General features: G+C 39.0%; 1 protein-coding gene across 1 annotated transcript; it reads left to right on the forward strand.

Annotated features, from left to right (window-relative positions):
• The first annotated feature begins 30123 nt into the window (after window positions 1-30123).
• SLC5A7 (solute carrier family 5 member 7) lies at window positions 30124-53727 on the forward strand. Its single transcript, XM_065656350.1, has 8 exons — window positions 30124-30301; window positions 37420-37533; window positions 40559-40714; window positions 45040-45188; window positions 49108-49251; window positions 51132-51285; window positions 52135-52352; window positions 53101-53727. The coding sequence occupies exons 1-8, from the start codon at window positions 30124-30126 to the stop codon at window positions 53725-53727; spliced, it is 1740 nt and encodes a 579-aa protein (XP_065512422.1).
• The last annotated feature ends 18362 nt before the right edge of the window (window positions 53728-72089 follow it).

A 72089-nucleotide genomic window follows, 5' to 3' on the forward strand; every position in this document is an offset into this window, starting at 1 on the left:
CAGAAGTAGACGTGACTAAGCCTTTCCTGGTGATTGCGAGATTCTGGGTGTTCAAGAAAGAAAGATGGCTCCATAGTTTGTCCTCCTAACAAAACATAAGCAAGATGAATGAATTAATAAATTCTGATGACAGCTTCTAGGCAGCTGTTGTCAGTCCTGTATTAAATCTGACTAGTAAGTGGGGTATGGTTATTCCACTTTAAAAAGTATCTCGGAGGATGTTTGGATTCAGGTCTCTTAGTCAACTGCATCTCGATTAATTTTGTATTATAAAAAGTAGCAGTACGGAGACCAGCAGCCACTGCAATTATTTACATCCTCCTGACACGATCTTCTGGTGCAACAGCATGTCAAAAATAGTCATTCACATTAGGTGAGTCATACGCTTTCCCTTTAAAATGCAGAGAGTATGTGTACACAGCCATGCAGCACCCTAAAACAGACTAATGCAGTCCTACTAGTTTAAAGCCAAGGTTAATTTAAAATTAATTTAAAGCTTCATTTCTGACCAGCAAGTACAGCAAATGAGACATTTTCCATTCTCCACCAATAAAACACAAGTAAACAGTAGTGTAATTGCCTTTCTCCCAGCACTATCTAAAGATACTCATTATAATCTTCAAGTCCATATTCTTTTCTTAACACAAAGCCAAAAGCAGAATCTATCTTCTTGCATTTGATGGATGTTCACGCTGGAGCAGGCAAGTAAGAAGCCAACTTGCAAAACTCCCCAGCTGCTGGGCAGTCCAGATCCCTATTTTGGTCTGATCCTTCCTTCATGTGCCGAGTTGCCGATTGTTTAATGAGTGTGCCCATCAGTCATATTTCAACAGCCCTACACAGAGAGTATTTGGTTGTATGTTTACAGCCTACAGAAGTGCAGCATTTTTCTAAATCAGGAGGGAAGACTTAACCAGTTCTACAAGGTGGTATCTCTCTCCACAATCAAATGTGTGATTAATATATAGCAGGTGAGAAAGTCAGTCCCAAGAGGGTGGTGAGGGAAGACTAATGCTATCTTGGGTAATCCGTAACAAGAATCTGTTTAAGTCAGGAGATTTGATGAGCCTTTTCAACTGTACATTTATTCAGCTATGGATTGATTTTAAAATATGCTAGCTGGCTCTTTCGAGGACAAGTGGTGCTTCTAATCAGTTCCAACACAAAACTATATACTGTTTACATACTATGACTGCAGGCACCCTTGACTTCTTTAGATTTACATTCCACAGATCTCTGCTGCTTTTTTCTTCTGTTACTGTTATGGCATTATAGAAGCAGAGGACTTGTCTGCCATCATTAGTGACCTTTTCCTTTATCTTTTTTTTTTCTTTACTGTTGCTCTCTGTATCCGTGACATGCATTAAATTTGTTAGAAACATGCTCACTAATTGATGTTACTGGTTTGCTCTGCTGCAGGGTGTACTGTGAGAATTTACACTTTAGAGAGAAAAAGGAAAACAATGACTTTCTAGCAGTCTGTACACCACATCTTCTACCCTACATCCAATTCAATATCCCAGAGGAGGCAAGAAATGGGGCAAAAAAACCAGAGAAAATAATGTTACTAACTGCAAAACTATATGTTACATAGATTATGTGCACATAATATGTATATAGATAGAGTTTCATATATGTATATACTCAACTCCCCTTTCTTCTGTTAGAATCCTGGTATGGTGGCAGATTCCTACAACTGGTTTTCCCAGTGTAGTAGTAGGGTTTGGAACAGCTCAGATTCCCAGTATGAGGCTGCAGCAACCCCAGGATGTCTAAAGACAAAGGACACAATTTGAGATAAAATCATGAAGAGGCAAGACGATGCTCTTCAGTTTCCAAACTGTGTCAACAGACAAGGTCATGAGTCAGACCAGCTGGGATCTGCAAGAAATTCAACCAGCTTTAGTGGTATTTTTGATAATACTTGAAAGGAGACAGAAAAGCAGTAATTTTTTATCTGTGTTTCAAATTTCAGCTTCTAAAAGCAACAAGTTTCTGTTTTCTGTGACAACTGAAAAACAAACACTGTGTGTCAGTTTTCCCTGCTGGGGCATCAGGTTAGCTCTGACTCACAACAAACAAAATCCTCCTTTTAGGTAATTAACATCATGTCCTGCAACTCTCAGCATCTATTAGTCACAAGGGAGAGGACTCCTGGAGAGTTATATTACTTATTTCAGCAACCAGCAGTGGAATAGACAGGACAGTTTGGTTTTTGCATGTAAATGGATCTGTGCTGATTGCTTTTAGGCCTGTGGATAATTAGGAAATCTGGAAACCTCTGATACTAATCTACTAACCCCAAGAGAAAATCATTGCAAGAGAAGGCATTGCAGTAATCTATACACAGCTGTTAGTGTTGTTGGGTATGGATAGCAGAGAAGTTAGACCTGTGCTGTTAGTCTCTCTGTCTCTCACACAGGTAAAAGCACAGAACCGCAGATGGAAACCTTCCCCATCCCTTTTTCAGAAGCAAGCGGCTTAACCGTTTGTCCGGCAGGTGGAACCCTCCTACTTCTTTTTCTCCGAGAGAGCCGCTGGAGAACTGAAGCAAGGCGGACACTGCCCCGCTGCCGGCACAGCTCTGCCAGGGTACAGCCGGGGCTCCCCCGCTGCCCGGCGCCCCCTCAGCTGTGTCACTGTCCCCAGGAGGTGTGTAGGGCCTGTCGAATTAAAAAAAAAAAAAAGAAAAAATAATATATATATAAAGTTGTTTCCTGTGGGCTGCATTTCATTGCAAGGCTGCAAATGAAACCCTGAAACATTATAAAAATAAAACAAGCTGTTAAGCTCTTTTGCCAAATTTGTGTTTGTTTTCCCTCCTGTTTGCAAGTAAGCAAGTCACTTATTAAGTTATATGTTATTAGCCAGAAAAGATTCACATTGTCCACATCAGTGTTTTCCTAGCTTAGTTACAAGCCCCTCATGCATCTTCTTTCCCAACAAGCAAGACAGAGCCTCCTTAGGTCCCATGACAGAGGATGCTTCAGCTTGTCCAGTCAGGAGATGCTGCAGTTGCGCAGCAGTTGGGAAGTGGACCTCTGAGCACACGGTCCCCACTGAACATCACATCCCCATCCGCCGGTGCAGGGTTTCCTGCTCTGCAAGACAAAATGATGATCACAGCCAGAGGGTGAGGCTGAGGGGGTATTTCTGAAATGTGGGATTGCACATCGGAAGAGGGGTGACAGCTCTGCGTTCTTAGAATATAAAGTGAACGCCTGGCTGAGGAGGAGCACATAGCAGGAACCGCAGTGGGACAGCCCTCCCTTAACACCTACCTTGCCTCTCCCACAGCCCCTTCTTTCACCAATGGAGGGTGAACTTGGTCCCTTGCTGCCATCCCTGCTGGATTCCTACCAACATCTGTCATGATTCAAGGAGTATCTGGCCAAAGAGCTCTAGGCCACTGATTAGAGCTTTATCCTTCAAAGCTTGAGCATTCAGCACCTTCCACACAGAGCTTCTTATCTAAGCACAGCTTTGTACAACTGTTTTTTTCAATATGGTTCCTTTTTTATTATTTTGCTTTCTCACTCTCTTTTTCCATGTTCCACACAGGGATTGACTCATTCTTCTCCCTTCAAACATGTTACAGTATCAGAATATTTATTCTGCTTGTCACTATAAAATTATTTGATTGGTTAATGTAAAGTAACGAACAAGTTTTTCTCTTGATGTTTTTAGCTATCAATTAATTGCCAATTGGTACCTCTGCTGAGCCCTTTCTTCAAAACAAGGTGAAACGTTTTTCTTTTTTTTTTAATTTTTTATATAAATCAGTCTGTCTTACCTCTAGAGTCATTTTAACCATGTGTAACCAACAAGGCCTAAAACTATTGGTTTTGTGGGAAGAAAACTGCAGTTTCCCAGCACATGGTAGATGTCTTCACAGCCTCCCTTCCCCACCATCCAGCCACATGTTCTACCAGCCTTTTCTTTTTAAGATACATGGCGTTGCAAATACTTACCTGTACACCCTCTTCCCTTTTAGCTTTACTGCACCAGAGGTTTTTCCTTCCCATTGCATCCATGTGTGTCAGCTTAATTTTTCTCCAGATGGATTAACTTCATGTGTCCAAGATCAGCATCACTCCTTCAGAAAGAGTACTTGCAACTGCTCCCCAGTCTCCTTGCTGTGAAGCTCTATCACTCCTAAGGGCTTCACTGTTTACCACCCCTACTCCTCTTTTTCTGTTTACCTTTCTTCTCTAGCACAGATCTGTCATTTCCTGGCTTGCCTCAAAATAATAAGTAATGTAAAGAATGAGAGACATAAGTTTTAAGCTCTTTTGGAATTTTTACTTCATTATTCATTGTTCTTCATGAGGTAAGACTTAAGTTATTAAGGTTCAGATTGCCTCCACAACTATGCTTAACCACGTACCAAATAGAAGTATGCTTTATACCATTTTATATCAAAATTCTTGTTTTCTTTTTAAATGTTTGGTTTACTATGATTTTTTTACCACATCACTGCAAATTATTTTACGTTTTATTACACTAGTTTATACCTTGTTATAAGGTATTTATATTTTCTCATAAAATAAACAGGACAGGCAGCACACCTAGCTTCATACTGTTCTGACAAACTTCCCTTTTTCATTTCCCAAAACTTTTTTTTTTAACTTTAAAATCTTAAATAATCATGCTACATGTTCATCATCTGGTGAGGAGGGGGCCACAGCTAAGATTTTTCACTTCCAATCTCTGATCTTTTCTGACTGACTAATGGCTGGACCTAAGTTCCCACTGTATTCCAAGAGAGAGTCTTAAGAAACTAATGTTACAAATATTACTCAAGTGTAAAGGTATTTTTTGTGGAAAAATGTATATTCATGTTTGTATATTCAATGAAATATGATGTGTATTCCATAAAAGGAAAATCATATTCAAGGCATACAAGAGCTGTATTGTCATTCATCTTAAATTATTAAACTCTGGGGAGCTAAGAAAACCCTCCACTATCCTCTACTCCAAATGACCACAAGTCTCTGAGCATGACTAGAATCAAGTCTCCTGTCCATTTGGCTTCCAGCTGTTTGTTGAAGCAGCCAGCTCTGGCCCTCCATCTATTTTTTTCTTTTGGCATTTCTGTGAGGTGTGAACTTGTAAAAGGTCTCTAACTGGCAGCATCAGAAATGTGACATCTGTATTTATTCATATAGCAAGAGTAGCAGCACCAGTGCTGCTCTGATGCTGGATCTGCTACAGAAAGAACAGGTCCAGTCCCTCTCTTCCATGCCAACATATAAATCCTCTCAGCTTCAGAGGGAGATGGACCATGTAAACAAGCAAAAAGAAGAGCCCACTACCATGAAAGCTAAACATATCCTTAGAATATGTCATTAAAGTAATGGTGTGTTTGCTGAAGCTGAAGTCACTTCCAAGGGAAACGGAGAACTACATATGACAGATGGCAAGTACATAATTTTGGTTATGAGCACAAGAATAAAGTAAAATATTGATTTGTAACATATTGGCTCTGCTGTAGTAGCTGCTTACGTTTATCACAAGATAATTGAGAGGCAGTTTATTCCTAAGTGAAAGTGAGATAAAGCTGCCCCACATTTACCAATGAGGCAAGATATGCCAATAAGTAATACCAGTGGAATAGCTAATAGTAAATCCACTCCCGTCTGAATGTGGTGTCCACACCTGTAAAGATCTTCTGAGATGTGTACAAAATCCTTGATGATTAGGATCTGTACAAGTCTAACCTCTACTGAAAGCAAGTGCCCATCTTCAACAGCCAGTTCTGCAGTGACACTGAGTGCATCAATTCATTCATAGCAGCCACTCCATGTTCACAATATGTTAATAATTTCTGCCTATGTTAGGCTTGAATTGTGAACTGGAAGCAAAATAATTTTCCTGGATTACCCTTTACTCTTTACTAGCTTATTTTGCTGTAAATAACGGTTTTCTGCCATTGGATTTGCAGGCAGGGGACAAAGTAAAAATTGTTCTTCTGTCCTTTTTGCCTTTCCACCTGTGGATACAGAATATATTTGGTGAGATCCAAAACCATTATTCATGGAAGCAGTGAAAATCTGTGTTTGTGGTGAGTAAAGCTAGAGATCTCACTTGAGGCGCTTGGGCACAGCAATCATGAGGTCTGGGCACTGATGTAATGACTGCAGAAACATTAGCAGCATTGATGGCTTCTGATCAGACCTGCCAGGTTTGCACACACAGTAGTGACCTCACCACCAACAATTTTGCTCTATATGCTAGAGAGAAACATCTCTCGGAAGCAGCGTTCATTCCTACTGCAGCCATTACATCCAACACCCACTCCCACCGTGGAGACATGAGCAGGTCCAGACCCTCCAGCTGCTGGATCAAGCCACAACAACATGTGGGACTATTGGGAATAGCCAGGCTGTGGCTCCACAAGACATCAGCATTTTCCTACTTGGAGGCACATTTAACACAATGAGGACTAGTGAAGGAAATACAGGTTTGAGGCAGATGGCAGCCTCCCTGGGTTGTACTGATGACCTAGTGGGGTAACCTGATGAAGTCACCAGACTGGTTGTACCCCTGCTATTTCTGTCCAGCCAAGAATATCCTCCCCAATACAGATTAATAGAAGGATGCTGTAATCCAGTATAGATTAATTTCCCGTCACTAACTAGATTGTGTGCACCATCCATAAAGCTAACCATGTTCGAAGCTTCATAACATTTTAGAAAAAGGAGCCATCTATTTGTTGCATGCTTTCCATTTAAAAATGAAGAGCTGCCTACGAGAAAAGCCCTATAATCTTTACATATAACAATCTTTATTTTTTTCAATAGTCTTCTCTGTTTTTCCCATAAGAAAGGTACAATGCAGCACAGCTATATGACTGTGTTATCCCAGCAGCAGATGGGATAAAGGGCTTAAAACCTGGTCCTATTTCTCATAGTGCCTCTTCTAAATAAAAGGCTTGAGGAAGGAGTGAAAACCGCACCCTTCTTTGCTCTCCTTGAATGAGCCAAGGAATAGAAGCTGTGACAGGGTATCTTCTTATTTCTGGTAAGAGAACTAAAGGGTGAACTTCCCATCTGTGCCCCTTGCACCCACTCAGGGAAGGGAAGCCCTGTTTCCAATAAATGCTGAGGAGAGGTGATGAGCGTTTCGTTTCCCCATGGGCTCTGTTGAAGGTCATCGCTGTGTGACACTGCAGGAGCAGGAGCATCTCCCCTTCCCTGTGCTGCTGGGTGAGTAATTGCCTTCGCTAATTCCAGGCTTTTCACACTCTGGCAGATATCATACGCTTGGCTGTGAGCTTTACTAGTCTCAAGTGGTTCTTCTCACACAAATGATCTGGAATTGCAGTACCTTTAAACTGCTACTTTCTTCTTCTACTCCTAGAGGAATGTGATATGCAGCCAGATGCAGTGCTGCCTTGTGTTCCTTGGCAAGGGACCTGCCTTGACCACAGGCTCCGCACTGTAGATGCAGAGCTGACCTCTGCAGACATCATCCTACAACATCACTTCCAAATTATACAGCATACAAGAGCCCCTCCAGCCTGTCAGATTCATAGAAATCTTCTTTGGTGTCCAAACTGTAAGCCAGCAGCAGGATGAAAGGATCTGTGATGGCATCTCCCATTGCATCTGCTTGCTTCCAATGCCTCTAGTACTTCATTGCTGCACCACACAGAGCCTTACCTGCAGGTATTTGTGGCAAATCCAATGGAATTATCTCAGAGATTGTATGGAAATATAGTATTTCACAAGCCCCAAAGAATATGCCTGAAACACAGGAATATTCTTAAATAAAACGGACAGATACAAAAGTAATCACATCTGTACAATCCATTTACCCCTCCTCTGTATTTATTAAATGTCAGTACCTCAAAGCAAACATCAAATGATTCTTATTACTCAGTACTGTTACTGCAGTAAATGGGCATTTCTAAAAACATCTAACACCCAATGCTCTATCTTAAAAAAAACCCACAACATCAGGATTCTTGGGCCTAAATTTGGCTCTTTGCCATGAATATAAGACAAAATAAACTGGACAACTAGATATTTGTTCAGAAACAAACTTTTGTAAGAAACATAAACAAGTAAAGCATTTTGCAAGCCTAGATGCTGTTGACTGATTAGATAGACAAGATTTCTACCTGGAAAAAAAAATATTACAAAACATCTTTGCCTTTCTATGCCAAATAAGAGCTGAAAAAAAATCACCATATGGCTACAGAAAACCTTAATTTTCCAGAAATGGGAGGAAATGTTAAAGCAGCTAAATTATCCCTGTAGAGTTTAGAAGATACCTATATTTACCCTGCTGGGAGCTAATCCCAGCTCTCTCAGCAACTTCCCACCTCCGTTAATATAAAGCAGATATACAATCAGATCCAGCGTCACACACTACCCGCTGATGCTTCTTCCCACCTCCAAGGTCTGAACCTCCATTAAGAAATCATTCTATGATATCAAGGCACTCATTCTCACCTATGCTGGGCATCACATATCCCTGACAGAAAAGCAGCGAGGATTTTCAGGGGTATTCTGCTGATGAGATCACGCCTATTAACAGGCAGGCAGCTCTCTAATGGGTGTTAGTAAATAAAGTAACTCCACAGCCCACTCCGTGAATGGGGTGGTAGGACAGGAGCAGGTTGCCCAGAGCGGTGGTAGATGCCCCATCTGTGGAAACATTCCAGGCCAGGCCGGACAGGGCTCTAAGCAACCTGATCTAGTTGAAGATGTTCCTGCTCATTGCGGGGGGGGGTGGACTAGACGGCCTTTGAAGGTCCCTTTCAACCCAAACTATTCTATGATTCTGTGAAGAGAATGGGGAGCTCTTCTGCTTGAGGCAAAGGCGAGTGAAAAGAGACAAAGACATCTCTGCTTGCGGATGTGGGAGCTGTGCCAAGGGCAGGGGGAAGCTGTCCTGTCCTGCCTGGGGCAGGAAATTAAAATAGGGAAGGACTGACAGTGCTGGGGCCATGGTGGAACAACAGGCAGGCAGGGAAGCTGCTCTCCCACTGAGCTCTCCTCTGCGCCTCCATCCCTCTGCTGCCGAGCACAGCTTTCGCAGACAATTCCTATTACCACCTGGTGATTTATGGCCATCTCTCTCTCTCAGATGAACCAAAACACATGTCTCTTCTGATGGACTGTGCTCGGCAAAGCATGGGGTTTTACAATACAGCTGCTATGTATTATCCTACACAAAGCAAATGTGGGAGTATTTATATGTTTTTTTAATGCAACAAATATATTTTCCCAGATGCTCTTGACTGAACATGTTGCTAATGGGAGTGTGCTCAGCTTTCTGGAATAAAATGCCTTCAGAAAAGAGAGAAAATATTAAAAAGCTCAAGAATCAAAAGTGATTTTTTAAAAGTAAAACAAGCTTTCAGCTTCATCTGTGATTCTTTCTTCTCACAACTGCTCTAAAATCTACATTACAATATTTCTTATTAGCTCCGTCTTAAACATGGCATTACCCAGAGGAAATGGGTTGTATTAGCTGTGGTAGAGTCAGCGCAGTAATGGAAAACAAGCAAGGCCATACCATGTGACAAGGCATTTTGTATGCTAACAATTGAATATAAGCCCTGCTGATGGTCTGGAAGTTATATCAAATATTAAACAACACAAATTCTAACACTTGGGTATCTAATGAAAACTTTGCTGTATTTATTGTAAAGGTTATATGAGCATCCTCTTTAAATGTCCATAAGGCCATTACAATTTGTACAGCTTGTTTACTGAGAATTGTTAATAGATGCCAGGAAATCAGACCATTTGTTCTGAAATGCAACTCCTTATAATGCTTTCTTAAATCAGAATTAAACACATTATTATGATCAGTTCCTGGATATACAACTTGATGCTTGTTCCTATTGATTCTCAGTCTCCCTGAAATGAAGGAAGCATATTTCATTGTGAAGAATAAGATATCTGAAAGAATTTTAGAATCACCAAGAATATCTTAACTGCTTTGGAGTAAATGCTTTCTTGACAGTCCATTTTAGAAATGGGCCGCTTTCACTTTTCTATGTGATCTAACAATTACAACTTGTCAATATTTTTGTGATCCTCAGTCACTTGAGCCTTCCTGTCACAATCACTGAGTTAGTTTTCTTGACTGAGAAATGCTCATGATATTATGAACCATCTTCAACACAGTTGGCAGTTGCCATTATTAACACATCTTTACTGACCATCTCTAAGAAGTTTTCCTTTGCTTGTATTTTGTCATGTGTGTTATCAACATGCAGGCTGCTTCTCCCATGCTTCACAACTCCACATTTATCACAGAACTGATCTAAAGGATGCTCACTCCTGCTCTTGCACTGAGCCAGGTAAATCCCCCTTCCACAATTTTTTTTTTCTTGATGAAATGAGGCTACTCCTACACAACTTCTTTTGAGGTCTGTAATACTCTCAAAGCTTAGAAATTACATCTAGAATAACAAAACCTAGCTACTAAATACAAATCAGTAGCTTTCTTTGAAATGTGTATATGCACTAATAAGAAACTTTCTCAAGCATTTAGTAGAAAGTACAGTACATATATAAGTATAGTATTTTATGGTGGCTAACAAATAATTTTAATTAGAAAAAAAGCTTAAAATTTCTCAAGTTTCAAGCTAATTTTCTTATGATTAACTTCTCTATTAGGCCATATTGCAATAAATTCTAGGCTCCACTGAAAACACCTAAATTCAGTAGACAAATTACCTGGTTTTGTTAAAAACAAGACCAGTTTTTCTTTTAGTGAATTTTTCTTTCAGCTAAGTTCTTCATAGTAACTGCACTTTTCTGAAGTTGGATACATGTTTTGGTAGACATAGCAATGGTATACAAGGTTGCTGATAAGAATGCACGTTGCTTATGTGCAAGGAGGAGCGAACTGAACAGGTGACTCAAACTGACCAACTGAGTATTCCATCCCATCCATGTGATACTTCATATAAAAGTGGGAGATCACAAGGGTCTAGCTCCTCTTCGACTATGGATGGCATCTGGGGAGGACCCTGCGAGTCATCCCTGCAATCTGAGGCCTAGTGACAGACCCTGTATCCTTGAATCCAGTTCCAGTTTGCTGCAGAGTCCAACCCAGGACTTCCGGGTGCCTGCCCTACAGCTGCTGGAGCAGTGCCGAGCTACCGGGAAAATTCAAGATTGGTTTTGTACACTTTTGTATTATTTTCTCTATTTTATTAGTAACATTAGTAAAACATTTTTAACTTCTTTCCAACTTGCAAGTCTGTCTCGCTTCTCCTCCTATCGCCTCTCCTTAGTGGGAAGGGGAGGAGCTCAGGGGGAGAGGGGGTTAACAAAGCATCTGCCACGGTTTATTGTCACCCTGCAATGAAACCTTGACAAGAAAACATATAAATCTTTCATTTTTAGCTGTATATAGTCAGATACATAAAATGAGGGGGGAAAAAAAAAAAAAGAAAGAGAAAAAAAGGGGCAGGGCAGGAAAAATAATTAAAATTATAAACCAACTGCAAGTCATTCAGGTATTCAATACAGCTGCAAAAGGACAAGCACCATTCTGACAAGTATTAAAACAAGATTACAGACTCTGAGATATTGAAGTAATCCACCTGACACTCAGCTCTGATGATAGTAACCTTACTGGAATACTGCATTTTCTGTGTAGGTGTGATGCTTAGAGACATGATTTAGTGATGGACTTGGCAGCGTTAGGTTAACAGTTGGATTTTAAGATCTTAAAAGTCCTTTCCAACCTAAACTATTCATGATTCTATGATTTTGCTTTAGGCACAAAATTTTGCGGAGGATTAAGAATTCATCGAAGACAAAAAAGCAGAGAATGACCAAAGGCCGTAAGACTTTACCTATGAGGAAAACAAGCGCAACTTAAAATAATTATAAAAGAATAATGCAATGATCACTTTACAGTAAATAAAAAGTTGTCTTAGGAAGGAAGAACCTCCTCTTCACTGGTGGGCAAGAATGTGCTTAAATAATAAAATAAGAAAAATTAAGATTATGGTTACGCACTAGGGTACAGATAGTAGAGATAAACCCTGGAATAGATTGCTTGGAGAGGTTGTCAAATCACAGGTATATCTTTGGGCAGACATTGCCCAAATATTTTTTTCGGAAGAGAGCTAGGTATAATTAATACTACCTTCCAGTAGGGCATGGAATGGAAGGCCACATTTTTTTCTATATGTTCTTGATTCAAAACATAAGCATAATATTTGTTAGTTTCAATGGGCGTTTGGTTTGTACTAAAATGGTTTCCTGAATTGAGCAAAACCTTGGAAGTGTAAATAAACTTCGAAATCTATGGATGCCAGGCATTCAATATCAAAAGGCATTTTTGAAGTGTGACTAATGAATATGGTTTTCAAGTGGCACTAAAGGAATTAGGTGATCAGCTGCTACTAAATTTGACAAGATCTGTGTATTGAAACTTCTCTAAAAAAAACAGACCTAAGAGGTACTTGAACTCATTTGAAAATTTTTTGTTAACATAAAATGCCCACCAATTCAGAAGCTAAAGGTTAAACCAAAATGGAAAACAGATTAAATGTCATCTTGAGGCACCTTCTTGTAAATATACCTTTACAGGTAGGAATACACTTTAATCTTTGTATGGTTGCACCTACTGCTGGCTGCTTGCTCCTCATATCTTCATGTGATGCAGGAAAGTTCACATTTCCCAGGCTGTGTTCATATCTTGAACAGAGATAGGGCTTAGTCTCCAAGCTTTATTTTGGTATCTTCACCATCACTAAACTGTGTACAAAAAACACAAACTTCAGGTAATATATGTTGACAGAGTACCATGAATGCCATAGAAGCATGGTAATTCAGAGCAGTGGAAGATCTAGTCTAAAACTGTAATTGAATGAGTAAAAAGGATTCTGCTCAGATTTGCAAATCTTGCATAGAGGAATAGGATTACTATTTTTGTTTATTGTTTTAGTGCTTTATAGACACAGACAAAAGTCCTTCTATAAGCAAATATATTTGATAAGAATAATCTCTTGATTAATGTCTCCTCTACAAATTTGTTTGCATCTCAAATTTTGAGAACGGTGTGTGCATAATCATTTATGTTACTGCAAGAGCCTCTGTTTGCTCAAATGATTGCCTTGGTATTGTTTTTCTGTCTGCTCATCTATACAAGTGAAATTATCTTGCTCTTTCTCTTTTCTGCCTGTTTTATCAGATCATTTAACAATGAGCTACACTTTCCATGCAGCCCTTTCAAAAGAGACAAAAAAGGGGAAAAGTATGGAGGAGGGGCAGAAACTGGAAAGTCAGTGTCAGATCCATATGAAGTAATTTCCTTGCTGACAGTGATTTTGCTTGGTCCTTCCAAAAATCATCTTTTTTTTTTCATAGTTACATGCATTTCATTGTTTCTATGGGGTGATACTTCAGTGATTCATTACCACAATTTGGCTTTATTTCAGCCTGGAAATGCTGAGATTATCTGTCTCTTTGTGGTGGGGAGGGGGGGAGAAATCTGTGTTTTTATTGCAGTTACCATTAAAATGCAATGAAAATTACAAAAAGATATTAAAACATTCAACTCCCACCTCTCTGACCTTTTTCAAAAAATATTTATTACAGTAATATTGCCACCTTATTCCTGAATAACCAAAATTGTATGTAGTAGACTGCAAGGAGGGTCTGCTTGAACTTTGCTACTGGGTCTGTGCTGGATTGTAGCCCAGACCACATGCCTGCTGAATGGGCATTCATAGTTTGATATCACCTCCATATACCTCAAGGTTGGGCTACTGGGACCAGTAGTGGCTGATTACCACTCCTACTGACTAAGAGAACAAGTAAAAGATTGGCGTGTAACTCACACCAGCTACCCAGGCATGTTATTTCTGCTCTTCGTCTAGCCCAATAGCATTTAGGAGCAAAGCCAGACCCCAAGTGGAAGGGTGTCTGTTGTCTGAGGAAGGGTTCCTTCCTTTCACTGGGCCCCTCAGTGGCACCCGTGTCTCTGTCATGACCCAAGGCAGCTTGAATGCTCACAGTCTGAGACTTAAGTGAGTTCCACAGGCTTAAGTAAATAATAAGTATTCATTTCCCTGAGTGGTAATGTGTCTGTAAATTAGCTATGACACTAAATTGTAAAAGATAACTGAACAGTACATTGTGCTGTGGGTAGTATTCAGGAAAACCACAAATAAAAAGCCTTTTTTTTTAATACATCTGCATTTAGGAAAACTGTAAATAAACAATTGACTTTTTTTCTTAATACACCTGTCACCTACACAACACACTGGTATAGAGCAGCATAATACCATTTTGCTTCATCTAATTCGCTTCTAGTGTTGCCAGCCCTGGCACACAAAATAAGAATATTTCTGTGGTCTGTGACTCTTCCCTCTGTGTGTGTGGACTAGGAATAAATAAAGTGAGGAACAAAGCATGGGGGGTGGGGAATGGCCCCTCAGCATAGGCTGGCTATTGAAGAGTGGGATGCAGTCTAGACATAAAATAAGATTGTCACAGTTTCCCCTGAAGCAATGTAGAAGCAGGGAACCCAAATGTGGCCCTTGCTTTTCCTTGATCTGCTGTTATTACAGCACAGCTATACCCAATGAGAGGAAATAACATTGTTAGGAAGAGAAAGAGGAGAGGAGAGGAGAGGAGAGGAGAGGAGAGGAGAGGAGAGGAGAGGAGAGGAGAGGAGAGGAGAGGAGAGGAGAGGAGAGGAGAGGAGAGGCTGCTCCATGATCCCTGACATCTCTGGTGGGCCTAAATTCTGTGGTAAGAAATGTGGAGGTCCTCTAGGTAAAAGACTAGAAATGCTACAGCAACTTCCTTATTATAAAGAGGTAATACTTTTCCAGTATTAAAAGTGAGATTTATGTATAGATCAAGTGGAACAGTGGGCTTCTTTCATTTGGAAAAAAAAAAAAATCAGTGCTTTTTGTACTTTGGGTCATCAGATTCCCAGTTTTAAGCATATCATAGACATTAGTAAAATGTTTAGCACTCTGACGCTATAAATGAGTGTTCCTGACTATGGTAACCATGGCAAAATCTACTCATTGCAACACATGATTCAGTCCTTTCCACACAAAGTAATTTGTTTGCATTGAGTTTACATAGCAAGGTTTTGGTAGCACGGAGAGGCAATCAAAATCTGATAGCATCAGAAAAGTTGATGATTGCATCAGAGAAACTGCCCTCTTGCCAGAGGAGAAGCTGAAAGTTGTGGCAATTGGATGGCCTCCTTTCTGGCATATAAGGAGTTTAGTCAACAGCTTTGAAATCTGGGATAAGCACCTCATTCTAATCTGCTGAGATAATTTCTCATTCGCTAATTTAGATGGAGAGGGGCAGGGAGGAGGGTGAAAAGGAATGCATACCATAAAACTTCTGTCAGTGAATGGGGGTGCCTACAGAAAGAGTTAAATCATCTAAAATTTCCCAGAGAGTGAGGCAGAGAGACCTCAGTAGACGCTCTGGTCCATCTCTAGAGCAAACTGTCTGTCTTCCTTGGCTGTATACATAGCCTAGGGAAAACTCAACTTTTGTCTGAAGTAGCTCTATCAGATGCCTAAAATTGGGTAGCATATTTTCAGCCTTCATCTCCCATTTTTATCATTCATCCACTTCAATGGATGAGTTTAGAGCATCCTTCCTATTTCCTGAAGCAGAACTGTTGCTTCAGGCTGTCTGTAGACTCAAAAGGACAATACTGCATTAATTTTTTCTGCTTTTGATTTTCATTGGACTAATAGGAAGAAGAGGTTTCATTCAAAGCAGATGCTGAATCCAAAAAAAGTAGTTTTAAATACTCTTCCTTTAATCACCTCTATCCTATAATGTAAATTTTATTTCTATCCTTTCACTCTATTTTTCTGTATCAGTAGTAGATACCTAAAAAAAAAAAATAGTTGAATCAAGACATATTTTCCAGCTTTCAGTGTCTTTTGATTAATTTCACTTATTTTGATTGAAATTTTAATGGGAAGGATGTCTAAAAATCAAATAAACTAATGAAGTATAACCGGCATCCAAGACAGTGAGGTGAATGTGAAGCTAAATTAGTTATGGTCTCATATATAACACTTTTGTCAGTGGTTTGTATTTAAGGTATAAAATACATACAGTGGAAGTTTAATGTGCAGCTGCTTGTGGGCTTTTGCCATTAGGTTTTATTTCAATATGAGCTGAAGTATTTGAACAAGTCAGATACTCTCTGATGGCACATCCTCCAGGCAATTGTGAGGTTGTGTGTGGCTTCCCAGAAGTCTCCCCACTCCCAGGTACTTAATTCTTCAAAAGACATCGGCACTTCTGAATTCTTGCCCAGTTGCTTGCATACTGCTTGGTGTCAGTGTCGAGGGCATCCCTCTGGATAAAAACAATATCTGCAGTGGATGTGTCTACTTCTGAAGCAGTTACCCCAGTAACCCTTTTGAAGCACTGGAAGGAATCAGGGTGCAGTTTGTCTTGTCCTTACCAAATGTCTTCAAATATTCAGGTGACCTGCACCCTTCACTTCAGGTGAACATAACACTTCACTGACCACAGAGTCTGGAGTGACTTCACTTGAAGATGCCTGTGATGTTGATGTCTGAAGTTAGGAAAGAAGGCTTCTTTTATTTTTAAGATTGTCACAGATGAGCCACAGATATTATCTTCTTCCATGACAGTACCTGGGTTTGATACAGGCTTTCAACTCACCTAATAGAAAATTTAATTATTTCCCAAGTCATTCTTGGATTGGAATCATGGGATATTAATGCCATTGACAGGATTTGGGGTTGTTTTTAAATAAATGCAGTGTAACATACCACATACGTTTTGACATTCCAGTTGTGTGGTAGCCTAGCCGACCTCCCAGTGAGAATGTCCAGTGTTATTCTTCTCCACAGGAAGGGAGGAGGATAACAAAATATTCTGTTAATTGACTCATGTTGTTGTCTGATGTTGCTCAGGAAAATTTGCCATTCAGCTGCCTAGCAGCTATCTTGTCCATAGTATGGTAATACTTGTTACCTAACAAGTAGAGGAGTGCTGTGCTTTAATCCAAGCTAGCAATTTAACTATGATAGCTGCTCACTCACTACCGCCCCCTCCCACCCCCAAATAGGGGAGAGAATTGAAAGGGAAGGGAGAAACTTGTAGATTCAGACAAACACATTTTAATAAAATAACAAAATAACACTAATATACTACTACTAATAATAATATATATAGCATGGATATAGAATGTAGAATATAAGACACTCAGTGCAATTCCTCACAAATTCTGTCTGCATCAAGCAGCCTGTCCCAGGCAGCAGCACCTGGTCCTGAACAGCCGATCCCAGAGAGAGAAGAGAGAAAAAGGCAGAAAGGCCCAGAGGCCTCTGCAAAACAGCAGGATGGCAAAAGGCCAAAATAAAGCAAGTCCTGAACAGAACTCACCCGAACAGGGGTCCATCCCAACTCCATGACTTGCCAGAAGATCCCGACTGTCCTTAAATATGAAGCATGATGCTAAAGGGATGGAATATTCTTATTGATCAGTCTGGATGTCAGTCAAGCTCTGCCCCATCTATGCTCCAATTCCGAGCTGCCTCACACCTGTGGGCAGAGCTCAGAGGCCTTGGCTCTCAGATCAGAGCAATTAAAAACATTGAGTGTTATCTTCTTGTTCTCAAACTAAACCCAAACAATGACCGTGCTATCTACAAAAAATAAAGGTTTCTAACTGCATGAAGAAAATTAACTCATTTTCAGTCAAACAGGGGGACATAACTAATATTACTTGCTCAGACCATCTATTTTCAAAGATGGCTCCCTATCACATTTTAAGAGTGTCTGCAATATGCCAGATATTCTATAAAAAGCAAAGGAAAATACTGTCCACGCTTCAAAGAGCTAACAGTGTCAGAGTAGTTTATTCAGTTGGTAAAGCACAATTTACTCCATTTTTCACCGCAGCCTGTATTCTGAGGTCTTAAAGCACAGCAGACCTTCACACAGCGTCATCTTTCTCTCCTTGCCCCCAACACAGGGGTGGTTGGGGTGACTGAAGCTGACCTGCCATGCCGGAGATGGGTTCAGCCGCGGCCCGAGGCACCGCCCCTCACCGCGGCCTCTGTCCATGGTGCTGATCACCTAGTGCGCCTGCCGGTTCGTGCTGCGGTACGGAGCAACAACAGGCAGGGCGTAGGGGGAAGTAAAAAATATCGCTTTTCTGGAAAGTCGGTGAAATTGTGGGGTTTAACAATGTCTAAATTAAAATACTCACATATAATATAGTTATAAATATAAAAATTAATAATTAACGTGGTAGCATTAATATTAACATAATTTCTTGTGCCACCTTATATGACTTGGAATTACAGCACAAAACGCATTTACGAATTACGAAAATAAGTTTTTAAGAAAATTAATAAACGAAGATGAATATGTGATTTCAGTGTTCTTCCATATGCTAATATTTCTGATTGCTCTAAACAGAGAGGGAAAGATTGCACATGGTGTGAATTTTGGGGATGTCATATCTCAGAACCACAGAATCACAGAATGTTAGGGATTTGAAGGGACCTCTGAAGATCATCTAGTCTGATCCCCATGCCAGAGCAGGAACACCTAGATGAGGTCACACAGGAATGTGTCTAGGCGGGTTTTGAACGTCTCCAGAGAAGGAGATTTCACAACCCCCCTGGGCAGCCTGTTCCAGTGTTCACTCTCATGGTGCAGACATTTCTTCTCATATTTAAGTGGAACAACCTGTATTCAAGTTTGTACCCATTGCTCCTTGTCTTATCATTGGTTGTCACTGAGAAGACCCTGTCTCCATCCTCCTGACACTCACCCTTTACATATTTATAAACATTAATGAGGTCACCCCTCAGTCTCCTCCAAGCTAAAGAGACCCAGCTCCCTCAGTTTTTCCTTGTAAGGGACAGGAGGTGGATTCAGTGATCCTTGTGGGTCCCTTCCAACTTAGGACATTCTATGATTCTATGATTTTGAATATATATATACAAATGAATTTTAAACATGTATGTAACCATAAAGCATATTTATTGAAGGACTAAGTGTCAGGAGGCAAGTGGAAAGGGCTACTGAGTTTCAGAAAACCTTCTGATTTGTTGAGATAAGTTTCATGAATTTTATATGTGAAAGCCTTCTTTTTATATTGTTTGAAAGTTACTTTGGCTTTGCTATCTTCTACTAAAGCACAGAAGGTCTTTTTTCTTGTTCTCATTACATCTAACAGTGGCAGGATGGATAGCCTGTATACCACAGAGCATGTAATAAATAATGAATCACTTTGAAACATTGCTTTCATGAAAAGGCACATACAAATATGATGTTTACTTGTAATTTGTTTAAGTTATAAAAACACTAGCTGAAAGCGTGACTTCCCAATAAATCTGCTAGAGTACTGGGTAATGGAGCTTAGCTTCTTTTCTTTTCTTATTATTTATTTTTCACCTCAGCTAATTTATGAGCCCTTTCCAAAATCCTGCTCCAAAGCATATTTTTAGCAAATTCCCCAAGTGAAATGCATCTATGGAATAGTCACCAGGTTCATTTCAATTTTTAATATCACTTTTCCCAGTTTCAAGTTAAATGAACAACAAATCATAGAAAAATACCAGCTTTCATGCTATTTGCATTTGCCTTCCACATGTGTCAAAGCACTAGTACCTTAAGGATTAGTTCACAAATGTGAACTCACTTCTTTATATTTTTTCATAAATACAGCAATGAAGTAATTATTCTTATTCAAAATTGAATTAATCAAAACTGCCAAAGAAAGTTGTTCTGACAGTGTCAGTTGCACCACTGCTTTAGTAACAATTATGTATTTTAAACTAAATATTTAGCACTTCTGACAAATCCACAATCAAGATAACAATGCTATGCAAGCTTCCTTCTTTCTTGTTCTGCTATGCCACAGGTCTGCAGGAACCATAGATTTTTAAAGGTCACCTGCTCCATTCCTTGAGTGCAATAAGGTTAGCAACTAACAGCAATTATGACTATGAAGTGTGATTTTTGGCACACAGAGAACCCAGAATGGCTTGCAAACAGCACCAAGAGCCCAAAAAGATAAGTAGCTGTAGCTACCAGGTTTTCTGGTCAACATTGGCCATTCCAATCCCAAAGTCTTCTTTCAAAACCCTTCTTGCTGTGATCATATGTTCTTTTATCAACTATCCCTGTTTCACAAACTGTAATACTTTGTCATTTACACTCTAATTTGCAGATCAAGACTTCATTAATAAATCTATAGCATTTTGAGGCTCAATTTTATTTCTCTAATTCACCTTTTTTTATATGCTGATTCAATTTTCACTGAAGTCAGTTAGAGTAATTCTTCCAGGCACTAAAGCAGTCCCCTTGAATTGGGATTATGCACTTGCTGATACATAGAAGCTACATCAAGACATTACTCAGAATTTTATCAATACGGATTTGTGTGCTGAATGCTTTCTGACTGCATTTAAAGTAGTAACACTTAGATCAGAGAAACGCAGAAATAAACAGTGCTTTTTGGATTAAAGCATTCTCGCAAGAAAGAGGACCTAAGATATTTTTGTCCACAGTTAAGAACTTTTCACTGAAAGAAAGTGTTTTTTAGTTTTGACTTAACTGTTTCAAGACACCTGTAGATAAGGAGGTTCTGATTTAAAGTAGTTTGTTAACCTGGTAGTGGAGTCACTGAAATCTACAGGATTAGTCTAATTAATAATTAATTATCCATAGGACGACCTGAAATGCTGAAGGCACAGCCGTTACTAAGTAGTGGCAATGGACATCAATATACAGAAACAATATTTATTTTATATAGATTTCATCACAGATACGATAAACAAGATACTTGTATGTAAGCAGCAATTAATGAAATAAATGACAAAATGAACAAACACAGAAGAAAAAACTATGTTTTGTGTCAAATATCTCAGTGTACAAAGGCCTACACGATGCCCAGGCAGTGTCTGAGTTTTACTGAAGCCCTTAAAAGGAGATAAATATTTTTATATCATGTCTTTAAAAATGTCAAATTTCTCGTGTTAGTCCAGTAGTATTCTCATTCTGTTCCAAACCCTTTGAAATTACTGTATGATTTCAAAGAGAAGACTTTTTTCTTTATGTCAGAGGTGCTTTTGTAATTCTATTCATTTAAACGAACTTGTTCTAAAACAAGCAGAAATACTCCAGTATAATAGTTTGACCAAGCATTATGATACTCTCTTAGACATCATTTATGAATGTGCATTACTAAATTAATGCAATACAAACCAATGTACTTTTCCTGTGAAGTCTGAGGTCACTCAGCAGTCATAAAATAATAACTTGTGACTAAAAGGGACTGTCCTGGTGAAACTAGATAACATTTCAGGTCAGAAGTATTGGCTTCATGAACCTTGTCATTAAATGTGCAAGTTTTCCAATTTGATGATTTTACATAAATTCAGGACACCTTTAGAGAGATTTAACTACTGTAGAGCTTGCAGTGAAACAGCATCTGTATAAACTCCTGTATATATAACCCTCCACACTCATTTCCTTCACATTCCTCCAGAGATATATCTACTGTGATATTCTTTTCCCACAGCAATTATGAACCCTGTTTACAAATTCCTGGTAGTAGTTGTGCTTAAAAAATCATCTCCTATCAGTTGAAATTGATGAGAAGAATTACTTCAAAGGGGACAAAATCAGAATCTTTTTACTTTCTGTTTTCATTTTGGTTGCAAATACTACTTTAAATTATCTGGCTCAACAGTAGTGAAATGATACATTTTCCATTTTTTATTTAGACAGATGATTTAATTTGAAAAGACCAAATTACATTTCTCATAGATGACTTATAAATTAGATCACAGAATTCAGAAAACAGCTCTGAATTGTGCCCTGATGGCTGTATGCAGCTCATTGTCTGCTGAGAACCTGACACTTTTTTTTTAGTATAAGTGGCTTTTACAATAAGGATCACTATTTTGGTTCTCCTCTGTTCACCTATGCACTTTGTCTTTTGTGAGCTTTTTAAAACATCAGTAAGTACATACTTTAATTTTCCTGAAGGAATGGGGCAGTGGAGCAAGTGAACTGATATGGATGTTTGAAGATATGCTGGGTAGCTTTAAAGATATAATAAATTTCAAACCTCTGGAGAAGAGAGGTCTCATGTTTACTCTAAAAGCTTTAGAAGTGTGAACAAATATGGAGATACTATGGTTTAATGGGTCACTGCCTGTCAATGACTGACCATCTACATATGGCTCAATTTCACTGCCTCACTTTCATTATAAAACAAAACATGCTAGCTTAAATCACATTTTCTGTGTCTTTCACAACAAGCTAAGCAAGTATAGACTTTAATTAGATTTCTGTAACTATTATACAGGAGACCTGCAAATTGTTCTGGAAAGGGTTCCATTAAAAACTAATTTAAAGCCAACACATGTTTTTTCTCTCTCAATATTTTGAAATTTCTGACACTATTTTCAACTTTTTCTCTGCTACAGACCATGCACATAACAACAGATGAAATCATTGCCCAGACAGGGTCATCTGACTTATGCTGTGTGGATATTTCAGCTAAACTGCTCAAAAGCTACTGCTGTTTGGGGAGGATTCTGGGGAGTTTTTTTCATTTTGTTTTGTTTAAAAAAAATTGTTTTTTCTAATCCTAAAATCATCACAGAATCCAATCAACATTTTAATCAATATTTTCAGATTTTCCCTCAAGAAATCATTGATTGTTTAGCCAAAATGTAAGGACATGAGTGATGAGAAATTGAGTCCAAAAAGCATCAGGTTTTGATATATTAGTCTACCCAGTGCCACCAGTTACTGGTAGAGTTGCCTGGAAGGCCAGTTTTTCATATTGCCTTCACTAGATATTTCCAAGGAAATTCCCACGGTTAGATCTCAATGGGGTATTCTTCAATATTTTTGCCAGTTCCTACCTGGTCAAAATTATGCACTGAAAATGATCAGAGGGTTTATTTAAACATATCTATAGTAAGAACATGGGTACTATATCTATTAGTAATAGTAGCGTTTAAAGTTTATACAGTATCTTTGGATCATAGTTAACAGAATACAATTTCTGTGTGGTTTCATTTAGTGCTTAACATCTTTATTTTGTTTTGTTTTGTTTTGCTTTGCTTTCTGATTTCTTAGGAGAGGCTGATATCCATGGATCTGTAAAAGGAATATTGCTCATGTGAAGTTCATAATGAGAAAGAATCAGTCATCAGATTTCCTCTAAAGACTGAAGTGCTATCACAGCAAAGATTGAAAATCCATGAAGCTGAGTTGTTGGGTTTTTTCAGTGAAGGTACAGAAGAACTTTTTTCTAAATTCTCCTAAAACTGCATTTGTAAAGATCGCGTCCATGCTATCACCGAAACAAAACCAAAACAAACAAACAAACAAAAAACAAATGCAACAGACACAAACACAAAACCTTCCTAAATTGAAATATGAAAAGTTAATGTTCTTGAAAACCTTTCTCAATTCTGACTTCTTTTTTTTCAAGACAGCAAGAGAAAATTGGCTAGTAAATAATGGACAATTTGAATTGAGACAGTTTAATGTAAAGCCCTCATGACTGGAACTGCAGGACAAAGTAGCAGAATTTAAACAACTGAAGGTGGCTTAAACTCATCTGCTAGTCTTTTCATCGGAAATAATTTTTCTTCTTGCATTCCTTTCTGTTCAAAGCCAAATTCAGGACTACATGCCGTCTTCAGCATGGGTTAAGAATATTCATATGGGCAGTAACAGCTCCAAAAGTATTTCAGAAACCACTCTCTCCTTTACTCTCTCTTTGCTCCAGGCTCTCTCTTTGCTGTGATATGGCACTTGATAGTCTCCAAGGTTTGCAAACAGATCTGTGGCCCACTTCTGCATCCCTTCACACATAACTTTATGACTTTATTTGCTGGGGTAGAGCTCTGGCACTCTCCATTCACCATGCTCCTCTTTTCAGTTTTGGGTTATATTTGTTTTTTTGTTTTCCATGGTGATGTGAGGTACTAATCAGGTTTCACGGTCATGATTCCCATGTAGGCATACTCCTTGTCTTCCTGGGTATGTGATTGGTCACTGACACACTGTAAGTTATCATACAACACAAATTATAAATGGCAGAAGTGCTAGCCTAGCTGAGGGTGTTCCTATGCCAACTGTCCACCAGTTCAAAGGCCTTTTGCTGTAAGCTTGATAAATAGTGGGTCTCCAATCACACAGATTTATTGCTCAGGGATAGATTTCCCCGGAAATCCAATAAGTGTTTCAATCAGCTTGATCTTGTTTAGTTCAAGGCACACTGAAGAAAGGTGGATCCTTGGTTTGTCTAATCCCCTTCGTTGGTCCTAACTTACCATTCTTTTCAAAATGCAGAATAACAAGCATTACTTCCAAGTACCTTGCCAAACAGCTATTTTGTACTATATCCTGTATTAAGAATCACTAATTTGAATTATGGTTTTATTTCATTACCATTATTTTCTTCTGATTATTCCTCACGTAGTTCAGTGGTGCTGACCAACAATGCACAAAAGCCTAAAGGAAAAAATGTTTGTATAGCACTTGTTGCAATGGAGCTTTGATATGACTGGCTTCTGGGAATGACTGGCAATATCAACGTTAAATTATGATAATAATACACAACTTCCTCACTTTTTTCATCTTAATCATATGATCAATACAGTTCAGATATAACAGTTCACCATAAGATCCAATTCACTCTTATTTACACCCAAGTAAACCAGGAATAACACAATACAGTTGATGTCAGAGAATGGAGAAAAGAGACACGTTCTATTTTCTCTTTCAGTCCCTTAATTTCAAAATTTTACGACAGCTTTCTTACAACAGGTGTTGAAAAACTAGTTCATGTTGCCTGAAATTTCACACCATAAAAGCTTTACTTTTAATTGCATACAACTTTGCCAGGCATTGTTCTACCAGCTGAAATTTTTCATGCCAGATGTCTGACTTAGATTGAATATTGATTTTATTTTCTTCAGCATTTCAACAAAAACAATATTAGTTGCTTCTGAGATTTGTGTAAACATTGAATAAAGCAGCAATGGAAATTTACTGGAGTCATATTTTAGACATACAAATCTGTAAAAACAAAAAAAATGTTACCCTTTCTCTTAGTGTGTTCTACAGATAAAATTGTCCATATTTGTGAAGCACTGATAGTCTGAGCTGCATAAACACCTGGAGAAAATCACCAGTTTTGTATTTGTTTTCATTGCAAACTTTGAATGAAGTGTAATGTGTAAGGTCACGTGATTAATGAGGAAGATAAATAGAAATAGTGAAGATTTACTCTTATTGAAAGAGATTAGCACCTCAGGAAAAAAGTAGTACACTAAAGACCATCAGAAAAGGTACATGGACTGTATTATGATTTCAAATAGAGTTTTAACTCTGCTTTTCTTATGTTTCTAAGTACTAAATTTTACAGTCTTATAATTCTTTTTTAATGTATATATATATATTATAGGCTAACAGAAACTATGTCACACAATATTAAAAAATATGTCATGTGTAGTATTCGCCACAGTGGGAAAAGAGGGCTGTTTCTCTGACATTTCATCCAGTTTACTATCAAAAATTCACATCAGTGATCTACATTCTCTGGAGTCCTGAAAGCTCAAAACTGCAGCTGTATCTGTATCTTCCCACAAGGTAACTGCCTACTGTTAATACCTTTCAAATATATTTTCCAAAAGAGTTCTCATCCATATTTTTTTCAGAGCTGCTGAGCAAATGGAGACAGAATTTCTTTGGGGATTCCATAGTTAACAAAGGAACTGCAGAGGGAACCTAAGCTGGATTCTGTCCCAAAAACCACAAGCTGATTGAGAGACCCTTTTTTAGAATAATTCTACCATAAAAATTTCTGTAGTATTTGTCTCAGGAAAGCTTTTATTACAGATCTTAAACTAAGCTCTAGTAAAAGCTTTTTTACTAAGCAAATACTTGTCAAAACCTTGGCGGGGTTTGGGGTTTTTTTGGTTGGTTGGTTGGTTGGTTTTGGTTTAGTTTGGTTTTCTGTTTGCATTTTTGTTTGGTTAGTTTTGTTTTGTTTTGTTTGGGGTGGATTTTTTTTAAGAACCTAGTGGGTTTTAAGTAACTTTGTAATCCAATCTTATAAAATGCCTAACTGCACCACACAAAATTTAAACAGAAACCTACCAGCAAATAGAATCTTACCTCAAAGGTATATTTAGCCAGATAGGTATTTATTCCTTAGAGAGACATTTGTTCCTTCCATCATGACTGAAACCTGTAGTTTCTTGAATACTGTGAATTCCAGTCCTTAACATAGATAGTCATTGGGGTTAGAATTCAGCTTCTGTCCCTTCACATTTCAGACTCCTCTGAAAGTCCAACTAGCAGGAAGCATTAAGAAAAAGAAACTGAGTGACCTTTTTCCAAGCAAAGTCTCAGTGACGGACACAGGTTTAAAACACAAAAATCTTTACGGTTACCAAGAGGGAGTTAAAACAGCTACATGCGGGCTCAACAAATCTTTGGAAATATGGTAACATACTTGCTTAAAAAATAAGCTTTCTGGCATGGCCGTGGTTGATGGATGCTGTTGGGGTACAGCTGGCAGAACACACACAGGAATCCAGCATAGCAGGGTCCTTTCCCAAGACAGCTACCAGAAAACTACCTGAAATAGTACTAGTGGATGAGCACAGAAGGAACAGTAAATTATTAAATCAACTGATATTTACACCTCACCAAAATTCTTGTCTCAATCTTTCCCAGACACACCCAGGTGAAGGCAGCTTCAAAACCCAAAGTCTTATTAGCTTAAGGAACACACAGCTTAAATGAACACATAGCTTAAATGAACACTGCAGGACAGAATGTATGGTTTAACTAATTTGTGGTTAAGTAACTACAGGAGTAGATACACGTGTAAGGTAACACTTGGCCAGCGTAGTTGATTGATTGGGTGGAAAGTTGCAAACCAAGTCTGAGTATCAAGGAACCACTACTTGTCAAACAAAGCTAAACAAATCAAAGATAAAAAATTTTCAGGATTCATTGTAATAAATTTCATTAAAATATAATTAATTTACAATTAATTAATTAATTTTTAGAAGTGAAAAAGCTCCAGTTCAATAAACAGGTGTTAATTAGTGCCAGTAAGGACAACAGGAATTTGTTATAGTCTTCAGTGAAGAATGAAGTTGAGATTTAATCTAGGAAAGGATTTTTTTTTCATTGGTTAGCATTTTCTAAATTTGCCTAAGACAGACTTTAGATAACACTTTTCCCCAGAATCTTCCCTATTTTATAGTCATGACTTCTTTCTTTGCATTAAGCTGCAGAAAACCAGACTAAAATGTAAATAAAACTTCCTGTGAATTTAATTTAACATTCATTTTAGCATCCAAGTATTTTCTATCACATTTTAACTACTGGAACTTGTTTATTTATTCCTGATTGAGATACCCTCAACATTGTTTCCACGGTCTCTGACTTCTACTTATATTGTGTTTACTTATGACAGAATTTCTATCTAGAAGGTGCCTTGATGCTCCCTTCTGTCTAAAATTTGTCTCTGTTGCCTTTTACTGGGAGGAGGTTTTCACTGCAGACTCACGAAGCAAACCTTGCATCACTAACGTCACTCAACAACCCATAAGATTGGCTGACAAAAATAGTAACATTTATAACCTTCAGTTCTTTGGCCACCTATATTTTGGCTTCTTCAGCTGAGCCCAGAGACTTGAAAGTAGTATTAAGCACGCAATTTATGAGTATGCAAACCTAATTTATTGTACATAATAAGTGTCTGGGGATAACACGCTACTTGGCATGATGTGCTCCTCACTCCAGGAGCAGGCAGCCCAAGCCTTTCTGTTGGCAAGGCAGTTGGCAAACAGGCAGGAAAGTGCTAGCCCTTGAGTTGTTCCTCGTGGTAGGCTGAGCTTTGCTAATTTGCCAGCTTCCTCCTCTCTGTTTTTATGTTTACTTCATTGCATCTCCCTCTTGAGACCGGGATGTTTTCTATATTTTACCTTTTACATTTGTTCTTTTACCAGTCTCAATTCCATACTCCTGTGCACTTTTTATTTCCACTTTTCTATCCTTCATGAGCCAATGGCCCATGTTACCTGCTTCTCAAGAGCTGACAGTGACTGCTAAAGCTCAGCATGATCTTTCCTTTGTAAAAACTGGGGCAAGGGCACATGTGGGTCCTTTTTGCACATGTACCCTTACTTTCAGCACTTAGAGGCTCATTGTCATACATTATCTGAAGACGGAGAGCAAGAATCCTTTCACAGGAAAACTGATACAACCATAGCTATGCAGGTGAGGTTTGCAAGACGCACGGTAAAAAGGGAGACTCCCAAGAGCCAGCTGCCCTGCAGATGGGAAACATGGCTGCATGTTCAACCAGGTTTGGAAGAGAGCTGTGGGGAAAGATGGTCCCAACCAGCCTCACACAACCATGCCTTGGCTTGGTGCTTGCCCAGTGTTAGGCCCAAGGGTGCCAGGGAGGGCAATGAGAGCTGAGAGTTCACCTCTCGTCAGCAATCTCACCTTCCTCCAGCCCTCCTTTCAGCATGTCTCCCTTCATCTGCTCTTTCTTTCCTTTTTCTTTCCCATTGGTTTGATGTAATCCTGCTCCTTCCTTTCTCCCACTCATTCCCTTTTGTTTTCTCACCCCAATTTTACTTCTTAACCCTGTTTCCCTGCCACGACACGACAATCACTCTCCCTTGAGTCATCCTTACTTCCCCCTAACGTCCCCTAGCACTCTGACGTCTTTCCCCCTTCCTCCCCCCAGCTCTGACGGACACGGTCCTCTCACCCCACTCAACCCTCCTCCTTTATAAAGGGATTTTCCTCTTTTTAATCCACGAGCCCCCCCGTCGCAGCAGCCTCAGCACTCGGTGCACCGCTGCCACCGCGGGGGAAGAGACGATCCTGCCTTTGCTCCTTCACCCCCCAAGAGGGAAAACCCCGGGAGGGGTCCAAGACCCCCGCGGCTCAGCCCCGACACCGCCCCGCGGGATGGGCGGCCGTGCCCCGGGGGCTGCGGACCAGCGTAGCGGCGGCGGAGCGCAGGTGGGGAGACGGGCGGCGGGAGCCGCTCCCCGACGGCGCGGGGCTGGCGGGCTGGGGCGGGCGGCGGGCGGGGGGGAGCCCCGCCGTGGGTGCGGGGCGGGGGTGCGCGGCAGCGCAGGGCGGCGCGGAGCCCCCGCGGAGCGCGGCGTGAGGAGCCCCCCGGTAGGTAGGGCTGGTTCCGCGCAGGGCTCGGCGCGGGGCTTCCGCGGAGCCGTCGGGAGCGCGGAGGGTTCTTGCCGGCGCGGCTGTGAGGGAACGATCGCGGAGCGGCGGGGAGAGGGCTGGGACGGGGGTCCGGGAAAGGCTGGGTACGGGGCAGCCGCTGCTTGTGTCGCCCGGGAGTAGAGCATATACCCGGAAATTTCTGCCGCTCGACAGCTTTTAAGCTTTCCGTTTACTTCTCAAATTGCGAATGAGAATAGATTAGTACTTTCAATGCTGGACAACTAAATGCTGGAAAAAAAAAAAAAAAAAGCACGTGTTTTAAAATACGGGAGATGATAGAAAGAGGAAAAGACTCCACATTACAGCACAAAGGCTCAGAAGATGTGTCTTGCTGTTGTAGCTATTACTTATCCAGAGTTCTTATATAACTTACATAACAGTTTAGTGTCTTGTCTTCTAACTAAATACAGACTTTTGTAATAGTCCACATGGACAAGATCTTCTATCCTGTTCCATGTACCACCTATTTCTTGACTGAAGAGTTCCCAGACGCTGGGGACTTGGTGACACTAAAAGAATTCAGTGCTCACTAAATGATTTCTAAGAACTGCGTAGCTTTCGGTCACATCATTCATTTCCTTTTGTAATCGCAGGTTGCAATTGCTGACTGTTGCTCCATAGGCATTTTAATTGGCATGTAAACTTAATTTTTATTACATCTGAAAGAGTTGTTTCAGAAATCCAACAGAATAGTCTCTTTAATAAGCATTTGAGTTTTCTTTGTACACGGATTCTAAAAAGCATCTTACCAGGTTTGTTAAAAGCAGACATATTATTGCATTCTCTCCAGAAGTCTTAATGAAATAGCAATCAAAGAAACAGCTGGGACTTCACCATCATGGCTTTCCATGTGGAGGGGCTGGTGGCCATAATTGTGTTCTACCTGGCTATCCTGGCGGTTGGGATATGGGCTGCTTGGAAAACCAAGAACACTGGCAGCGAAGGGGATCGCAGCGAAGCTATTATAGTTGGTGGAAGAGACATTGGCTTGCTAGTTGGTGCATTTACGATGACCGGTATGTAAAAAACATTATTCTTTTCTTTTTCTTTTTTTTTTTTTTTCTAACCAACATATAAATTCTCAGTTTTCCACCTGAATGAAGAGTGTAATCTGCATTTGAATAGTGCAAAATGAAGAAAATATATATACTTTTTTTCCCAATTACTGCTACCACTTTTTAGTGAACAGCCAACTGTAGCTTCTGTATAAAAACAACAAATATTTTAAAATCATGCAGAATACATTATGTTTCTTATTCATTGCTTTCCTGTACATCTGTTGATCAGACATGTTTGGGATAGAAGTATAGAATTTATATAAATGAATTTTAAAATCCAGTTTTAAAATAACAGTTACTGTTTTTAAAGCCATCCAAATTAGTGAGTTATTTTTGTTTAATCTGAGTAAAACGAAGTTTATACACAAAAAGATGGAGGCGGTGCAACATCAATTAAGAATAAATTTCTAAAAGAAAACTGACATAAATCCAAACTTGTAATTCCACTAATATCAGCATACTTACCTTGTAGATTCTTATAGCTTCTTTTGCAACAGTTTAAGAAAATAATACATTACTGTGAATAGTAGTATCAGTAGGAAAAGCCTGGATGAAGGAAGAGTTCTTCACTAATTTTGTAAGCAGTGCTGTCTGACTCCCAGAGCCAGTCATAGCAGGTGTCTTACCTGGGTAAACAAAATATTCACAATATGGTCCAAAACCTCAAGTCTTACAGCTCTGATATGGGATCGGAACAAAAATGGATGGTAAGAAAAGTGAATAGGCCAACCATTTTTATTTAAGCAGTTCAATTTTTAAGTATGCTTTGTTGTTTTAGGCTGGCTTTGGTGAGGTTTTTGCTTGTTTGTTTTTTGGTTGGTTTTTTTTTTGGGGGGGGGTGGATTTTTTGGTTGGTGGTTTGTTGTGGGTTTGGTGTTTTGGTTTGGGGTTTTTTTGTATTCTAAATGCTATTAAGGCAAAGTCCTTTCAATTGACAAATTGGATTTTTCAGGTTATATTTATGTTTTGCTGTTTTGCCCTGTTCTGGTTTCACAGGTATCTAATAAAGAAGAGACACATAAAAACTTGGGCCGAAATTCTTTGTTCTTTAACCAAGAGAAAAATCCTATCCCCTTGCAGGGTCATTTTGCTCATTCAAAGACTGAATCTGTGAATATTGAGTAAAGAATATTTGTAAAAGTCAATACAGTTTGAATAAAGGCAGATGTTCTACTTTTAGCATTTTGCTGTACTGTAGAACGTAACCATTGGCTACTGAAGCATCAGTTATGATGAGATTCTGCTCACAGAAAGAGCTGTTTTGACCACTTTTTGCTGAATGAAATGTTTTCAAAAGCACTGAAACCAGAATATTTTTCAGAGATGTTGCTTGCCAGAAAGTAGTAATCATTAAATTGGGGGAGCGGAGACGAAAAAAGACATTCCCTGCACAAGTGGTTATGACAAACAGCTTTGCCAATGGAAGAAGACATAAATTCTGTTCTTATTAATCCTATTTTACAGGAATATTTTTCATAACAGCTGAAGCAGAGATGAGACTTGCACTAAGGCTTCCTATATCGCAGACAATTTCTATAGCCACTGCAATTCTCACCCACAAACGCTCCTCCCGTTTCACACAACTTCTAGAGATGGCGTAGTATATCATCTTTGCCGTAGAATATCAGACTGATCCTAAAGCCTTTGTGCAGCTAAAACACTCATAGATTTTATACTATTAGGATTCACATACTTACTCACTTCTGCCTTCTAAAAATATAGCAATTAAAGCTTGAGATGGAAAGTAAATTACATTTTCGTTTCAGAGAACTGCACCTGGCACACAAAATTTAAATGTGGGCACAAGTCAGCTGAGTCAGGGTTTGGTCCAAGTTTTGTCTTGGTGAGGGTGATTGGGGTACTTAGTTTGTAAAGCCATAAAAAATAATTGTGAATGTAAGCTGATCAAAATCCGCAATAATTTCTACTAAATGGTCACATTATTCAGGGGCATATTTTCTTCTTTAAAAATGCTAGATGTAGATTTTGCACCTCCTAATCATGCCTCCAGAGATATATGGTTATTTCAATATCATCTTTCTATTTTGCAGCTTTAATTGTCTAAATACAAATTAAAGAGTAAAGCCTACCCCATAAAAGGAAAACAAGAAATATTTTAAAATCTCCAGAAAGGATATTGTTCCTATGGACATGAAATACTTTGGGTTATGAGATAAGGCCTAATCCTGCCTGCCTTGCCTGAGACAAATACTGCCATGTTCCATGGCTATTGGCTATGAAAATGGTAGCAGTTTCTAGGGCTGCTTGGTGGGGAGAATGAAAGAACTTAGTCTATCCTTTAAAAGAAAATTCGGAGTATAAGCATTGTAATTTCATAGGGACTCAAGATTCCAGAGTAATTATAGTTGATTTTCTAAATGCCATTGAAAAACCTTAAAGCAAATGCACTACCTATGAATAATGGCTATTGACATGTTTGGATATATCCTGAAGAAGCAGCTGTATCAACATACAACACCTAAACACAAAGCCTGTTGAAGGCTGACTGTGTCTGCAGTTATCAAAATAGAAAGAGTGAGAAGTCTGAATTGTGGGTAGATCACAACAGTTCATATTAAGATGAGCTAACATAGTACCACATTAGACAAGCCTTTAATCCATGTATCATTTTAACATAATTATAGTTAAAATGTTGCATTAAATATTAGTATTCCTTAATTTGTGTGTGAAATTCTTAAGAAGTGGTCTCTGCAACAAACCTGAGGTTATTCTGATTTCAGTGACTGGGTTTAAGCCCCAAAGGAAATATTTGAGATGTCATAATCAAATGCTTACAAACACAACCAAAAAGATAATCATCTATTGGTGTCTTTTTTTCATTTTAGTTGAATGGAGCTACATATCCTTCCACAAGAAAAAAAAAAAAAAAAAAAACACAAGCAAACAAACAAACACAACCTAGAAATAAACAAATAAATAAACAGAAATATTACAAAATTCTATTTTTTTCAGTCCTTAGGTCAGGATTTTCATTTTACAGAACTTGATGAGTTGAATCAATAAATTGAGTTGGTCAGATGAGGGATCATTCAAAAAGAAATGCCAAAACCTCTGATTTTCCAATATATATCAATATATAAAAAGAAATCTGATACTAATTTCTGTGTTTCTCATATGAACTAGGAGCAGAATTGCTTTCCATATCCTCAGTATTTGTCTGATCGTGTTTTAGGGTGCATGTTTTAAATGGAAGTTGGTATTTGCTGCATTTTTTGGTCCTTCAGACGGCAGGCAAAGAGAGGATTAAAATAGATTACCACGAGTGTTTCAATAGATTATTAAATTTTATATTCCTTTTGTCTGATTTAGAAAAAAAATAATAATGATTTCACCAAAAGAGGTATTAAACTAACTTTAAATCGTGGCTTAGCAAGCTGAGGATCAGAAAATTGATACCTAAGTTTGAAATCTCATCCTATCGTATCCCATTATTTCTTTTCTAATGTATTTACTCATGTCAGTGTACGTGCTGACTACCCATTCACCCACTCAGAAAAAGACATATAACACTTTCATAGAGCTCTGGGGTCCTTGGCAGATGTTCCAGAACAGTCATGAGCACACAAAGATTATTCAGCAGCTATTTTTCAACCCCCAATCCAGAAATTAAGAAACTTAGTTGAAAATAAGTGTTAAATCCTCCATACCAACTTACCCAGCAATACCAGTCCATAGGGCACTGTTCCCCTTCAGCCAGGGCAGGGAAATGACCCCTGCAATGTCACACAGAAGTGAAGTGAGCTGGCCCTCTCCAGAAAAAAATAAGAGAGTTAGGTACAGCATCCAAGTGCCCTTTGGAGAACAGCTGCCACCTCAGTAGCAACCCCAGGCAAACTGATGCTGGACGTTGAAGCTTCCTTGCATCACAGCTGCAGCAATGCTGCACATCTGTCCTTGACTATACAATATTATTCGCCATCTGGAAGTGAGTGTCATTCATGCATGCAGTACTCATGCTCATGCTTTTTCCAGGCAAGCAGACAAACTTAATTCCATTTATAAATATTTACCTTTGTTACTGTATACAGGTGCTTACAGCTTATTCCCTAAGTCTGTGCTGCTTGAGAGACAATAGGCAGCTCACATCCCAGGTAGTCACGGACTCAACAGTCAATGTCTCAATGTCCGGGTGGAGATCAGAGGCGAGTGGTGTCCCTCAGGGGTCCGTGTTTGGTCCAGTATTATTTAACATCTTCATTGGGAAAATAGACAGTAGGATTGAGTGCACCCTCAGCAAGTTTGTAGGTTACACCAAGATCAGTGGTGTGGTTGATACTCTGGTGCAGGGCTGTCAAACTCATTTTCACTGGGGGGGCCACATCAGCCTCGCGGTTGCCTTCAAAGGGCCGAATGTAATTTTAGGACTGTATAAATGTAGGAGTAGTTACAGTAGTTATACAGTCCTAAAATTACATTCGGCCCTTTGAAGGCAACCGCAAGGCTGATGTGCCCCCCCTCCAGTGAAAATGAGTTTGACATCCCTGCTCTAGAGGAAAAGGATGCCATCCAGAGGGGCCTTGACAGGCTAGAGAGGTGGGCCTGTGCGAAACTCATGAAGTTCAACTGTGAACCTCATGAAGTTCAACCTGGCCAAGTGTAAGGTCCTGCACCTGGGTCAAGGCAATCCCAAACATGGATACAGGCCAGGCGATGAGTGGATTGAGAACATCCCTGCAGATAAGGTCTTGGGGATACTGGTGGATGAAAAGCTAAGTATGAGCTGGTAATGTGCACTTGAAGCCCAGAAAGCCAACCATATCCTGGGCTGCATCAAAAGGAGCGTGGCCAGCAGGTCAGCAGAGGTGATTCTGCCCCCCTACTCTGCTCCAGTGAGACTCCACCTGGAGTACTGTGTGCGGCTCTGGAGTCCCAAACATAAGAAGGACATGGAGGAGGGCCATGAATATCATGAGGGGGCTGGAGCACCACTTGTATAAGGACAAGCCGAGAGAGTTGGGGTTGTTCAGCCTGGACAAGAGAAGGCTCTGAGCAGACCTTATGGCAGCCTTCCAGTACTTAAAGGGGGCCTACAGGAAAGATGGGGAAGGACTCTTTATCAGAGAGTGTGGTGATAAGACAAGGGGTGACACTTTTAAACTGAAAGAGGGTATATTTAGATTAGATATAAGAAAATTGTTCACCATGAGGGTGGTGAGGCACTGAACCAGGTTGCCCAGAAAAGTTGTGGATGCCCCATCCCCGGAAGTGTTCAAGGCCAGGTTGGATGGGGTTTTGAGCAACCTGGTGTAGTGGAAGATTCCCATGCCCATGGGAGGGGGGTTGGAACTAGATGATCTTTAAGGTCGCTTCCAATCCAAACCATTCTATGATTTTATGATTCTAGTTCTCTGGTAACCGAAGTATCATATTCCCACCTACCTTAATTCACACTGACAAGAGGCACCACATCCCAAATGTCTGATGAGTTTTTATGTAGATTCTGTATCCCTGCTCTTCTCATCAAGGATCAGTGTTCAACCATCTTCTTCATGTGGTCCCACATGGGCATCACTCACCTCTCTTCTTGTCTCTGTATTGCACAATAGATCTTGATACACAAAAGCCTACCAATAACAGGATTCTTTGTGTCACTTCTCTTGTTGCAGACTTTCTCTGTGTGCACATCCCTCATACAAGCCCATTATACTATTTCCAACAACAGAATGATCCATTCCTGTGCTTCAAAATGCTGAAAGTGTGACAATTGTAATGCCCTGGTTGCCAAAGATCTTTGAGTCTAAAGACATGGTGTAATTTAGCATCAAGTTAAAAAAGTACCCTCTGGTAGCATTTGAGAGATGTCACAGTTTAGTGGAAAAGAGTGGTCATTTAGATTTTCATGAAATTTCTTTAGGAATTTTAATTAAATTTTATTCATTTCTGTAATTGTTTGTCTTAAACCTAAAATCAAGTTTGCCTGTATGATGGTTGATGCTGGGAAAATCCTGAAAAATGCTTGAGTAAAATAAATTCCTTACAATTGTGAATTTTTACACAGAAAGCCTGAAATACTCTTATATGAGAAGGCAAAGGATTCTGAGGCAAATCAAAATAGCATTACAAAAATCTAGTAATTGTAATGATCTGCCTGCCCTCATTCAAACTACAGATTCAGATTCATAAAATTTACTCATTATACATTAGAGAAAATCAAGAACTTTTTGCATGGAATTTGCAAACAGGAACATATAATCTTTACATAATTTGTTAAGAATACTTTTTGCCAATTTAATCACAATACATATCTGTGTTGGAAATTTTCTTTCTTACATACAGTAGGGCCCCAATTCACAAAAGTAGGGACTTCCCTTCAAGGCAGAGAATCAGTTCATTGAGGCTGATATATTAAAAATACTGCTGGTTTTTAGAGATAAAATCAGAAATAATATAGGTAGCACAATTCATTTCTGTAATACATCTTCAGGAAGCACAAAAATCAATGAGTCGAAGTTTAGAACTTAAATAGCAACACAAAATGTGCACAGCTCTATATGGAAATATGGCATTTAGGGAAGTCAGAGTTTACTAAATGTGTTTCATGTAGCCACAAATTAAAATTTAGCAAGGTTTTAACAGATTTTTTTTTTCCTGATGGCCCTGTAAATGATGCATTCTTTAGACTCTTGTCTAATTTAAATGCTTTCAGTTTTCCTGGCTGGGATGACCTTATCACTGTATGTTTATTGTTCTTCTTCAGATCCCCCCTTACACCTCTCCATTTGGACTAACACAAAGAAAATGATCATGGTTAATGAGTTGATGTGCTTCATTCATTGTAAACAGGTAGTGGGGGACTTAGCCTTCACATATTCACTGACTATACAGACACTTAGACACTTTGATGACTGTCTCAGTCCATCTGACTTCTTTTTTCATATGCTCAGCTTGTAAATTTTTCAAATTAGGACAATCTTTTATAGAAAGATGCTGTGTCTGGCACTTGTACAGTACACATAATAAAAAATTACAAAATTACAAGTGATTACAATTTCATTCTACAATGAGGGAGGTTTTCTTTGTGCGTATTAAAGACTTTTCCATCTCTTCTTTTTCAGCCACATGGGTTGGAGGAGGTTACATCAATGGGACAGCAGAAGCTGTGTATGTCCCAGGCTACGGTCTAGCTTGGGCTCAGGCACCTATTGGATATTCCCTTAGTCTGGCTTTAGGTAAGCAAAGAACTAAAGCTAATAGCCTTTCATTTTAAACAGTTCTTCTTATGACAAGTCCATCATTTGAAATGAAGCAACTAGGGTCTGATAAAAGGATACTGAGGTAAACTGGATCCTTTGTGCTGATGGGTTTGACTATAAAAAAAAAAAAATATAGTGTCATATCTTAAGTCTCCTAAATGCCTTGGCAAGACCTATTTGATTATTACAACCTATGGAGGTAACAATAAGAAAGGTTTTTTTGTGGGACATTTTAAAAATTATATATACTAAGTTTTATGTATTCAGGTTTTCTTTAATTGCCTCTATGATCTGCAACATGATAGTATCAGGGGACCTATAAATCTTGGAATTCAAGAGTGGCAAATATCCTTTCAAGTTAAGGAAGTGCTTACACCTTACAGATCTTCACCAAGAGTCTAAGTAACTTGTCTAATTTTGTGTAGGATGTCTGTAACAGAACCAGTCTATTTCCTTAAAATTGGACCAAGCATCCTCTTAAACGTGATACAAAACTCCAAATCACATGTCAAAATGCAAATACAAAATCCTGCTATATGCAGGGCCAGAGTGTAAAATACAGACAGCATTATAATTTTTAATGCTGTGTCCTCTTATTCCTGAAATGTAGTCTCAGAACTTCCTTACTTTTCTTAAAAATAATAGCAACAAAAAAATACTCACCGTGTCTCAACAACATGGAACAGCTCACAACGAAAGTATTGCCTTGTGAGCCATGATGGATACACCACAAAGTTGTCAGCTACTAGTTTATAAACAGATCTTGTCCCTAAGGCAACTGCTGATGCAACTGTTTAAAGAGAATGTTGTTACCAAAAAGATACATGTCTTTCATCTTTCATTAATGAGACTGCTGTAGTAGCCTTTCTAATGATAGTTGACCTCTCAGTCTAATTTGAGTATTTCTTGTGCTCCTCTCTCCTAGTCTCTCCCTTTGTTTCCTCTGGTCGCTTATCCAGGTCTTCTTGCCTCTTTCATTTTTACCCCATACAACTCGGTTGCCTTCCTGACTCTTTCTTTCCCCTCAGAAATGCTTTCATATGGCCTGTTCTGGTTCCCTCTCTTCCCAGGTGGAAACGTTCCCTGTTGTAGATATTCCTCTCTGGCATGTGTGAGCCAGCTTCAGTTCCAGTCATAGTTCCCACCCCTGAGGGCAGCTCTATTTCCGTTAAGGAAAACAATATCAGTAGATGTCTGCCCAGAGATCAGTTGATGTCATTATGAGGTCATGAGGGTCATCACCCATTGATGTCATTAAGCAGTCATTAGGATCCTAGCCACGATCATCTTCCTGACTCTCAGCCTCTGTAGAATTGACACAAATTAATAATAGCCCAGAAGAGGTTCAGTTAGCCTCTCCCCTAATTTCCAGCTGGTTTTAGATATTCAGACTTTTTTTCCTGGAAATGATCATGGCCACTGCAGAGAAAAGAAGTCTGTATCATTTGATCATATATGTCTCTGCAGTGCACAGAGAGGAAAGCATTTCTGTAGGAATGATGTGTACGTGAAGCTTTGGGGGGAGAAGTTGTTGATCCTTCTTTAAAAAAAAAAGAAAAATCAAAATTTTAAAAACAAGGCTGGCAGAAACATTAGTGCTTCAGATTGGAAGGTTTTAATATTTAAATATTCTCCCTGTTAGTTCAACATTGTGATGCCCACCACTTTTCCTAATTTTTCAAGCAATTTAGTTTTACAGGTTAGAACATCTCCTATTTCCTTTGACACATGCTTAAAAATCCTAATAGATTATACTACCAGTGACTCTTTTTTTCTTCTTTTAGTTGTCTTTTGCAATGATGATATAACAAGTAGAATAGGAGCAGGATCTACGACCAATCCAAGAATAGTAAAAAAATGCTGGAGGGTTTCTGCATCCAAATAACCTGTCTAAAGACAGTGTTAACATAAGCAATATAAATAAATTGTGATTGATAAGCTGGGAGCTTCTGTTCAGGGAACTTAATGAAATTAAGAAACATGAGTGATATAAAGAAATATGTAGAAATGTGGAAAATCTTCGGTACTATACAATGAATATATTACATATCTTGTGATGAAGAACCTAATTAAGGGTTGCCAAATACTGCACAGTAGATGTCATTGGGAACTGACTGGTTTTCCAGGATTTTTTGGTCGTACTTTATACATCGCATTTCAGCAGTTTTACTGTCATAGAAATCTACGTAGTTATAGTCATGTACGGGTCTCAATGACACAGGTTTCTGTACCAGGGCTCTTTCAGCTTTCCTCAGATATGCCCTTGTTTTTCCACAGCCAGAAATAACTTGAGGACTGTATATTAGAAAGGTGAGGCCTTTGGACATTTATGTACATATCCAGCCCATATGCCAGACAGGCAGAGCAGAATTGCGATATATCAAAATTCCTGAACATGCATAAGTGAAATAAGTGTATGACAAATGTTCTTGGAGCCTGACACCTGCAAAGCCCAGAAGGCATCTGACCCACCCTGCAGGTGCAGTAAGGTTGATTTAAGTATACATAATAAATCTGAATTGTTCTGAAAGAAACAGATTTGCTGTGTGTGCACCACACCATGTGTGAACTCCTATTTTTGATCCAGGAATTCCAGACAGTTTTACGTTTGGAGCAGGACCATGGGAAAATGCACACTGGATTCTACTCTAAGAATGAACAGGATTAGATAGAAAAGCCACTCCCTTAGCCTGATCCAAAATTAGACAAACCTCTGATAGCATCTGTAATAGTAGGTTAAGTAAACTCAACCAGACAAAATAAGATAAACTTATTTTTCATCATCAGACCATAGACGTTAATGTGGATGTGTTTAGGTAACTCTGTAGACAGACGTACAGTAAGAGTTCTTAGAAAATATTTTAACTGTACTTATGTTTTTAAAGAAATCAAACAGTAATACTAGTATTTTTGTACCCTTAACTAGCAATCAATGTTTTACCCCTTAATGGCAATGCATTTCTCCACTGCAGCTGGTGTCTTATGCTACTTTTCCTTGCAGGTGGCCTTTTTTTTGCAAAACCCATGAGATCCAAAGGCTATGTGACAATGCTAGACCCTTTTCAGCAGCTTTATGGAAAAAGAATGGGAGGGCTACTGTTTATTCCAGCTTTAATGGGAGAAATGTTTTGGGCTGCTGCCATCTTCTCCGCCTTAGGTAAGGAATAAGCAGTATAAATATTAATTTATCACAGGTGAAAGGTTTGAGAAAATCAGAAATGCATTACGATTCTGGCTCAAATGCTAAATATTCTAGCCAAATGATTCAGACTGTGACCATTCTCAGACTCATGCTAACTAGAAATCAAACCTGGTAAACGTACCGCATTAATTATTTTGGTAATAGAAAGACACGCAAGGTATCTATTAATTTGCAGGTACCTTTGAGTTGTCCCTTTTCAAAGGGCATTAAAAGATTTAGCAAAAAAATTTCCTTTAATTGTAAGGGTAACAAGAGTGATTGCAAGTGTCCCTTTTATGTTGAAGCTGGCCCGGCTTCTCTTTTACACTACTGAGATCACAGAAGCCAGTCAAGCTTTTCCTTAAAGAAACGTTATTGCCAGTGCATCTGAACAAAATAATCCTTTGCACATAGGAGACCTACATATACAGAACTTTTCATAGAACATATAATAGAAGTAAAACAGATGCTGATCAATAAATTCAATTATTCAATTCTAAATGGATTTCTACTCAACAAAATGAAGAAAATACTTAGGATTCAAAAAAGGATTCAGAGAATTAGTGGAACTGTGACTCAATAGAAAATCACTCAACTACTCATCCAGTTTGGAAAAAAAAACAGTTTCCAGGGTTTTTAATTATATTTCAGGCCTGAATTTAGCAATCCCTTCGAGAATTGATAAAGCCCTTGAGTTGAAGCACCAGTAGTTGACTTTTACCAGCTAATCATACTCATAGTGCACACGCATGTGGTATTGCTTTCTAGCACAAGCTATTTTAAACAGAAAATAAACTTTGAAGGTACTCTCCAACTGTGCTCTGATGAACTGCAAAGCAATGGGGAGCTTGTTTACTGCAATTTCATCACAAAACCCTTAAAGGACTAAGAACAAACTACATGCTGAGGTTATAGGAGTTGAATAACTTGAAGAACACTCTGAGTATTTGGAATATAATTTCTTTTCAATTGAGGACAAGCTAATCTATGATATTTCAAAGCAAGTGGTGTGAATACCTTTCCAGTAGGTTTATATTAACAGCTGACAGTTAAAGACTGCGAAGGACGATAAAGGTCATTGAGAGTTTTGATTTTAACTATTCTGTGAATAAGCCCGTTATATTATAACTCCTAATTTGCACACCTGTTCTCACTAATGAATATTTAATCTCAGTACTCTTCACTTCTTGATTCCTCATGATTTCTTGCTTGGCAGGGTTATAGAAGGGAAAGACAGGGCTTCCAGCTAGTGAAAGGAGTCTGAGCTTGTAATCCTTAAGCACGTGAACTTTGAAGGCTCACCGTACAACAGAAAGCTACCTGGCAGCTCCCAGCAGCTCTTATATACCACACATCATGTTGTGATCTACTGCCAGAACTTTTCCACCTATGTGGTCAAGAAAATCTACATCTACAGTACCTGCAAGGACTAAAAGTTATTGCAACATGTTCCGTTTAAATTATCCTAATTAGAAAGAGAGGATTTCTTTAAACATGGTTTTGAAACATTGACATTGATGAAATAGCTGATACATCTAAGGGAAAAGTATAACCATCCTGATGGAAGGGCAGTGCAGGAGGGCACAAGCAATTCAAGAGGTTTCTTGAGTGCACAGACAACAACTTCCTGAAAGAAATGATCAGAGAGTTGATGAAGACAGGTTGTGTCGAACCTGTTACTTACAAATGAGGAAGAACTAGTTAAAGGATGTGAACGTCAGAGGCAGAAGCAGGAACAGGTGACCTGGAAGGAATACAGAGACACTGTCCAAGCATGTTGAGATGGGTTTAGAAAAGCCAAGGTCCACCTGGATTTGAATCTAGCCATAAAGGGAAACAAGAAAGGCTTCTACAAGTACATAAACTTGGAAAAATGTGGACTACTATTGAATCAGACAGGGCACCTGGTGGTAAAGGATATGGGAACGACTGAGGTACTCAGTGCCTTCTCTGCTTCATTCTTTGCTGGTAAGACCAGCCTTCAGGAAACCCAAGACCTCTGAGAATCCCAGGAAAGTCCAGGGCAAGGAAAGCTTGCTAGAGGAGGGAGGATCAGTTTAAAAAATATTTATATAGATTGGACAGACACAGTTTCATGGGACTTCATGGGATGCATCCCACAAGTGCTGTGGGAACTGGCTGATAGCATTCCAAGGACACTCTCAGTAATCTGAACACTATGGTGATGTTCCTGAAGACTCAAAGGAAAAAAAATCACTCCCATCTTCAAGAAAGGGCAAGAAGGAACAAAAGGCTTGCCAACCTCCCCTCAATCCCTGGGAAGGCAATGGACCAAATGCTTCTGGAAACTACTTCCAAACAAGTGAAGGTAAAGAAGGGCATTAGGAGTAGTCAGCATGGTTTTATGGCAAGGAAATAATTCCTGACCAGCCTGACATCTTCCATGATTATCTGACTGACTTGGTTCACGAAGAGAGAGCAAGGCATGTTGTGGATTTCAGAAAGGGCTTTTTACACTGTGTTCCATAATATCCTCACAGACAAACAGATGATAAGACTAGATAAGGTAACAGTGAGGAGGACTGAAAACTGTCTGAACTGCTGGGGTCAAAGGGCTGTGACCAGCAGCATGGAAGCCACCAGGTGGTCAGTAACCAGTTGTGTATCCCAGTGGTCAATACTGAGTCTGTATTGTGTAACATCTTCATTAATGACCTGACTGATGGGACCAAAGGGACCTTCAGCTAGTTTGCAGAAAATAAATACTGTGAGGAGTTGCTGATAGACCAGATGGTTGCATTGCCATTCAGAAAGACATCAACGAGCTGCAGAAATGGACCAACAGGAACTTCATGAAGTTCAACAAAGGGAAATGCAAAGTCTTGCACATGGGCAGGTACAACCTGATGTACCAGTACAAACCAGAGGCTCACCAGCTGGAAAGCAGGTTTGCAGAAAAAGACCTGGAAATCTTAGAAGGCAATGAAGCTGACCATGACTCAGCAATGTGCCCTTCTGGCAGAAAGCAAATAGCATACTGGGTTGCATTAGAAGGACCATTGTCAGCAGGTTGAGAGAAGGGATCCTTCCCCTCTACTTAGCACTGGTGAGACACATTTGAAGTGCTGGATCCAGTGCTCCCCAATACAAGAAACATGGACATACTGCAAAGAGTCCAGCGAAGAGCCACAAAGATGATTAAGGGACTGGGATATCTGGCATATAACGGGCAGGTGAGAGAGCTAGGACTCTTCAGTATGAGGAAGAGAAGGCTCAGAGGGTTCTTATACATGTGTATAAACACCTGATTTGGCAGTGAGGGGACTGGAATAAATAAGATGGAGCCAGACTTATCTCTGTGCTGCCCAGTGACAGGACAAGAGGCAACGTCCACAAGCAGAACTACAGGAAATTCCATTTAAATTAAGAAAAAACCTTTTTCTTTACAGTGAGAGAGGTTGAACACTGGCACAAGTTGCCCAAAGAAGTTGTGGAGTCTCCGTCCTTGCAGATATTCAAGACCCGACTGAACATGATCCTGAGCAACCTGCTCCATCTGACACTGCTTGAGTGGGGACTTGCACTAGAAAATCTCTAGAGGTGTCTTTCAGTCACAACAACTCTTTGATTCTATGACCTGTTTTGTGGAGACTGACTGATCAGCTCAACATCGTGTTTTGTTTTCTACAAATGAAATCTGCTTGATGGTGCTTGGAAAAGTTCTTGGTTTTTAGGTTGACAATGAATGATAGATGCCTCAGTTTGCAAAGAAACCCACCTTTGTCCCATGTAAACGATTCAAGGGCATTTTAGAAAGATCAGTGGACAATTGTCCCTATAGCTGACGCCTCCTCTACCTCTACCATTCCTTCCTTGGTCAAAAGACATTAGCTCAGAACATAAGTGAGATGCAAAAGGATTTGATAAGCTTCAGCAGACCTTCCCTAGGCACAGAATTTACTACTATTATACAGTTGTTCCTTTGTGGCTGCAACTCACCTAGGGATGCTTCAGCTGTCTGTTTGTGGCTGCTTTTCTCCAGACAGAACAAGAGAGCATAGTGCTTCCAGAGCTTGAGCAATGTAAGGAAAGGCTGTTGGGATCCTTCCCTCCTCCATTTTGTAAGAACCTGCAAAACGACAGATGCTAAACTTAGACAAACAGGAACCCTCCTTTTCCCACTCCCTTCAAAGGTGCAGAAGAAGATAGAGGGTGGAATACCATCATGCTGCTGCTAAGTGTCAGATCGGCACCCATATATACAACTTAACAAAGATGAGCCTTCTCATCAGACATACTGTGACATACACTAACACACAGTGCTTTGTTTTTCCCCATAGGTGCCACTATAAGTGTGATCATTGACATTAATGTCAATATTTCAGTCATTATTTCTGCCCTGATTGCAACTATGTACACGCTTGTGGGTGGGCTTTATTCTGTGGCCTACACCGATGTAGTTCAGCTCTTCTGCATCTTTCTGGGACTGGTAAGTCTGGCTTCTTTTCCCCTTATTTGTTGACGATTTTTCCCTGAGCATTATGATGATTGCTGAGACCTATTGCCCAGCTTCAGTTTTGGACCTGTGTCTTCACTGAAAGTGCAGAGAAGGCATGTTTCAGTTCACAGACCACTGACTTTAAAGAGTCTGCATTTACATCAGTGTATAGCTCATATAGACAACAATGATGATCGAGAGGCCTGATTCTTTGGCTTTTTTCCAACCAGTCTGATAGTATAGACAATCTTGCAATTTTCCTGGCACAGGCACTGGAAGGAGGAATCAGATGTTGGAAGAAGTCTGTAAAGCAGTCCAGAAATGCTGGCATTGGACTTGCAGAGCTGATACTCTCCTGCTTTTCTTTTCTGTAGCTGTCACCTCCTGCTTTAAATCACCTTCTTGGTTTTTCCCTCATTTCCCTCCACCGTCCTTGGAGACCATAGCAGAGGAAGTCTCACCAGGTGACCTTTCTGTTTGAATATGGTGGTATGAATATCCCCTCATCAGCTATCAATGATATGCTAGTGGGCAGCCTTTTCTCTTACTTACTTCTATCCTTTAAGCTCTACTCTGAAAAACATCGATGCAACAGGGCTCAGATGACAGGGGTGCAATCAAAGAAGCTGATGTCTTTGTTTGCCAGTGGCACTAATAGATGGTCACAGGTGTGCAGAGATCTGAGACAGGCTGAAATAAATGGGGTGACTCAAGGTGAAGAAACTGAATGGCACCTTGGGGACTCAGAGTTGTTTCTCTACTTTCACCAGAGTTTGTGTGCAGCTCTAGGGAAATTGCTTCAGCCAGAGCCCACACAGGTGGTCACTAACAGACCCTCACTGTGTGGCATCCTACTGTGAGGCCTATGGCCTTATTTGCAGAAGTGCTAAGCATTCCCTGATGTAACTGACTTCATGGGAATGGTGCTAAATACCCTGAAAAAGCAAACCCGAGTTCCAGCTGGCCACCCCAAATGAGAAGTTTTTCCAGATATTCTTCTCTCATACCTTTGTTCTTCACCTGCAGAGTGGGAACAATACTGTCTCCTTCCCTAACATGAATGTTAATATTTGTGAACCATTCAATTTCTACAGATGGTGTGCATTACAAAAATTCCCAAAACTGTAGATAAATCAAAATATAGAAATGCTTTTTCAATGAGAACAACTCATGCACTGCTAAAGACCCTGATCTTATGGGAATAACAACATGTCATCCTGTATTGAAAGCAACATGAACCTGCCAGGGAGGGGAAAGAAAATGAAAGTTGTATATTAGTCTTCTAAATGTTTGGATCCATAGCTTTAATAGTGTTCTTTTCATTCAGGTTGGGCTCTTTATATAATTTCACATTTAAAGTAAACAGCAATAATGTCATGTAGATGGAATCATATTCATAACCTTGAGAGTTAGCAGCAGAGTTGGAAGCCTCAGGCAGCATCTAAATGGTCATGCTCTCGGTGAGGCAGTTTTAGGTTATATGGGATGCTTTCACTGTGCATGTCACAGCAGATGTCACAGGCTCAGGTATCCCAGCTTCCTCTGCAGACTCTGGAGCAGTTTGTATTCCCACTGGCACAGAGCTTTACAGCTCATTCCTCTAATGTCCATTCCTCTCCTGCTGCTTACCCAAGAGGAGATGCTTGCTCTAATCACTTCTATTCCCTACCCTGGCTCCTCAATTCAGCCACAGGTTCTTCCTTAGGCTTCCAAAATCTCTACCCCAGCCACTCCACATGCTTCCCTGGTTTTCTCCTTACAATCCCATGTAGTCTCTCTCCTTCACTCCTCACTCTCCTGTACCCACATCTGCAGTTCTCAGCTCTTTGTATTTATCTTGCCCCATGAGTCTTTTCCTGATCCTGCACTGTATCCCCACTATTTACTGACTCTTCATCTCAGCTGTATTATTAATTCCCCATTCTAAACTCCTTGCCACCATGTAAAAATCTCTTTTTTTTTTTTTTTTCTGGTTTCCAAATGAGGTCCATGTACTTCTAGCTACTGCTACTGCTACCTCCACCCATAAGCTTCAAGTCCCAACATAAAGTTCTGGTTTCTGCTTCACTTCTACAAGCTTTGGTTTTATTTGCTCTCCATTCAAAACAGTGAATTTCCTACTCCTATGAGAAAGGGCTTAACAGAGAAATTGAGTGAGAGGAGAGAATTTGGATCTATGTCTATATTAGCAAGTTAAATAGTGCCAAGGTGAAAACCAGGGTCATCTGTAGTGCTTAATTGTTAACACAGTCCCAGCACTGTTTTGGCACATACTAACTAGTATTTTCTCAGATAATTCCCAGGAATAGTTGAGAGCTGTATTTTTTGACAGGGAAAAGAGTCTAGATGTATGGATGCAAACCATGACATGTCAGTGAACTGCAGTGCCAGAGAAAGTGTTTTGACTTGTCTTATTTACTAATGTAGAAGTAGTCCTTGAGACCACAAAGAACTAGGTTACACTCAAGAACTGGTCTGGATTACAAAAGCTCATAATGCATTTGCAATACAGTGCCTATTAAATTCCGGGCTGTGACTTTCAGGCTGCAGGTGGACCTTTAGAAATTTACCCTACTGAAAATCTCAGCTGAGTATGTGCAAACTATAGCTCTTCAGAAGCTCATCACTTAGACATGTTTGAGATTTGAGATTCACAAACAAGAATAAAAATATCCACTTGACATTCTTGTTCCCAATTAATTTCTCAACAAGAAGAATATTAACGTGCATTAATTTTGACAGAATGTTTGGTTTTGCCTCAAAATATCTTGCAGACAGCTGAAATGTTTTGGTGATCTTTCCCAGAAAATCCCAAGCAAACAACAAGAAGGGCATCTTTCTGCCTAAGTGCTTAAATTGGCAAAGTTTAATATGTAACTGAGAACAGAATAATATGGTAATGATAAACAGCCTCAATAATAGGCAGCACAGCAAAACATAGCAATAATTCATATATTCTTCACACATTGTTGCAATAATTATGCAACAAAGTAGAGGAAGGTGTTTGATTTCTCCCCTCCTTACTCCAGTTACCCCATACACTGAAATGTGATTAGTTGGGTTGTAGTGATGTGCATGGTTTGGGTATCATTGGAGCCTTAAGGTTGCCATGCTTGTGATGGTCTATTCCATATAGCACAAAGCCTGGTTTTCATCTCAGTAGGAGCTACCGAGGTTCTCCTCATAGAGACTTGATGCGTTACACCATTGCAAAACGAGTGGGCAAGTAAATGCATAAAAAGTCAGTTGATTAAAGAAACAAACCTTCTGTCCAAAACTGTCTCAACCATTTTTTTGGCTTAGATCAAAACCAGACAGACTGAAAATAGTCAAGAGCCCAGAGTGAAACTGCCCTCAAAGTAGAAGAGTGCTGTAACACTGGAATACTAGGTGTTCTGGAGCAGGAGAGATGCAGGTTCAACAACAGCACCCCTCTTTTGTCATGATATGGTTTTGTGTTGGATTAAGAACAAATTCCCGAACTTTCAGGTGTGTTTGTGATGTCTCATGCCTGTATACTGGCAAATTCTGGTGCTATTGCAAACTAGTTTATATGTAGATGTTTCTCCACAGTGTGGTCCAGGAAGGGGTGTAAAGAATGTATATGGAGTATAGGGAAAATAAAATGAAGATGCATAAATGTGTCTTTCCTGCTGATTTTACAGTTTATACTGATTAATTCTTTGCTCATACACTCTCCAGAACCAGGGTAAGCTATCCATTACCAAGCTCTCTGGATTTTGGATATGTTCCACTGGTACAGAATCTGACTTTTCCACAAGTCAGCTCAGCAACTTGGCTTTTGATAGGTAGCATACAAGAAGACAAACAGATCAATGTTAATATTGAAAATTCACAGGTTTAGAATGCCGCCTTTAGACCTGAACAAAGTGTTACTCTTTGGTTACAGTGGGTCAGTGTACCCTTTGCGATGTCCCATCCTGCAGTGACAGACATTGGGCTCACAGCTGTGCACCAGGTGTACCAAGCACCTTGGCTTGGGTCTATCAACTCACTTGACATTTACACATGGCTGGACAATTTCCTTTTGCTGGTAAGTGATGGCTTGTATGAACGAATGAAGCATTTAAGCACTCATACTGTATTACTGTGACAGCTGAAAATAATAGAGAGTCTAGTTAAGAGTTTCCAGAAAACTGAAAATTTTTACGCTCTTGACTCCTGCTCAATAATTCTGCACATTTGAATTATTTCAGTGAAATATCAGTAGAATATTGTAGTGTAGCTGTCAAAGTCACATTGCCAGGAATGCAATTTAAATATCATCAGGCTGAAAGAGTTGACTTATGCTAAAATTAATTAAAAGTATGCAGTTAATACATAACTGATGTCATTCTTGGCAGAAGAATTTATATGTTGCAGAAGGCAATAAATATGTTACACAAATCGTTAAATATGCCTTAGGTATAGATGATGTAGAAAAAGGTTTGCAGAGATGAATGGATGAATGAATTCATACATGCACACATGCCAGAATGAACTGAGGGCCTTTGTTATTTAATATCCATGTATTACACATGGGATTGGTGGTTATTAAGTACTTTCCATTAGAAGATCTAGCAACACATGCTAAAATTTTCCATTCTCAGTGTCCCTGAGCAACTCTACATTGGTTTTACTACCATGTTGCACTTTGAGATTATTTTCTGGTTGGTTGTTTTTTTGTTTGCTTGTTTTTAAATCTCAACCAAAAATCTTCAGAGTATTCTGATAATTGGGGTTTTAAAATATATTTTTTTATCTAGCTTAAATTTTTTTAGAGATTCTCGGAGAGCCAAAGTAGGCCATTAGTTCAAGTGGCTGTATTCTGTCTGGTAAGGTTTCATCTCTGTTGATGACAAAAGGAAACCTCTGATGTTGCCAAATTGTGACACACTTTCTTTTCATCTTGTTTGTTTCATTATAGCTCAAGGAATTTACACATGATTGGAAAGTTTTGTTAAAGGAAGTTTCTTAAGGCTGCAAAGGAAAGCAGTCATAAATAGCAAGTCAAAATCAGAGTGTCCTGTGAAATATTGATTTGATCTCTGAGTGTGCATGAAACAAGTATAAAACACCTGTATGCACACTATTTGGTCCCAATTTCTCCTGCCTCATTTAGAGTGTAGAACTGAACTGTGCACATTTAGTGAGCAATTGGCTTTATTTTGTTTCCATACTGTTTAGTCATAGACATTTATTTATTAAGTGGAGACTATTCAAATCCTGCTCTCAATACAGAATTGTTAGTACTTGGTTTTTCAACTGTTGATAATACTCTTCCGTGCCATATTTTGCAAACATAATTGTAAGTCTAATCATGATCTTCACCGTTATATACCCAAAAGAAAAAAAAAAAGAGAAGGCTTGCCAACATAAAACTTTCTTTCACTACTTTGTCTTTAATTTCTATTGGCATCACATTTGCTTAAGACAGTTGGAGAATAACTTTTCAGATTCTTGAGTTCAATGTATACAGAATTTATGTTGCCTTGTTTTGATGGCCACACGCATTCATAAAGGAAGATAAAATCTTACTTTCAACTCCGGTCAGAGTCTAATATAATTTTGGCAGGGGGAGGGTACTCCAAATATGAAACATGACAATAGTGTTTTATAACCTTTTTAAGGTTTTATCAAGTATTTATGTAGCTCATAATACTTAGGGATTACAGAGACTATGTAAGTGCAAAGTGCTGTTGCTAATTGTACAAAGAAATAACTTGGCTAAAAGAATGGGATTTAAGTGGGATTACAAAGGTTTAACATTACTTGTGAGAATGAAAGCTACAGTTATCACTGTCTCACTGATATTCAATAAATAAATGAAAGCACATGGCATTCAAGTGGTGTTTCTACACACTCTCTATAGGCGATAGCAAAAAAATCCATAGTTATCCCTCAGTGATGGGATGCTGCCCATTGTGTTTACAGACATTAGGAGGAATCCCGTGGCAAGCGTATTTCCAGCGAGTTCTTTCCTCATCTTCTGCCACATACGCCCAAGTTCTGTCATTTCTGGCTTCTTTTGCCTGTCTTGTGATGGCTCTTCCTGCAATACTTATTGGTGCAATTGGAGCATCTACAGGTAAATGGTTAAAAATTTGAAGTACAATAAATGTAAAATGAATAGTACAATAAAAGCATGAAAAACCTACAAAGCTTAAGTTAGATATAATCTAGCCAGGTGATGTAATTAATCACCTCATGCCTTCTTCAAGAGGAGACTACACTGAAAAATAATATTATAGTATGTTTCTCCCAGGGAAACTGGTCCTGCGCCAATGGCTGAAACTAACTCCTTTTGTATGTTCAAGGTATCTATAGATGTAATATTTTTATTTAGTGTTTGAGTTAGATTCTGGTAGTTTTATTTGGTCCTAACAGTAATAACTACAAAATAACTCTGTATGTATTGTAGTCATTTCTCACAAATTTCTCATCTTCACCAAAATATCCTTGTCAAGTTCTTTGTCCTAGTGACAGTGATCCCCATCACAGTGACCAGGTACCTAGACTGTTAGAAATGTACTGCTAGGAATGTTTTACGCACAGCTTTGAGTTCCGAGTCTGCAATCCAAGAGAACAGTTGAACACATCACAAACAAATGTTGAACTGAGACTTGTTTTATTGAGGAAAACAACATTTATGAGCAATGCAAAGTTTAGTATTAAAACTTTCTACTGGATAACCATAGGCTGTGGTCAGACTTAGCTTAGAGATAAGTAGAATGCTAAGCAGAATTAAGTCGGCCTAAGAAAAAACAGTGGGACAATGCCTCTCTGAAATGCCATCGGTCCAGTCCCAGCAAGAGTTTGGTCATTGAATGTGAATGAAAATGTGGCAATATGAATAGCTCACTGCACATGAAGTCAAGAGATACTGTACCTGATGAGTACTGGTGTTACTAATAACATATTGGTGTCCATATTGCAGCCTGGAACCAAACTGAGTATGGTGTCCCTGACCCCATGACTAAAAAAGAAGCAGATATGATTTTACCGATCGTGCTCCAGTACCTTTGCCCAGTCTATATCTCATTCTTTGGCCTTGGCGCTGTATCTGCTGCTGTGATGTCATCAGCTGATTCTTCAATTTTATCAGCAAGTTCTATGTTTGCTCGAAACATTTACCAGCTTTCCTTCCGGCAAAATGTGAGATTGTATTTTCATTTTTACTTTTAGAGAAAATTTTAGGTGAGACCTTAACTAGGTGATGCATAGACTGTAATTTCATAATGAAACACCTCTTTCACCTTCCTGCCTATGACTAGAGAAAGTATAGCGTTTTGTTCCTAACAGTATATTGAATAAACTGAACTTCATAAAAATATCTGTGATTGTGACTCACAACAGAGGTGAAAAAGCTAGCTCAGGGGAGGCAGCTTTCAAGAGTTCTCATGGCTATGCAGTTTATCCAAATAGCTCCTAATTATTGCTGCAACCATAAGTTTTTCTTAAATCCTTAATAAAATAAGACATCTTTCTGAATTATTCATTTATTAGCTAACCATTTGACAGCAGAATGGGCTAGTGAGTTGGAGGTTTTCTTAGGAAATGGAGAAGAAATTCTGACACTGACAGTTTTTTTCTGGTTAATTCATACCGTGCTTATATTTAAAAGTTATTTCTAACACTCTGCCACTGTTTTTTTTAATTTGACACATCAAACTTTTCTTTCTGCTCAAAGACTAAGGACTGTGGGAATGGTAACCATAACTCTTGAGGTTTTTTTCTCTGCTCTTGAGATGGAGATAGAGATATTTGTTTGTAAATATTATTAAATGTCATGCAAAATCTCCTTTTACAATGTAATATCTTATATACGCTATGTTCATACATGTAGGCATACATATATTGCCATGAAAAAAATACCAGCTAACACTGCCCTTGTTTTTTACAGGCTTCAGACAGGGAAATTGTGTGGGTAATGAGGATCACTGTTTTTCTGTTTGGAGCGTCAGCAACAGCAATGGCACTGCTGGCTTCGTCTGTGTACGGCCTGTGGTACCTCAGCTCTGACCTTGTTTATATCATCATATTCCCCCAGCTGCTGTGTGTGTTGTTCATTAAAGGGACCAACACCTACGGTGCCATTGCAGGATATTTATTTGGCCTTGTTCTCAGAATAACTGGAGGAGAACCGTACCTCTACCTTCAGCCCTTGATCTACTATCCTGGCTGCTATCCAGATGAAAATAACATCTATGTCCAGCGATTCCCATTTAAAACACTTGCTATGCTTACCTCTTTCTTTACTAACATTATAGTCTCCTACTTAGCCAAGTACTTATTTGAGAGTGGGACCTTGCCACCAAAGCTGGACTTCCTTGATGCTGTTGTTGCCAGGTACAGTAGAGAACACATGGACAAAGCAACTCTTGTAAAAAGTGACAATATTGTGTTAAATGAACTTGCACCTGTGAATCCACGGCACAGTCTAACTTTGAGTTCAACTTTCACAAATAAGGAAGCCTTCAATTATGTCGATTCGAGTCCAGAGCTGTCCAACACTGAAGATGATAATTAAAAAATCTGGTAGCCTACGGCAAAGCAATGGGAAGCAGGATATTCTACAAAGAATAGTAAGAGGCATTTTGTCAGAAGAAAAGCAAGAACTGGCAATAAGATGCCACTGCACAATTCTTTAAATTGTTTCTCAGAACAGGAGCATCCCATGGGAGAAACTCTTTTCTGTCATTATGTAACATGTTGGATTAAACCATAGAGTGTTTACCAAAAGGTACACTCAGATCCTGCTCTTTCCACCCAGAACTATATACTGTCTAATTAAAAAAATATTTATAACTGAAAATATATGTAGCAAAAAAATTGCAACGGTTATTTAGCTAGGACATCGTATGATGAAATTATAATGCGGTCACTCTGAAATACTATGAGTGAACATTTTATTGACACTAAGTGAAAATATATTGTCACGGCTATAAGTGATTTATTGCTAAAGAGGTAGTTGCTTGAACAAAGACAGATAGATAACTTCCCTGGGGTTCCAGTAATCTTTTCCTCATAAAGAAATTCAAAGAACACAAATCTAGTATTTTACTCTTTGTGTAAGACAGTAAAATACACAAATAGTAATAAATTCCTTAAAGGAGTGCTAAACATCATATATTAATTTTAAAAGTTAAAATGAAGTCACCAGTTTAGAATGATGTTATACCTAATGCAAGACAACCTTAAGCAAATTATGTTTCTATAGGTGTTCTGTTCTTTTTTTTCCTGTGGTTAACGGCTGTCACCAATGGAGGATAACAAAATTTTTAAAGCAATAATTGAAGTTTAAACTTAACTTGTGAGAAATGACAGAACTCTTATAAACTAAATAGAACTTTTCAATGTTGAGAAAAGCAGCCTTATCTTGACTTATCATCAAAATGAATACTGAGGAAAGCAGTCTGACACCAAGCAACTGCAGCAATGGAATGAATATTAAAAAGTAAGGAGAGTCAAGAAGGCTTGAAAAAACGGAGAGGATTTTCCATAGGGAAAATTGCCATTTTTCACTTAATCGAAAAAGTATTCTCAAAGACATCAAGAAGTCTTTTGGGTTGGACTTGCTGGGATTACTTTGGAAAGTGTAGTTTTTCCATGGAAAATCGCATCTTCTCAAAAATTTGATTTGCCATGGGAAAAGCAGGTGTTCTGGACAACTTCCCACGTCCATAAGTGTCTACCTCCAAAAGCAGCAGCAGCTTGGAGAGGGAACTGAAAGGAAAGCCGAGTCCACAAGTGTAGTGAAAGGCACAGCAGTGTCTGCCACTAAATGCTGGACTCCTTGAACAGCTTGGACTCCTGGAAACATTCCAGTCCAGGCTGGACGGGGCTCTGAGCAACCTCATCTAGTTGCAGATGGCCCTGCTCATTGCAGGGGCGTTGGACTAAATGGCCTTTGAAGGTCCCTTCCAACCCAAACTATTCTATGATTCTACGATTCCTTCATTAACAGCTGTCCTCCTGGGCCGTCACGGTGACTCTGTGGAGCACCAGCAGCGACCAGGCGCAGACCAGACTTCACTCATGACTGACAACACTGGCCAGAAGCAGAAAAGCAGGGAGATGAGGCCTCTTTTGACTTTGCCCTGGCCAGCAGGGAGTACGCAATGTCATTTCCATTTGCCCACAGCCGAGATGATTGTGTCTGTCCCCATTGGTACGTGCCTTTCACTGTGGGAGATCTAATAGCTAGATTTCTGTATAATTAAGAGTTATGCTCTGATAATTCTTTTTAGTATGTATGCATGACACAAAATGTTCAACTGAAATCCAGATATCCTGTTGCTGGTTACTGGTGAAATTTCTTCTTTAATGTTCACAGCACAGGGAGCTATACTGGAGGAGAGGAGATATAAGAATAGGTTTTGCTGCTAAAGGAAGAAGCCATCAACTTGTACATTCAATGATGACATAAACTCTCACAAGGTTGAATCCTTAGATATGTTTTTGCTCCTTTTGTGGAGTTTTAACAGCATATATATTTTATACATAGAGAATGTTAATTTTAGAGATGTTGATTTTTTTTTCTCCATAAACTGCATTTAAAAATAACACTGCATCTCAGTTCTGAATATGCATTGTGAACCGTGGTACTACTGTGCTAACAAATATTGAGTGTGCTCTGTGTGAAAGGAATCAAAATCACCATCTGCACTAAAAACCCTGCCAATATAGCAAAGAAATTAAAAATTCCTGCAGGGTGAGTGAACAAGCCACTGATGAAATTCAGGGTGCTGAGGATCTCACAAACGCAGCAGTATTTATTCCCTCATGAACTATGGAAAAGACAAGAGGAAAGAGATTGTGTGGAAGAAAATGGAGGGAGAACAGAGCCACTGCTGAATAATTAGCCATTTCTGGCCCAAATACGCTAGCCTGAATCCCTTCTTATAAAGAAATATCAAGCCACAGTTTTGCCCTCTTAAATAGCCAATGCCTTATGCTGCAGTTCCAAATTAAGTTAAGGGATCCTGTTTCACAGCCACCTGTAGATCTTCCTGAAAATTTTCTCTTACTTCAGTTTTGTCTAGGAAATGGTAGTATTTCACTACGAGAAGCTGCGTAGTGGCCAGATGTTTTGAATACAGCAGCATTTCTCTGTTATTTCAAAATTTCCAATAGTGGGAAGAGAAGGAAAACAGAAGGGGATTCAGCTGGAATAATTTTAAAAATTTTGATTGAAAAATAAAAATATTTCATTTTCCCTTGTATTCCCTTCTTGCCATAAAAACATAAAGGCTTTAAATGGTCAAAATTTAAAAGTTGAGTGAAAAATTCAAATGCCTTAGTCCAAAAATTTCAAGCCAAATGCTTTCATAATTATTAAAGTTATCAGAATATTTTATACTGTTTACCCTATTGAATATTTTTTGTGAAATATCTGCGATTTCACAAAGTATTATTGTTTAGATGGAACTATGCATTCTCTGATGGAAAACGGTTCCAACAGTTTTCCAGTCTTCTCTGCAGAGACTGAAAGGTTATTGCACTTTCAGAACTAGCACACCATGGAAGCTTTAGCATGCAAAAGAGAGAAGTGTCGCTGGATACCGTAACTCTGCCTTCCATGTACTAAGTCTCTGTGCATCTTTGTGTGAGTCCAACAATGGTGGTTGCAGTGATGGGCTGCCTAGTGGACAGGACAACTCCAAAAGCGAAACTAAACAACCCCATACAAAGTCTGCTTACAAGTTTTCTTGCCTTAGTTGAGCCATCCTACCACTAAATTTCTACGAAGTTGTTCATGTAGCCAAAGGCCATATCCATGATTGATAGCTGGGGAAAAAAACAAACAAACAAACAAATATATATATATAACAAAATAAAAACCATTGACTTCCACAAGCAAAATGCCAACAGGACGTGATTCTTCAGGAAGACTTTCATGGCAATCATCAGATGCTCCTTTCCCAGTTTTGCAATTTGCAGTAGTAGTACTTTGCAGTAAATTGGATGTATAATCAGTGAAGCAAACAGCTCGTTTTCAGACACTGAGGTTCTTGTTTCTGAGCCTAAAATTTCTAGATAAAATATTCGTATCACAATCATACATTTTACTTTCATATTCTTAACATTTGTGAATAACACTTATTTGACAGGGCTTTTTACCTCCTTTGCATGAGATATGTTCATAAAATCGATGTTAATAACATAGCTGAGATGTCAAAAAAAGTTACGATTTCATCTATATTCGTCCATATGGGATGTTATATGTATTATAAATAAAACATACTTTTGTGAACCTGAACTGAATGTAAACATGAAGTGGATCAAATAAAGTAAAAGATTTAGCATTTTATTTTCATATAGTACAACAACTTAGGATTTCAGATACGAATACTGTAGGAAAAAAACTGTTATTTGTTTTTCCTTCTGCCCTTCAAGTGTATTTGGTCAAGTACCATGTGCAGTTAGACAGTAAGTTATTGTAAATCTACTGTTAATCAGGGCAGTATTTGTGACTATTGTTTAAAAAAAAAAAGGTATATTTTTGTCTGTGTCAGAAATGTTATATTAAGATTATATCTAATGAAGCAGATAGGGAGCATAATATAGATATATATGTTTTCACTTCATTTGTATTGTATTCAATATTGCCCATACAATTCAGGAAAATACGATCTGGTTTGTCCATCTATTAAAAATAAAGATGTTTATTTTATTATCACTCAGCATCATCTGAAGTTTTGTGTCATGGGCACAGCCCTGCAGGATTGAGGTGGCCCTGACAGAGCAGGAGCTGGCCCTTACCCAGGGGACCAGCAGGGCCACCACAGCTATAGCCCTGCCCCAAAACCTGGCTCCTGGGTTGGAAACAGAGCTCTCAGTCATCTCCTCCTTGTCCTCAGAGCCACAAAGAAGAGCAGAAGCCCATGAGCTCCAGGTCAGTCTACAGCCAGTGGGACTCCTTCCTGCAGACCCCTTGCCAGGGACCTTTCTCTTGGGGATCTCACAGAGGGACAGGGGCTGTGGTTTGGGCTGCAGAGTTGGCAAGGAGCGCAAAAAGTGCTACAGGAGCAGGAATGCACATTCCTAGAGATTACAGCTGAGTTCCACCTTTCATGTGAGCAGACTGGAGCAAGGATTTGATAGTCTTTCCCTTTGTAGTGGGACATAAAGTCATCCTGGGCATTGCATGTGCTATAAATACAATTATTTAGAAATCAAAATTTTAGCTAACTTAGAACTAAATCTGTGCTTTATCCTCCTGTTAAGAGCTTGACCTAATGTCCATTGAAGTCAAAGGAAAGACAAATGAGTGGCTATCCAAATACTACTATTATGACACATGCCCAATACACAGTGTTTTTATCCCCTCAGCTGCTTTGCAAAAATACGTGGGCAATACTGACCATTCATGGATAGAGAAAATAAGGCACACAGACTTGTTTTCCAGGGCACTGAGGTGCTCACTCACAAAGCAAAGCACAGGCTGGGATTTTCAAACAATTTTGAATAGTGTAGACATTTCCTCGAGGCCGAAATGCTCTGTCTCTGTTGCAATTCGGGAGTTTGATCCCCACTCCCATCTTTGAAAAACTGAGGTAGGTTTTAAGACAAGAGACCTGGTATCTTGCAACATGTATCTCAGAATAAAAGCAAGTCCATAATACTGCAGATTCAAAAAGTCAAGAAAAAGCATAAAGTAAAGGTGTGCTTATGATTGCTGTGGAAGCATTAATGCGGTTTCACCACATGATATCATAGGTAAAATGCCACATGCAGGCCAGCTGTTACCAAAACCCTCTTTAGAAGTCTATTTAGGAATCACTTAAACCTTTTCTTAAAAAAAAACAACAACAACAAAAAACAAAAAAACACACCAAAAAACAAAAAACTTTTTTTTTTTAAGAGTAATTTAGGGATTTTTTTTTCCATACCTTTTTGTCAAATTCACAAAAGTGACAGTGAGCGTAAAAACAGTGGAGAAGTAAATGGGTAGAGAAAGAAGTTAAGGTTTTTCATGCAAGCATTTTTAATCAATATTGGATATTGAACGAGTCGCTTTCCACCACAGCCACACAAGGACTGATGACAGGTGAATACAAAGAAGTTATATGAAATGTATGAAGTCTTCCTCTCTTTAAATTATATTTAGTTTAAAGCGTAGTTTAAAGTCCACAAAAAGGACTGAAAAGACCACAAATACTGAGTAGTTTCCACTTGAAAAGAGTGAACCTGGGCAGACCCAAATGCCATGACATCTTCCCAGCTGGGACAGTATCAGACTGGCCCTGTAAAGATTGCAGAACAATTACATCAGTCTTGGGACACACATCAAAGAGGTTTGAAGATAGCGATGTTAACACATGAAACAATGCCCGGAATTGTTCCCAGGCCATTAAGGTGGTCTCCGGTCCTCTTTTGGATCAAGACAAGTGTCGCTCTCCCAAACGTGCCCAGGCAGAGCTTGGGGGCTGAACTGCTCCAAGGGCTGCAAAGGGCCTTTCCCAAAAGGAGCTTTGCGAGCAGCCTCTCCTTCGCAAGGCTGGCAGAGATTGCAAGTGTAGCCTCCTGCCAGATGGGTTCAGTTCCCAGAAACATACCTGGGCACCACCTTCAATTCAGTGGTGAGGATACAGCCTTGGAGATAAACAATTCAGTTCTCTACTCCCGACCTGGCCTTTTGGGCTTCCTTTGGGGTCAAAGGAGAGAAGCTGACATGTATAAAACATGACTAATCTCATTCTAACGCACACTTTACCATGAGACAGCTCACACCATAGAAATGCCCTTAAAGCTGTTTAAACATTGATGAGATGTGGTCCTTAAGAAGGAGGTTGGAGCCATTAATACGATCACATCAGACAAATAGCTGAGGAATTAGTCCTAGGAGGGGGACTTCATGGCATTTAACCTTTAGGAAACATTCACAGAAAGAGCATAGTTCTCAGCAAAGGGTTTGCACCTGACTGCTGGAGCATTGACCTTCTGTGACAGAGACTACAAAAATAGATAAAGAAAACATCGATCTAGGTTACAAGAAATGTGTTGTGTCTGGGAGAGACATACGCTATCTCCACAAGTTGTGTTAATAAATAACAGGTGAAAAGTAGTGTAAATGAGGCTGTAGTCAGGAATAAGGCTATGCTAGAGAATAAGGCAGTGGACAGTGGGAGGGGAAAAAAGAAAGTACTTCTGTGGATGAAATAATTGATCAGGTTGGGTATATTTAATTGATTTAGGAAATATTGGGAGGTCAGAAGGAAACAACGAAGTTGGGGACTAACACGGGAAGTCTGGGTAATGAGGTGGAAGAACTAGAACTATCAAAGCAAGATGTGAAAACCTCTCATATAGAGTAGACGAAAGATGATAGAATATCTCTCAGGATGGAAAAAGATTTGGAAAGATCATTTGCTGAGGTTATATATTTGGTCATATAGACCTAAATAGTATAACTTCAATATGGACAGACACAATTTTAATATTCTTAGTGAAAGAAATACTACTTCAAACTGCATGATCATGTAAACATTTGAAATATGGCAGAGACTGGGAAAAATAGTCTGTTGTATTGGCAGAAAATTAGTCCTATAGGTAATAGATTTCTTCCTCAGTCAACACACAGAAAAAAAGGGCAGCTATTTCAACTTAGAGCTTAGTGCATAAATACAGCATTACAGAATATCTGCTGATGGAAAATAACCTTGTATTGAAAGCTGAGAGTGATTATATTGTCCTTATAGACAAAGAGCAACGAGAGAAGATATTTAAGCTGAAAAGATATTAATTAAAAGACAAACAAGTATACAATACTGTAGAATAGTTTGGAATGGGAATTAAAGGTAAAATTCTCATCACATGATTTGATTTCTGAAATAGTTGAAATATTGTAAACAAAAAGCAGAAGTAGTGCTAAAATAGACTCTGTGAATGAAACAGCAACGGTGGTCAAGTCCTGGGTGTGTCATAGTCCTACATCCCATATTGCTCCTGATATTAACATACATCACCCTAGGAGTCCAAGCACACTTGAAGTAAGTTTCAGTGTCATCTTTCAATGTAGAGTTGCAGTAGTAAATCTCTTCTTAGCCACTTGTTAATTCTTCCAAGGAAGAGTTTTCTGTGGTTATGACTGAAGCACTAAAATTCATTTACTTATTTGGAAATGGACAAGGCCATTTTTTTGCCAAGCAACTAAAGAATTTTACTGCAAGCAAAAGGAATTGACTATATCCTGCCAATTTACTAATGGAATGTAATTATTATCCATCTATTAATAAGAGAGATTAGAGTGCTGCACTGCACTGTGTTACTCAGCTGTTCATATCCATAAAGCACTGGACACAATTTTCAGAAGGGTTTAAAGGGAAAGATGCTGCAAAAACTGATGGGTCACTGAGACCATGCCATTCACAGAATGGGGCAGTTTCACTTCTCTGGCTTCTTGTGAATTCAGCACGATAAAACAGAGATTATCTTTGACTGATGATATTTTGACAACAGAGATATCCACTTTATGTTATCTATGCCAATAATCACTCCTTTGAGGTTGGGCAGGAGCATGGCCACGGTGAGAGGAATGAAAAGGTGCCTGTGGCCCACTAGCCACTGAGTCTTGCTTCTGGCTCTCCCTCCTTTAGTATCTGCGTTGTTCTGATCCATGGCCAAGCACAGTGATCAAGTCTGTCCTCAGCACTGCAGTGGGTTGTCTCAGTACGTATAGCCTACATACCAATAGTCAGTCCATCATGGGAGAAAGACATCTTTAAAAGATCATATCATCCCACAAAATCACCAAAAAACCCAGTGAAGTTCTGCTTGGTTCAATTCACACTATATTGAGCAGTCCTACAAGCTATCCTTTTAATAAATTTTAAGGTAGTCTTTTTTTCTGTCCTATATACCGTCACCTTTGATACACAGAGTATCTTATTTGCCTTCCTCCACAGTGAGGTTTTCCCACTCTAGTGATGATCAACAGCTACTGTTGTCATTGCACGAAGTGCAAGACTAGTTGCTAAGCATGTAGAATATAAGGAGTTAGTAATAAAAAAAGATTTCTAGCCTCTATAGTTTGTTTCCAACACATAAAAATGAGATGACAGAAATATGACGGAGAAGTAGACTGAATACCAGAGGTAATACAATTGTTCAGGGCTAGTAAACCAGAGAGTTATGTGAACTTTATTATTCTGTGTGACTGTGAAAAAATATTATGTTCCAGCAAAGCAGTGAACTAATAAGTTCTTCTGCTTCGTTCTTTTTTCCTGCCCATCAGGAAAGTAATAATTGAAGATACGATGTTCTGTTATGTTAGTTATCTATTCTGCAGGATGTTGTTAAAAGTACACTTTAATTATACTCTCAAAACCATCTACTAATTGTGGATTAGTGATAAAGTTCAATAACTAGATGTAAGACAGCCTGAAAAGGACAGATTCTATTCCTGAAGCTTTAAGGTAGGCTATTAAAATGAATTATTCCATCTGTTTAAAGCTACACAGAACATCAGGTTCTGCTTTATGGCAACAGGACAGAAAATAACTATGGATCCTCGTTCAAATAGGAGATTTTTTTTACGCCAAATATTGTCAAGACAACTGCCAATACAAAAGCAAATGTCTGGAAAGTCATCTTGTACAGCCTCTGAATTGTAGCCATGAGACCATGAACATCCTTCCTGGTATCACGCATGTGAAACGTGCTGTCAAGCAGGATCAGCTATCCATGTGGAGGCAGAAGTCATAGAAACACTTATCTCAGGAGACAAGGAAAGAAAGAGTTGAACCCAAGGAGTTAAAACTCTAGTCATCCAGAGATGTTGTAGTGGTTACTGCCAAAGGCTGACTGATATTCCTCTACTGCATAAATTACTATGAAATTTGCACAATGTCTGATATTTGTTCATGCGCTCACTACAGCAGCTATCCATGTAATGAGTCCATGTTGAGGAGCAAGAACAGTTATACAATGTTAGGTTTGAAAAAGAACTTTTCATTTTCCATCAACCTAAATTCCATTTTTCTACTTCTGGTGAAGTGTCCTGAAGGATTTCATGCAATCAAAATTCTTTATAACATAATGGAAATGTCTTTTTAGCAGCATAACATAATATTTGATTAAGAAAATAAATAAGATATATTTTCATAAGGAGCTTATTTGCCTGCTAAAAAGGAAAGATGAAACCCTCATTCCTGAACAGGACCTCTCACAGGATTTCAGTGCTCACATTTTAACGGGATCTCATTTTTAAAAAGAGTTGAATGTTAGCTCCTTGAATACTAAATCTGCTTAAGCTACTTCAAAGCAAAAATACAAACTTAAGAAAATCTGGGCTGTACAAACAGTTCAGTCTTATGCCCAGTGAACTGACTACAATGTGTGCTTAACTCATCTTGCATGAATGCTTGCATCAAAACTTGGGATACTCGGCACTGGCTTTTTATAATTTTCATTCATAAGCAGTTTCTATTCAGATACACTATGAGAAAAATACATGCACCATTGGCAAGGCAAAAACAAAAATGAGTTAAGTCTTGTAGCCAATATGTTCAAAGAAAGGCTTTGTCTGAGGGATTTCTTATGTCATTCCCTTTTACTTAACTTAGTAAAGCGTTTACAGTTGCATCTCTCACCCATTTTCTTCTCAACATCTCCTATAGATTTATGTTGCTTTCCAACAACCAAAGGAATACTGAAAAGATTTTTAATGAGAATAGAGAAATGGTGAGTAAACCGATTTATTTCACAACATTGTCATTTAAAAATAAGCACACAAAAATGCAGAGGTCCCATAGCAATTACAGTATCTGCAGTCATGAGTGAAAATGTCAGAGAAAATGGGCATTTGGCAATATGACGCTGAATGGCAATATCAGGACAATGCTGTGTGTTTCCATTACTCAGTTCAACAATGAAAGCTAATGGTCCTGTCTCTGCTGTCACTGTATGCCAGAGTAGTCCTGGAAACAAATAGAGGGTATGCAATTAAATAGGCAGAAACTGTAGCTGAATATTCAAAAATAAAAGTCACATTAGTAATAGATTCTTGTTAATCACTCAGTAAGCCATTGTGGCAGATGTTATCAATGCAGAACCTCTGATTTCTCAACCCATTTGAAATGCATGGTCTGGGATGGTTTACAGTCATGCAGAACATTGTAAGGTAAATAATGCCCGCACCAAGAGCAAACGAAAAGCATTGTGCCTTAATTAACAATATTTATCTATACACCTTGAGTGAAGAGGGAATAGTCATAGCCACTAATACTAAGCTAACTTTTATTTCTAAATCAAGGCATTTCCAACAAAAGAAGACAGAAATTGTTACATTGGATGTGCTTGTCCTACACTTCATCTCCCCTATGTGGTAGCCAGCAGTGGCCTACGTATAAAGATTTCGTATGGTTAGGTACTAAACTTCTAGATAGGTAATGGAGTCTTCATAATTGATGGTCGTTAAGGCATCAAGAAATTGCTTTTCTTAAATGCAGGTCCACCAGGTCGTATATATGTAGCTGGAACTGAGGGTGCGTGACAAGGAAGAGAAGAACAGGACTCAGCTGATGTCACATCTGATGCACTAGAAGATGCATTAGAGCAGGCTGCAGCAGGCCTTGGACGCATACAACTTCTTTCAGCTCTTCACACTGCTTCTGTCTCATCTTTGTCCTCCTAAGCTGTCACTAAGGACAGAAGACAACAAAAGGGTATGAATCACATGTATTTGCTTGTTTTGCCACAGTGAAGATTTGCACCAGGCTATTGTTCTAGTGGGTTTTTTTCTCATTTCTACAGTTTATCTAACTTTTATGTTGATTTTTACAATTATTGCAAAGGCCAAATGGCTGCAGTTTCTCTGTGCTGAAGAACAACACAAATATGTAGGGAGTCATAGTCCCTGTTCTGCCAAGTAATTCACATACACCCAAAGAACAGAATATACGTAAGAGATAAAATGACTGGACAAGGGCAAACATTCCTACAAACCAGCTAAGCACACAACTCCTGATCTTCAGCTTATACTTTTGCTTTTAAAAATAAAATAGTAAACACCAATTTAGGCTACATGCGTCTCAATCGTCCTTTCTTTTATACCTAACAGGAGCTCTGGGACCCAGAAGGGAATGTCATTGTCTGCAGTACCACAGAACACAACAGCTGGCAGATTCATCCAAAATTGTCTTCTTGGGTGTCTTAGACCATCTTTGGCATTTTTACAAAGTGGATGTTTGATGCTACTGTTCTAGTTTAGCGCAGCTGGACAAGCAGCCGGAGCAGGAGCTGGTGAAGGTGTGGACACACAAGGAAAGGGACCAGACCCTTCAAGCTGTTGGTCACTTGTTGCCTGGCCAGAAGCAAGTCACCACATCTCTGTTTGCTTTCACTCTTCTTCATCTTGTCTGTCTTGTTTTGAATTAAGCTAAGACAAAATCTATTCCTATGTGTCTGCAACGTGCTTAAGGCGGCCTAAATTTGTCCAGAATACTGACATACTGTTCTAAAATAAATACTAAATACATCCCTAGCCACCTTCTTCAACAGCCATTTCCCTAGTACAATACTATTAGCAATATTAATTCAAAAGCTGCTGTTCTTTGGCTCTCATTTGTTCTGAGTAATGTCTGGCAGGTTTTATATAACCCTGTGAATGCAATGCGCTGTTAACAATTCAACATGCAAAACAATTTCCTGTAGTAGCGGATATATAAAACTGTCATGTTGCTGTGCAAAGACACCCTTTTCCAGACAAATGCTGTATTTGGCACAGTATTTACCACTAAATTAGCAATTGCTAATTGGTTATGATAATATTTTTGTTTAAAGAGGCATTTCACTTCATACAAGCTGCCTACCCTTTTCCAACATTCCTGTATTTGATAGGGAAATTAGAAACACCTTAGAGGCTTATAAATTCAGTGCTCTGTCTCAATGCCTGAAATTATCCCCTCTTTAATGAAGTGTGTATCCTGCTGGATTAGCAGGAAATGAACTTCGTAGTTTTACCTTTCTCCGGTAAGTTTTTAAGGTCTTTGTTATTGCTTTTGTAATTTATCTGTGCTATCATTATCTAAAACTTGGGGGTTTACTGTGTGCGCCTGTTCTGGTAGATATTTGAGTTCAATTGCTGGCACTTTCAGAATAAAAAAGTCCTGTCTTTCAAATACTGAAATGTCTCTTTGAAGCCAATTATTAAAGAAACCCTGGAGTAACAGCGTATGTCCTAGACAGGCTGTCAAACATATACTGCCAGTATCACACGTTAATACTAATCCTGTATTAGAAAACAACAATTCCTTGGATTTCATAGTCCATAACTTTAGTGTTAATTGGATTTTTCATATATATGTAAGTAATTTTCTGAAGGGCTTTATACTGTAAGCTCTTTAAACCAGGACTTATGTTTATACTTGTCTCCTGTTCTTGGCCAAGTATTAAAAAAAAAAACCAAACAACACATGGTTCCTAGAATATTTAACCAATTGGCTAAGTTTAAACGCCCTCTCTTTGTAGACCTTGGCTTGAGTTTTGCAGATGGATGGCAATATTATGTCTAGAACACTGAAGCAATTCTAAGAGCAGTGCAGAGAGAGTAGTAGGTGAATTTTATACATACATGTAAACTTGTAAGTACATATACAGGGTAAGAACTTAATTGGAACAATTAGAAATTATATATATTTTTAAGACATCTTTAAAATACTTGAAACATGGCATCTTTTAAATATATTGACTTATCATAACAGAACAAAAACATTTCATTTCTAGCCTTCTTTCGCTGCAGTTCCATGTCTTGTAGATTTTTTAAATTACCTAAAGAGCAATAAATGTAAGCCAGTGAAATATCAGAACGACATTCATAATAATTATCAGGAATTCCACAGTAAATACACTGTGTGTAAATATATACACAAATACAACATTTTATTTTGTTGTTGCAATATCCCCTTCCTCCAAAATGGTATGGATGATACGCAGATATTCTTCTTAGAGCAAAAGCTTAGAGCAAAAGCTCCCAGAGAGGGTTTATTTGTCTTTATTCTCCAAGATCCAACTGAAGAAGAAATACTTTGCAAATCAATCAATTTCTGTGGACGTCAAAGTGAAATCAAGAGGGAGAGTGAAGTGTAAATCACTGCTATCAATTCTGATCTTCTTGCAGTCAAAATCTCCAAAGCAAGGTCAATGCAAGAGGAAATGAAAATCTTTAGATGCTGAAGGTCCTACTGCCAACAAATAAAATTCCCAGATGCATATTTGTCCCTTTCCACTATTACTTGAAATGATTGGCCTATTACATTGTTGCCAGTAGCAGCCCATGAAGGGTTTTGAGGAGGGTTAGTCTAGTTTCTGCAGGGCTTTTGTCTGACCACACTAATATTAACCAGCTCTGTCAAACCCTAACATCTCAGGCAGGTCTAAGTTAAGCTTGTTTCTGCAAAACAACTCCAAAATAATTCTGAGTAAATCAGTGGTACTTGAAATAGGCCAGAAGGAAATTAAAACAATTCAGCAATCTTATGCTTAATGAAGATGGGAATGTCTATTTGGATAAAGCACTGAGGAAAGGTGAAGCTATGTTACTGCTCTGGAGCTGCCCTGCAGTGAACACGTCATGAGGATGGAAGCTTTCAGGGTTAAGGCCTGGTATGACACAGGTATCATATCACTCTGTATCCTTATTAAGTCCTAGATTATAAAAGTACCATAATGTCAATATTTATGTAGGACAACAAAAGAGACGATGTAAGATCAGATCAGATCACATTCATATAACAAAGTAGTAATAAATCATGACAGAAAAAAACAGAGTTGCCATATCCACTTGAGCTTTTCCCAGCCTACAACTTCCAGTATATTTTAAAGTACTTTTTCTTGTTTTATCAAAAGAAAAATCATTCAATGCTGCTAAAATTTTTCTATTTGCTAAGCTTGTTTATCCAAGATACATTGAGCTATGACAGCTTCTTAGCGGACACCACAAATGGATTGTTAGCTCATGTTGCAAAGATATTTAGTGTCTGATTTTTTTAAGGCACTAGCAAGACCCTATGAGTTGCTGAGACAATGCTCAGATATCTGTACACACAAGAAATAAGGCAACTTATAGGTCCATCCTACTTTACATACTCTGCCATTTAGATAGCTTGCACAGAGTTTAATCACAGATCTGAAAACAGGCTCTAAAACTAGACAGAGAGCAGTATGAAGAGTACAGCTCAGTTTCAAAAGACCTACTTGTCATGCGAACTGGGAAGAAATTATTTCATCGGATCACTATAAGCAGAACTGCAAAACCAAGCTGTTAGAAAGCTTGATGAAGGAGATGCTCTGAGGCACATCTGCAGAACTGCAAAACATGGTATTGAGGACGTGTGGTATTGGGAATTCAGTTCTAAGATCTGGATTGTCATGCTGCATAAAGAAGTTGTTATCTGTGGCACTCACTTGAGGCCTTTGTTTTCTGCAGGGGTAAATTCTGCACCTTACATTTCCCCATCAGTGGATGTCACTAGATGTACCTTCCTACACGTTTCCTGTAGGAAGCAAAGGCAAGCAGTCTAAAACTTTGAGATGGTCATTTTGTTTACTAGCTAAGGGCTTCATTCACACCCAGGGGAAAGTTACACTCTCACAAACTTCTTTATTACAGATCCCTGTATCTGCATTTCCTTGTGCTCTCCAAGCCTGAATATATTACTCACATTAAACAGCTGCTCTGTTCCAAGTCTGTGATGAGATGATTTCAAATCTCTTTTTTTGTGCTTTGAGATCCTTTAACGTAAAAGTCCCGGACACATACTGTGCTATTAATAATAGGAAGATGGAATGCTTCTGGTATAAAATTTCTTTTTCTGTATGTCTTTTTCTGTAAGTTAGCTTTCTGTCTATGTCTCCTAGGAAAATATATATTTTCTAGATGAAAATATAATCTGATACAGGAGGCTGCACTAATCAGACAGTTTAATTATCAAAAAGCAATACCATGCAATAAATACACTTAGCGCTTATATGTCTGGTGCACTGGTTTAAAATGGTGGCAGAATTGTGTCCAGACCTTCTGTTGCAGCCAAAAACTACTTTGGTTTTCTCATAAAAAGTTTCTTGCCAAACACTTGTATTGCGGACATTTTCTGATATGGTTTCTGATTTTGGTTATTTTGTTCTCATGGGTCCAATTTCCTAAGGTACTCTCCATCCCTCTTTACAACTGCTGTTCATGGGTGATCTGTACATGAAAACACTGGACTCAGCATGCCCTTGTCTTTCAAGCAAATTTCATAAGTGGAAAACTAAAAGAGGAATTTTGTTAAAGCAAATAAACTGTCATGCAACTAAAAGTGTTTATATTGTTAAAAGATCTGTAATTATTTGTTTGCTTTTCAAAGCTGATTCATTAACCACTCATTGGAAGACGTGTGTATTATAAAAACAAGTTATTGATACTATGCTGATAGCTGAGTGAGGACATTGCAACAATTTTTGCAGTTACAGACTTTAAATACAGAACGGCAAACAGACAAATGTCTCCCTGAGGGGCTTTTAAGAAGCAGAAATCATAATGAGCACATCACATAAAAAACCTGAATACCTGCCTGGGGACAGACAATGTGAATGGTAGAGGAATCACGTGGTTACATTTCTCCTCAAACTCAGCATCCATTTAAGCTCATCAGATGTTTGCTGTCACACAATGCAGCATGCACCAAAGCAAGACTGAGCAAGATAGATATTACATTAACCCAAAGTGACATTTTGTTTTCTAGTCATTCCTGTAAAGGATGAGAATGCAAACTCTTCAAACAAAGTAGGTTTTCTGCTTCTTTTACAGCTGTTTATCCTATTTAGTCTTCAACAGCAAACATGGCTTTTAGAAATCTTGGTGCTTCCGCAGGACAGAAGCAAGTGGGTAGTGTTTCGTTTGTAAAATTTAATCATGCCTGGTCAGAAATACAACATCCACTAAACCACTGACTTTTATCATCTCTCAAACCCTATAAATGCACAACATTATCATTCTGGAGATTGATTCTTCCTGTGGAAGAAAACATCAAACACAGATTTATTTTCTTATTGACTTCTGGGAAGTATTTATATGCCCTTAAATATATAAAACTAAAAATCTGCATGAGTGTTTCTCTCTTAAGTAACTCACTAAACATCTGTGACAAAAACTGTTTTAATCTGGAATATTTCAGGCATCCTCAAGTTCTCCTTACAAATCCAGTTATCCTCACAAATGGGATGTTTTAAAGCTTGTTCTGTGAGCATCCCGCTAAACACCTTTCAAGGACCTGGAGAGAAGTTCCTCCAAGGGCCAGTTTAGCCTGTATGACGTGAATTGGTTTTGTTTTCTTTTTAATTTCTGCTCAGCAATCCAGGGACTCGATGAGTCACTTGCTCCATGAGATGTTCAGGATGGTGCATTAAGCCTGGGTAATTGTTAAATTGAGATGTAGGGGAAGGAATCTTTTTATCCCAGTAACTGGACTTGGGAAAGGAAAGTGTGTCTTCTACAGAAAACAGGGAATGGCTTTGGGCTTCAATGCAAAATCCCAGCTGTGTGTAGCCTTCAGACCAGGGCAAGAAAGGGAATTCAGCCTTGCCCAAGCTGCATTAAGAGCTGTGACTGCACAGAGTATATCTTCAAAAATATCTCTTCTGGCCAGCAGTGTGGTAAAATTGTAGCCTAATTGCACATCTATCTCTTCTTCTTCTTCAGCATCACTTATCTGTGGATAACACAGCAAAGTCAGGACAGACCCACAGCTCAGAATTCAGAGACCAGAATCCTTATCCTTTTTATTTTGATGCTATACATTCTCCTGCTGTCTACTGGCCTCTTATCATAGCAAAGCCCCAGTCAGGCATCTCACCACACTGCTCAGCCTCACTGTATGATACCTACCTTTCTCAGGGGCTGACAGCAGCCAAAAAAGCAGGTGTCTCCTCTCCTTGCTAAATCGCCATACAGTCAGCATCCCACAGGCACCTAGGGAAAAGGAGATGGTCCCTGGCTCCCCAGCTTCATGCTAAATGATGCAGGAGCACTGTAGATGTCTAAGTTATAATTTACAGATATGGTCAAATGTCCTGCAGAGAGTTAAAACATACCGTGGTTTTCACAACATTGCTGTAGGTTGTATGGTAGAATTTTAAACTAGGCTCTGTCTACAGAGAGAGACAAGTCAGATGATTAAAAAAAAAAAAAAAAAATAAAAAGAACAAGAGAACAAAAGTGCTGTTTTGCAGTAGTGCCGTTGTCTCTGTTTTGCCAGCTGATTTCTTTGTGACTTCTTGGATTTCCAGCAGAATTGCATGTAGGTGCGCTTTTTTTTTTTTTTTTTTTTTAATATAAGCTGTCTTTCCTACTGTCTTAGCTTTCAGACTCCTTCTATGACCATTTCGATTATTTGCTGCAGCTGGAGACCTGAGCTATCAATGACTAACAACTGCAGGAGCTGATTTCACATAAACTAGGCAAAAGTCCAGCTTGAGAATTAGAAGTAGATGTTCTGCTGGAGTTCATGACCTGGAGGAGTTCATTGTGGCTCTCCTACCTGTACCTGTAGCTCTATAGTCGTGACAGGGCTGAAGGCTGTTACTCTAGTACAGGGCAAATCAGCTGCAACTTGTCTCCTTTCATCCTACTTAGAGCTAAATGGAATAAACCAGCACAGCAGGAGCCAATGAGCCATGACAAAACTGATCTTAACCTCCACCCCCCTGATTATGCAGCCAGGCACTGGGGCAGGAGACAAGATAATTCCTATCAGCTCCAGTAGGCTCTGTAATGCAATTTGACAAATCTAATAGATAGCTCTTATTAATGTAGCTAAATGAATTATTGCAAATGGGCGAGGTGGACATTGATCTGTGGGCATGTATGCATTCTGCTTTTGAGAAGGGCAGACTGGCTTTAAATTCAGG

The sequence above is a fragment of the Caloenas nicobarica genome, chromosome 1, assembly GCF_036013445.1.
Source record: "Caloenas nicobarica isolate bCalNic1 chromosome 1, bCalNic1.hap1, whole genome shotgun sequence".
Taxonomy (NCBI): Eukaryota; Metazoa; Chordata; class Aves; order Columbiformes; family Columbidae; genus Caloenas; species Caloenas nicobarica.

Coding starts and splice junctions, on each gene's coding strand:
- SLC5A7 (XM_065656350.1), top strand. CDS start 30,124: ATGGCTTTCCATGTGGAGGGGCTGGTGGCCATAATTGTGTTCTACCTG. Junction 37,534..40,558: donor TTCCCTTAGTCTGGCTTTAG/GTAAGCAAAGAA, acceptor TTTTCCTTGCAG/GTGGCCTTTTTTTTGCAAAA. Junction 49,252..51,131: donor TGGACAATTTCCTTTTGCTG/GTAAGTGATGGC, acceptor TTGTGTTTACAG/ACATTAGGAGGAATCCCGTG.